This window comes from Alosa pseudoharengus, unplaced genomic scaffold (genome assembly GCF_046254945.1).
Source record: "Alosa pseudoharengus isolate Yale_2024_CS ecotype anadromous, Long Island Sound unplaced genomic scaffold, YU_APseudo_1.1 YU_APseudo_1.1_scf_24, whole genome shotgun sequence".
Lineage (NCBI taxonomy): Eukaryota > Metazoa > Chordata > Actinopteri > Clupeiformes > Clupeidae > Alosa > Alosa pseudoharengus.
In genome coordinates, this window is record NW_027468689.1 from 13805219 (window position 1) to 13870225 (window position 65007).

The window sequence follows — 65007 nt, forward strand, 5'->3', positions numbered from 1 at the left end:
CATCTGGCCAATCAAGTAAATGTGCCTGAAAATAACATGCAAAAACAAATAGCACACGCATCAAATGTGTACATTTCACAAACGCACCACATCGGTGCTTTGTTGGATTCCGAAATGTCACGGGTTGCGGCCCGCAGGTGCTCGGGCCCGCCATTGCCGCTTGCGGCTATATTTAGGGCCCGAGCACCCGAAGGGCGCAAGGCCCTATTGTTTTTGTAAGGATTATTATTATTATTATTATTGTTATTTCACTTTTTTGCTTTCCTGTTTTTGAGGTGGTTAACATGGTCGAAACCTCTTGAAATTTGGCACACACGTCAGGTGTCATGCATCGCAGTTAGGTACAAGAGCTTGACCCCGGGCGTGGCCCAGGGACTCGCTAGCGCCTCCTTAGGTGACTGATCTCGTGGTTGGCAAATATTTTGAGGTGGTTAACATAGTCGAAAACGCATGAAATTTAGCACACACATCAAGTGGTACAGTGAATAGACAGGGATAAAAGCTTGGCACCGGGCGTTGCCCAGGAACTCCATAGCGCCCCCTTACGTCACAGTGACTTGTGGTTGGCATATAGTTTTAGATACACACACCAAATTTGGTGGGTGTATGTAACTCCCAAAAACAAACAACTTTTGTATTAACATGCCATTAGCCACGCCCACAGGAAGTGAGGTAATTGAGATTTTGTGCGTTGTGGACATGATGAATTTTAACGTACTCCTCCTAGACGGTTGCTCCGATTCATGTCAAAGTTGGTATACATGATGCCGAGATGTTCCTGATTATAAATTGTGAAGTTTTTTTTTGATATGTTGTAATTTGACGAAATGGCGAAATTATTCATTTTAATACCCTTCCACATAAACAATAAATGTGTCATAATTCACCATGCATGGCTTGAAATGTTTTAAATTTCACAGGTCATTGAAGACCATGTTAATGATAATATTCACATGCCCATAATGCATGTTTGGCATAGCGCCACCAACTGGCAACAGAAAGAATGACAATTATACTGATGTCACATGATCAATTTGAACATACTCCTCCTAGACGGTTTGTCAGATTCATTTGAAATTTGGCAAACATTATGCCAAGATGTCGCTGATGTTAAATTGTGAATGGATTTTTGAATGTTGTAATATATTTGATATGATTTTAATATCTCACCACATAAACAGGAAATGTGTCATAAATCACAGTGCATTGAATGAATGGTCTGAAACTTCTCAGGTTAATAGATATCATGATTATGATGATATCCAGACACCAAATGGGCCTGCCTGGCATAGCGCCACCACCTGGCCAAGCAGGAAATGTGCCAGAAATGGACAATGCCTTAAGTGATTGATCTGAAACTTTATAAAATATTGGATATCATTATTGTGATGATATTCACATGCATAATTCACAGGCCTAGCATAGCGCCACCTTCTGGCCAAGCATGAAATGTGCCAGAAATGCTCTATGCTTTGAATAAATGGTCTGAAACTTCTCAGGTTAATAGATATTATGATTATGATGATATCCAGACACCCAATGGGCCTGCCTGGCATAGCGCCACCACTTGGTCAAGCAGGAAATATGCCAGAAATGGACAATGCCTTAAGTGATTAATCTGAAAGTTTACAAACATTTTGGATATCATTATTGTGATGATATTCACATGTGCAATTTCCATGCCTAACATAGCGCCATCATCTGGCCAACCAAAAAGTGTATCAGAAATGTTATTTGCTTAAAATGAATGGTCTGAAATTTCTCAGGTTAATATATATTATGATTATGATGACACCCAATGGGCCTGCCTTGCATTAAGCCCCCACCTGGCCAAGCGAGTAAATGTGGAAGAAAATAAAATACAAAAGCAAATAGCACACGCATCAAATATGTACATTTCACAAACGCACCACGTCGGTGCTTTGTTGGATTCCGACATGTCATGGGTTGCGGCCCGCAGGTGCTCGGGCCCGCCATTGCCGCTTGCGGCTATATTTAGGGCCCGAGCACCGAAGGGCGCAAGGCCCTATTGTTTTTGTAAGGATTATTATTATTATTATTATTATTGTTATTCCACTTTTTTGCTTTCCTGTTTTTGAGGTGGTTAACATGGTCGAAACCTCTTGAAATTTGGCACACACGTCAGGTGTCATGCATCGCAGTTAGGTACAAGAGCTTGACCCCGGGCGTGGCCCAGGGACTCGCTAGCGTCCCCTTAGGTGACTGATCCCGTGGTTGGCAAATATTTTGAGGTGGTTAACATAATCGAAAACGCATGAAATTTAGCACACACATCAAGTGGTACAGTGAATAGACAGGGATAAAAGCTTGGCACCGGGCGTTGCCCAGGAACTCCATAGCGCCCCCTTACGTCACAGTGACTTGTGGTTGGCATATAGTTTTAGATACACACACCAAATTTGGTGGGTGTATGTAACTCCCAAAAACAAACAACTTTTGTATTAACATGCCATTAGCCACGCCCACAGGAAGTGAGGTAATTGAGATTTTGTGCGTTGTGGACATGATCAATTTTAACGTACTCCTCCTAGACGGTTGATCCGATTCATGTCAAAGTTGGTATACATGACGCCGAGATGTTCCTGATTATAAATTGTGAAGCCTTTTTTTGATATGTTGTAATTTGACGAAATGGCGAAATTATTAATTTTAATACCCTTCCACATGAACAATAAATGTGTCATAATTCACCATGCATGGCTTGAAATGTTTTAAATTTCACAGGTCATTAAAGACCATGTTAATGATAATATTCACATGCCCGTAATGCATGTTTGGCATAGCGCCACCACCTGGCAACAGAAAGAATGACAATTATACTGATGTCACATGATCAATTTGAACATACTCCTCCTAGACGGTTTGTCAGATTCATTTGAAATTTGGCAAACATTATGCCAAGATGTCGCTGATGTTAAATTGTGAAGGGATTTTTGAATGTTGTAATATATTTGATATGATTTTAATATCTCACCACATAAACAGGATATGTGTCACAAATCACAGTGCATTGAATGAATGGTCTGAAACTTCTCAGGTTAATAGATATCATGACTATGATGATATCCAGACACCCAATGGGCCTGCCTGGCATAGCGCCACCACCTGGCCAAGCAGGAAATGTGCCAGAAATGGACAATGCCTTAAGTGATTGATCTGAAACTTTATAAAATATCAGAAATCATTATTGTGATGATATTCACATTCGTAATTCACAGGCCTAGCATAGCGCCACCATCTGGCCAAGCAGGAAATGTGCCAGAAATGCTCTATGCTTTGAATAAATGGTCTGAAACTTCTCAGGTTAATAGATATTATGATTATGATGATATCCAGACACCCAATGGGCCTGCCTGGCATAGCGCCACCACCTGGTCAAGCAGGAAATGTGCCAGAAATGGACAATGCCTTAAGTGATTGATCTGAAAGTGTACAAACATTTTGGATATCATTATTGTGATGATATTCACATGTCTAATTTCAATGCCTAACATAGCGCCACCATCTGGCCAACCAAAAAGTGTATCAGAAATGTTCTTTGCTTAAAATGAATGGTCTGAAATTTATCAGGTTAATATATATTATGATTATGATGACACCCAATGGGCCTGCCTTGCATTAAGCCCCCACCTGGCCAAGCGAGTAAATGTGGCAGAAAATAAAATACAAAAACAAATAGCACACGCATCAAATATGTACATTTCAGAAACTCACCACGTCGGTGCTATGTTGGATTCTGACATGTCACGGGTTGCGGCCCACAGGTGCTCGGGCCCGCCATTGCCGCTTGCGGCTATATTTATTATTATTATTGTTATTCCACTTTTTTGCTTTCCTGTTTTTGAGGTGGTTAACATGGTCGAAACCTCTTGAAATTTGGCACACACGTCAGGTGTCATGCATCGCAGTTAGGTACAAGAGCTTGACCCCGGGCGTGGCCCAGGGACTCGCTAGCGCCCCCTTAGGTGACTGATCCCGTGGTTGGCAAATATTTTGAGGTGGTTAACATAATCGAAAACGCATGAAATTTAGCACACACATCAAGTGGTACAGTGAATAGACAGGGATAAAAGCTTGGCACCGGGCGTTGCCCAGGAACTCCATAGCGCCCCCTTACGTCACAGTGACTTGTGGTTGGCATATAGTTTTAGATACACACACCAAATTTGGTGGGTGTATGTAACTCCCAAAAACAAACAACTTTTGTATTAACATGCCATTAGCCACGCCCACAGGAAGTGAGGTAATTGAGATTTTGTGCGTTGTGGACATGATCAATTTTAACGTACTCCTCCTAGACGGTTGATCCGATTCATGTCAAAGTTGGTATACATGATGCCGAGATGTTCCTGATTATAAATTGTGAAGTTTTTTTTCGATATGTTGTAATTTGACAAAATGGCGAAATTGTTAATTTTAATACCGTTCCACACAAACAATAAATGTGTCATAATTCACCATGCATGGCTTGAAATATTTTAAATTTCACAGGTCATTAAAGACCATGTTAATGATAATATTCACATGCCCATAATGCATGTTTGGCATAGCGCCACCAACTGGCAACAGAAAGAATGGCAATTATGCTGATTTCACATGATCAATTTGAACATACTCCTCCTAGACGGTTTGTCAGATTCATTTGAAATTTGGCAAACATTATGCCAAGATGTTGCTGATGTTAAATTGTGAATGGATTTTTGAATGTTGTAATATATTTGATATGATTTTAATATCTCACCACATAAACAGGAAATGTGTCATAAATCACAGTGCATTGAATGAATGGTCTGAAACTTCTCAGGTTAATAGATATCATGATTATGATGATATCCAGACACCCAATGGGCCTGCCTGGCATAGCGCCACCAGCTGGCCAAGCAGGAAATGTGCCAGAAATGGACAATGCCTTAAGTGATTGATCTGAAACTTTATAAAATATTGGATATCATTATTGTGATGATATTCACATGCGTAATTCACAGGCCTAACATAGCGCCACCTTCTGGCCAAGCAGGAAATGTGCCAGAAATGCTCTATGCTTTGAATAAATGGTCTGAAACTTCTCAGGTTAATAGATATTATGCTTATGATGATATCCAGACACCCAATGGGCCTGCCTGACATAGCGCCACCACCTGGCCAAACAGGAAATGTGCCAGAAATGGACAATGCCTTAAGTGATTGATCTGAAACTTTATAAAATATCAGACATCATTATTGTGATGATATTCACATTCGTAATTCACAGGCCTAGCATAGCGCCACCATCTGGCCAAGCAGGAAATGTGCCAGAAATGCTCTATGCTTTGAATAAATGGTCTGAAACTTCTCATGTTAATAGATATTATAATTATGATGATATCCAGACACCCAATGGGCCTGCCTGGCATAGCGCCACCACCTGGTCAAGCAGGAAATGTGCCAGAAAATGGACAATGACTTAAGTGATTGATCTAAACGTTTACAAAAAATTTGGATATCATTATTGTGATGATATTCACATGTGTAATTTCCATGCCTAACATAGCGCCACCATCTGGCCAACCAAAAAGTGTATCAGAAATGTTCTTTGCTTAAAATGAATGGTCTGAAATTTCTCAGGTTAATATATATTATGATTATGATGACACCCAATGGGCCTGCCTTGCATTGCGCCCCCACCTGGCCAAGCAAGTACATGTGGCAGAAAATAAAATACAAAAACAAGTATCACAAGCATCAAATATGTACATTTCACAAACGCACCACGTCGGTGCTTTGTTGGATTCCAACATGTCACGGGTTGCGGCCCGCAGGTGCTCGGGCCCGCCATTGCCGCTTGCGGCTATATTTATTATTATTATTCATTATTCTACTTTTTTGCTTTCCTGTTTTTCAAGTGGTTAACATTGTCGAAAACTCTTGAAATGTGGCACACACGTCAAGTGTCTCACATCGCAGTTATGTACAAGAGTTTGACTCCGGGCGTGGCCCAGGGTCTCGCTAGTGCCCCCTTAGGTGACTGATCTCGTGGTTGGCATATATTTTGAGGTGGTTAACATAAACGAAAAGTCTTGAAATTTGAGACACACATCAGGTGTCACACAAAGCAGCTAGGTACAAAAGCTTGGCCCCGGGCATGGCCCAGGGACTCGCTAGCGCCCCCTTACGCCTCCTTAGGTGACTGATCCCGTGGTTGGCATATAATTTCAGCTACACACACCAAATTTGGTAGGTGTCTGTATCTCTCCAAGATGAACAACTTTCCTATGTACAATGCATTAGCCACGCCCAACAGGAAGTGAGATATTTGGGATTTTGTGCAGACTAATGTGATGAAATATGTGCTGAATTGTGATCCCAAAAGAGGTGCTTCCCATGGGTGAAAACGCATGAAAATTGGCACACACATCAAGTGATACAGTGAATAGACATGGATAAAAGCTTGGCACCGGGCGTTGGCCAGGAACTCCATAGCGCCCCCTTATGTCACTGTGACTTGTGGTTGGCATATAGTTTTAGATACACACACCAAATTTTGTGGGTGTATGTAACTCCCAAAACCAAACAACTTTTGTATTACCATGTCATTAGCCACGCCCACAGGAAGTGAGGTAATTGAGATTTTGTGCGTTGTGGACATGATCAATTTTAACATACTCCTCCTAGACGGTTGATCCGATTCATGTTAAAGTTGGTATACATGACGCCGAGATGTTCCTGATTATAAATTGTGAAGCCTTTTTTTGATATGTTGTAATTTGACGAAATGGCGAAATTATTAATTTTAATACCCTTCCACATGAACAATAAATGTGTCATAATTCACCATGCATGGCTTGAAATGTTTTAAATTTCACAGGTCATTAAAGACCATGTTAATGATAATATTCACATGCCCATAAAGCATGTTTGGCATAGCGCCACCACCTGGCAACAGAAAGAATGACAATTATACTGATTTCACATGATCAATTTGAACATACTCCTCCTAGACGGTTTGTTAGATTCATTTGAAATTTGGCGAATATTATGCCAAGATGTCGCTGATGTTAAATTGTGAAGGGATTTTTGATAACTTATATATTTGATATGATTTTAATATCTCACCACATAAACAGGAAATGTGTCATAAAGTCACAGTGCATTGAATGAATGATCTGAAACTTCTCAGGTTAATAGATATTATGATTATGATGATATTCAGACACCCACTGGGCCTGCCTGGCATAGCGCCACCACCTGGCCAAGTAGGAAATGTGCCAGAAATGGACAATGCCTTAAGTGATTGATCTGAAACTTTATAAAATATTGGATATCATTATTGTGATGATATTCACACATATAATTCACATGCCTAGCATAGCGCCACCATCTGGCCAAACAGGAAATATGCCAGAAATGCTCTATGCTTTGAATGAATGGTCTGAAACTTCTCAGGTTAATAGATATTATAATTATGATGATATCCAGAGACCCTATGGGCCTGCCTGGCATAGCGCCACCACCTGGCTAAGCAGGAAAATGTGCCAGAAATTGGTAATGCCAATATTGGTTTATCTGAAACTTTGCAAAATATTGGATATCATTATTGTGATGATATTCACATGTGTAATTCAAATGCCTAATATAGCGCCACCATCTGGCCAAAAAGTGTATCACAAATGTTCTTTGCTTAAAATGAAAAATCTGAAATTTCTCAGGTTAATTTATATTATGATTATGATGACACACAATGGGCCTGCCTTGCATTGCGCCCCCACCTGGCCAAGCAAGTAAATGTGCCAGAAAATAACATGCAAAAACAAATAGCCCACGCATCAAATATGTACATTTTACAAATGCACCACGTCGGTGCTTTGTTGGATTCTGAAATGTCACGGGTTGCGGCCCGCAGGTGCTCGGGCCCGCCATTGCCGCTTGCGGCTATATTTATTATTATTATTCATTATTCTACTTTTTTGCTTTCCTGTTTTTGAAGTGGTTAACATGGTCGAAAACTCTTGAAATGTGGCACACACGTCAAGTGTCACGCATCGCAGTTATGTAGAAGAGTTTGACTCCGGGCGTGGCCCAGGGTCTCGCTAGCGCCCCCTTAGGTGACTGATCCCGTGGTTGGCATATATTTTGAGGTGGTTAACATAAATGAAAAGTCTTGAAATTTGACACACACATCAGGTGTCACACAAAGCAGCTAGGTACAAAAGCTTGGCCCCTGGCATGGCCCAGGGACTCGCTAGCGCCCCCTTACGCCTCCTTAGGTGACTGATCCCGTGGTTGGCATATAATTTCAGCTACACACACCAAATTTGGTAGGTGTCTGTATCTCTCCAAGATGAACAACTTTCCTATGTACAATGCATTAGCCACGCCCAACAGGAAGTGAGATATTTGGGATTTTGTGCAGACTAATGTGATGAAATATGTGCTGAATTGTGATCCCAAAAGAGGTGCTTCCCATGGGTGAAAACGTATGCAATTTGGCACACACATCAAGTGGTACAGTGAATAGACAGGGATAAAAGCTTGGCACCGGGTATGGCCCAGAGACTCGCTAGCGCCCCCTTATGTCACTGTGACTTGTGGTTGGCATATAGTTTTAGATACACACACCAAATTTGGGGGGTGTATGTAACTCCCAAAAACAAACAACTTTTGTATTAACATGCCATTAGCCACGCCCACAGGAAGTGAGGTATTTGAGAATTTGTGCATTGTGGACATGATCAATTTTAATGTACTCCTCCTAGACGGTTGATCCGATTCATGTCAAAGTTGGTATACATGACGCCGAGATGTTCCTGATTCTAAATTGTGAAGCCTTTTTTTGATATGTTGTAATTTGACAAAATGGCAAAATTGTTAATTTTAATACCGTTCCACACAAACAATAAATGTGTCATAATTCACCATGCATGGCTTGAAATGTTTTACATTTCACAGGTCTTTGAATACCATGGGAGTGATGATATTCACATGCCCTTAATGCATATTTGGCATAGCGCCACCACCTGGCAACAGAAAGAATGGCAATTACAGTGATGTAACATGATCAATTTTAACATACTCCTCCTAGACGGTTTGTCAGATTCATGTGAAATTCGGCAAACATTATGCCAAGATGTCGCTGATGTTAAATTGTGAAGGGATTTTTTATATGTTGTAATATGTCATGATTTTAATATCACACCATATAAACAGGAAATGTGTCATAAAGTCACAGTGCATTGAATGAATGGTCTGAAACTTCTCAGGTTAATAGATATTATGATTATGATGATATTCAGACACCCAATGGGCCTGCCTGGCATAGCGCCACCACCTGGCCAAGTAGGAAATGTGCCAGAAATGGACAATGCCTTAAGTGATTGATCTGAAACTTTATAAAATATTGGATATCATTATTGTGATGATATTCACACATACTGTATAATTCACATGCCTAGCATAGCGCCACCATCTGGTCTAACAGGAAATATGCCAGAAATGCTCTATGCTTTGAATGAATGATCTGAAACTTCTCAGGTTAATAGAAATTATAATTATGATGATATCCAGAGACCCTATGGGCCTGCCTGGCATAGCGCCACCACCTGGCCAAGCAGGAAAATGTGCCAGAAATTGGTAATACCTATATTGGTTTATCTGAAACTTTGCAAAATATTGGATATCATTATTGTGATGATATTCACGTGTAATTCAAATGCCTAATATAGCGCCACCATCTGGCCAAAAAGTGTATCAGAAATGTTCTTTGCTTAAAATGAATAATCTGAAATTTCTCAGGTTAATTTAAATTATGATTATGATGACACACAATGGGCCTGCCTTGCATTGCGCCCCCACCTGGCCAAGCAAGTAAATGTGCCAGAAAATAACATGCAAAAACAAATAGCACACACATCAAATATGTACATTTTACAAATGCACCACGTCGGTGCTTTGTTGGAATCTGAAATGTCACGGGTTGCGGCCCACAGGTGCTCGGGCCCGCCATTGCCGCTTGCGGCTATATTTTACTTTACTCTTTATGGAGAATACAGTGGGGAAAAACGTGTTTTCTTTTACAGTTCATGGAAAAAATAGTCACATTAGGTAGAATCTATTTATTATTATTCGTAATTCACATGTATTTATTAAATAATCGATCGCGACTGACTGTCCACGTGATCTGCCAGTCAGCTGGGAGGAGCTTGTGACTCACGCATAGGGACTCACGGCAGATATTGCGCGAAATGTTGGTTTATTTAAATGTTGGTATCGTTTAGATGTCCTTCCTATTCATTAACATGAACATGATGACTGACTAAATAAATGACTACGATGTTTAATAAACCATTGTAGGCATACAAGTTATCATTATATCACATCAATTAGTTTTCTGTAGGCTAGTCTAGTGTGACATGCTTTACACTAGGCTACAGCATAAAAATAGGCTCAACAATAGGCTATCAACACGTTTGCAGTATCACTGTTGCAGAAATCACATACAAGAAAGCATCCTCTTGATTGTTTGTACATTTTTGCATATTCCAACATAAGGAAGCAGCATGAGGAAACTTGTCGTTTTTCTGCCTTATTTTCTAACTACTTTTACGAGTCTGCAGTATCACCAGAGCCCTTATTAGACATTCTCTGGTATCACCGAGTAGCTGTTACAAGAGGGTCTGGCGTCCCTTTGTTATGACGCAACTTCCTGCGACGGTCATTCGTCGGAAAATGACTTTTAACTCCCTCTCGAAGTCGGACAGAATTTCTAACCAGTATGCATTGCGTCCATCCCAGTATGCATTGTGTTCAACCCAGCATGCATCACATCAAGTCAGATCTGCACAGATCTGCCGCAAGTCGAACTCCCCTATTGACTGTTGCGCCCGACGCAAATCTAAAATGGGGTGGTCTGAAGTAGCTACATTAATCATGGGTGTGGTTTGTGCGTAACGTGCAATAAACCAATCAGAGCGTCATCTCACAATCCCTTTAACAACAGGCACGCTTGTTCCATAGCTGATTGCTATTATGGTGGCGTATTTGCCAGGCGCAGCCAGGAGCGTTCACAGCGCTATAATCACTGTTCACTTGGGAACAGTTAGCTATTGATTTTTCATCTTGACAAAATGTAATACAGAATTGTCACAAAGACATACTTTCCGATGTTTTGGGATCATTCTCACTGAATCACGAGGTTATGAATGCATGGTGATATATTTGCAATGTACAATGTAATCTAACATTACCTCTCTATAGACAATGCATATCTTCCGTCAGTTAATCTGGGCATTTGGGTTAAATGGCATCGGCATGCAGTTCAACATCACGTCTCCTTAAGTCCTCTAACATTTCCTAATTTATGTCATCAACACATCAGTGATTCGTGAAAATGTGTACGCTAGATTTATGCCTATTTTTTCACATGGACACCACACTGATTTCCCTCGAGTGGTAATATTTTTCTTTGAAATTATGTATGGTTTACAGAAATGGGAACTACATTGTATAGATGAGAGGAGCTAAGTGTGCGTTGCGCAGCACAGGGGGCCAAGCTTCGTTTAAGTTGACCTAACTTTCAACTCTGCACAGTATTCCATTAACTGCGTGACAGTAGACTATTTACAATATTTTCTGTAAAGCAGAGTTTGTAAACACATTATCATCAACTTAATTCACGCACAACATTTATTTGAGCAGGAGAGAGAATAACAATGAATGGATGCAGCAACTACAGAAATTGTACAGAAATTGTAACCATACTTGCTGCTTTCTTGTACTATCTGTTGCTGGTTAACAGCACATGAAAAGCTGATTTAAGCTAATTCACTAACTCAAGACTTCAAGGCCATCATGGATATAAAACGTTTTTTGAAAATAACGAAAGGATGGAGGGAACATAGCAAAGCTTGGAGTTATTTCAGATGGGCTACAACAAGGTAGGCAAAATTATGGTGCTTAAAACCTTACACAACGGTAAATTGGAACTAAACTAAAAGTAACTTTAGCCTTTATAGGGTTGTAGCCTATAAAGTTGTCCAGATTAATAGGTCGTAATTAGGCGTTGTTGTAAAGATATTGCATGTAGATGTTGTACTTTATAGGCTACTAAATATTTAGGTCACCAATGCACGAACAAAACCGGGAAATGGACAAATATTATCAAGGCTTTGAATGTTTCCGTCTGTGCACGGGGGTGTCTGTAGATTGGTGTGCAACGCATTCATTCATGCAGGCCTGTGGTCATGCATGCGCCCTTAAAATAGCATCTGCATTTTCGCCACAGACTTTAAACCAGGGAGTTCTTGGTCTGTGGCGGAATTGTTTTCTGAAACTGCAAAATATCAACAGTGAACGTTTGCGCCGGAACACGCCCCGTCTTTTCGCTGAACCGCCCCCGTGGGCGCAATCGAATTCCCTAATTTCCAGGCATGTACCTGTGGAGGGAAAATTCCAATATGCGCTGACTGCAAAATAGGAAAGACAAACGCGCGAGTATACAAAGTCAATTGCGCCGGGACGGAAAATAGAGCCCAGTATACCAAAGAGCAATATTATCACATTTATGCATATATTTTGGTTACTGGGACTACTACTAATGCATGAACACAGAAATACCAAAACCCAGGACAATAAGAAAGAAGTTGTAATATTTCCATTTTCCTTATTCTGTTAACATTATATTTGTGCTGTGTATTTGTATTATGTTTTATGTTGTATGCCCCCCCCATTCAAAAACTTTGTATAGGACATGGGTAGAGTCTTCTAAGATGCAGTTAGTTCCCGCAATGTTGCATGACCGTGGCATTTAGATTTGTTGTTGTTGCTGAGAAATGATATCTTACAATTGAAAACTGAGACTTTGTGGTATGTGGTCAGGACTGGGTATCAGGGTTTGTTTCATAGACCTCACGCAAAACAAGGAACTATGTGTGAGGAGTTATTTCCTGAATATGACAAAATGTACAGCCAAAATTGTGACCTGCATCTTTAATTGGAATATAAGACAAGTTAATTTACCAAATGCTGAATTGGGAACATCAAACACTGAACAGTTAACTGTAAAGAAAATATTATGCATATGTTTAGCTACAACAACATCAAATCCACCTAAAGATTGTAACAGAGAACTTACTGTAACACTTGGCTTCAAATGTCTCCTGTGTCAATAGAAACATACAACATGTTCGACAAAATGACTTTGAAATAGAAGTAGATTAAACTGTAGTGAGGATCTGTACATTTTCTCAGGTGTAAATGCAATCTGTTTGCATTTACATTTGCATTGCGCCCAATATTGAACTGGGGACTGGCATGAAGGTAGGATCATGAAGTCACGTTTGTTCTCCAAAACAACACCTCTCAATATCCTCCATCACTGGCAATATTGGTCCCCTGACAAATTTGAAATGTTATTCATATGTATGATGCATAGAAATGTATTCTTCATAGCAATTAAGTGAATTAAGGGAGGCCACTCATGTTGTAACTCCAGTCATAATCACATTCAGTAGAAGCATCCACCAGCAAAGACACATTGTATGAAATTCTGCTGTCTGGTAAGACTTTTACTTGACAATTCAATCTCTCCACTGTGGTCATACATGAAATTGAATAAATAAAAGGTAACTACAGACATTCCCTTTAAGGCGAGACACGGCAGGTGAAAACATCGTTTTTTCATGCACTGGTCAATTTCGAGATTTTGAGCTAGTCTGTTACCTTAGCATGTATTCTATCACACTACTACAACAAAAAAGTCCGATTTACACATTTAGGTGTTTATTTCATTATATTGTGTCTACTCGCGCCTGTATATTTATCCTAAATTCAGCAAAAGTTAGCATTCTAACCTTGCATGCACTCCCGCGACTGTGACCCAAAACATATCGTGTATAGTACCATTGGAAAGCTCTGTTTTTCCTGTATCACGCTATGTGATCCATATATGGACACTTCCTTTGTATCAGCAACCAATCGCGAAAGTTCAAAGACGAGGCTAGGCTGAGAACGGAATCTCATTGGCTGTCTTTCAAGGCTGTTTTCTCAAAACGAGTTTCCTCTCCCACTCTGAGCAAGGAAACTCCACTTCAGAAGCACTTACATACACCAAACTTTCTAGACTTATGCCTAACTATATTTCGAAGATATTTACAGAGGGGTTTGTTGATATATTATTCCTAGCCTGACTTACATGACATTTTATGCCTAAAAACATGGCAAAAATCGATTTTTTAGGGCTATTGACATTATATTCTGATTTACAGGATAACTAAAGTAGATATTCATAAATCCCTCTGTAAATTTTTCAACATCTATTATCTGAACACAATGAAAACATAATTTTGAACCTGGCTGTATCCAATGCTCAGGTTTCTTGTTTTAAAATGTATGCAAATTAGCGCATATTTAATTAGATAATGCCTAATTTGCATATGTAAACATTAAATTACAGAAAACTTGTAATACATTTTTTTCTCATATTAATGTAAGTAATCAACTGGGTAAGTTTCATAGTGATATCTGCTTGTTAAAAATTTTACCCTATTCACCTGTAGTGTCTCGCCTTAAATAATCACAGCATTGTTATGGGGAAAAGCCAACACTGAACAGGAGAAGAGACTAAATCAAATGAATGGCCAAAGCATTTGCTGTTCAAAACAATGAGAAATTGCTTTTATGGTAATACATATGTATGTGGAGGTTTAAAAGGTTTAAAAAGTAGTTTTGAGAATTTCAATTCTGACCTGAGAAATGCACAAAAGCAACTTTAAAAAGAAACTGTAAAAGACAATAACCTACCTAGTTGATGTAACATAACCCACATGGTAAAGCATTTAATCACTGAGCGCAACATGCTGCTACTGTATACCTATGCAGACTGAGTAGACTGAAGCTCCTAAACGGTCCCTTTCTGTTCCTTTTTAGTGGGAACCACAATCTCTCCTTGTTGGTTGTGTTTCCGCTATCATCAGTAAGATTTTGCAGCTGGGCCCTTTTGGGATGTTTTTCAACCAGTGGGATCTGGTGAATTTCTCAAAGTAAAGCTCTGGGGAGCTCTGATGGTGATGTCGGGAGCCATGAAGCAACAAACAGTCCTTGCTAAAGCCATCAGCAAGAAGATCGCCCATCATGACTTCAGACTGTTCTGTTCTTTCCAGTGCTCTGCTCTCCAGACTGGCAGTAAATTCTCTGAGTTGGTCAGTGAAAGAACTTTGTTTGTTTGTCTTGCATTGGCTGTGCGCAGTTTCACGCGGGTCATCATTGCCCTTGGTCATTTTCAGCCAGTTGGAAATTGAACTAATTTAACATGATTATTATTATTTTATTTATTTATTTAATTTATTTATTTTCAATTTGCTTTGTTGTCTGTCTTGTATGTCTTAGTGTCACAGGAACGCTGGCGACTACGCCGCCCCGTTCGGCATCTTTTGTGTTTGTTATTTTTGAAATGTTTTTGTCATGTCTTGGTGTCACGGGTACGCTGGCGACTACGCCGCTCCGTCTTACATTTTTTGTCTTATTGTCTTTTGTTATTGTCTTTTGTTTTGTGTCAATGTCTTGTATGTGGAGCGCTTTGGGTTGCACTCTGTGCATGTTAAATGTGCTATACTAAATAAAACTGACTTGACTTGACTTGACTAAATGGTAACACTAAAACAAAGGGCTACATTAAGATTCTGGAGGAACAGATCAGGCATTCTGCTGAGAGACCTGCCCCAACTGGACCTGCCCCAACTGGACCACACAATAATCCAAAACATACAGCCAAACAAGGCAAGAAATGGTTAACAGAGAACAATATCAGCATTTTAGAGTGGCCCAGCCAGAGTCCAGGCCTCAATCCGTCAAAGAAGTGAGTGCAGAATGAAATAATTCGCCTTATTCACACGACGGCCATTGTAAACCAAAACGAGGCCGAAAAACATACACCAGAGGATTAGTGTGTTCTATGCATTCGCCAGTAGGTAGCGAGAACAAGTATGATGTAGGCAGTGTACCCCATAGCCTTGTTTTGGTTTACAATGGCTGCATAAGGTGAATGGTCTGAGGCCAAAAGGTTTCACAGTGGAACATTTTGGGTTTCACAAACTGCTGCCTCCGTATATTCACTCCTTCACAATCACAAACCACTGATTCTGTTTTTTTTTGTCTTTGGTCACACACACACACACAAAAAAGTATTTAAACACTACTTCTTTACCGCCGGCAGACCATCAGGGTCTGCAAGGCCTTCTCTGCAGGCCTAACTATTTTCAAACTAAAAATCGTCTGTCTTCAATAATATTTTAGTTTACCATTCTTTTTTAGTATTCTATTCTTCGCATCTTCCTACCACTATGCGATTTGATTGACAGATTGTGAGAACAAGTAGCGATGGGCTGCGAACAATTTACAGCCTATCACATTCCTCAATGCGTTTTCAGTACCCTAACTGGACTGCTTAATCTGTTGTTAGGGTGCAGTTTTGTCCAGCAGTCGATCCTGTAGTGCTTCATGTTAATGCCATGATGCACACCTGACAGCCCAGCTGGAATGCATGAAACAGCGAGACCTGTTGATTGGTCTCCATCCATGACCTCCTTCCATCGACAATAATAAAACTTTGCTTTACTATGTGAAAATGTCCCTTGTGTGGAGGCCTCTGACAGCACAGGATTAGGTTAAACTCACAGTATTCACTGTGATTTATGACCACAACACTATCACCCTCTGTTCACCTGGAAATGCCTTGAGCTGCGAGGGACGTGTAAATTGGTAGTTTAACGCCAGGCTTGTTAAAGAGAGATTGTTTTAAAAGGGGCCATGACACGTTAAAATAAGCATGAAGGACATCTTTGAAAGTCTGCACACTGCAGTGCATGCTATGCATATCCTCTCTCTCCAAGTCTCGACTGGAGGGAGTCTTTCAAAACGCGCTCTAAATTTGCAAATCAACCATCATGTGCCTTGTGCACACACACACACACACACACACACACACACACACACACACACACACACACTCCATCACAAGGCATCTGCTTGTGTAGTGAGACCATTACAGATGATTCAAAATGCAGCAGAACGTCTAGTCTTTAATCAGCCAGGTAAGACACATAGCTCCACCTTCACTGGCGTCCTGTAGAAGCCAGAATTAAATTCAGATCCCTCACGCTGGCCTATAAAGCACTTACTGGATCTTCACCTTGCTACATTAATTCAGATCCCTCACGCTGGCCTATAAGACACTTACTGGATCTTCACCTTACTACATTAATTCAGATCCCTCACGCTGGCCTATAAGACACTTACTGGATCTTCACCTTGCTACATTAATTCAGATCCCTCACGCTGGCCTATAAGACACTTACTGGATCTTCACCTTGCTACATTAATTCAATGATCCAGCTCTATGTTCATTCTCGCCCTCTGCTATCCTGATGAGTGTCTGTTATGTCGGCCTTCCATCATAAGATTCCATAACTAAGAGGTCACAGTCAAGATGCTTTTTTCTGTGATTTCTCCTTGGTGGAATGATTTCCCTAATGCTCTTCGTCCGAGAGATCACTTTAGGATGGTTACTGTTATTATTCTGTTCAATGTCATTTTGTTTATACTGGAATTTTTGACTTGCTATATGACTGGTTATTTGATTTTACTGTCATACTGTACTTTAAACTTACATTTAATGTTAATGTAATGTTTATTGATGCCATTGTAAGTTACTGTGGACAAAAGCATCTACTAACAATTTTAAACATAACATAACCATAAACAAACTGAGGAAAATGTTACAGTCTCACTTTGATCTTCTTAGCTCACTACTGGGCCGTGTTTATACCCCCCCCCCCCAAAAAAATAAAAATAAATAAATAAATAAATAAAAGTAATTTAATTTTAAAGTCCAAGTGTGAGCTATCAGGCGGATTTATCTGCTTGTAATGGTGCAGATTTAGCCGTGGGAGGTGATCATTTGAGCCTGGGCTGTGGTTAGGTTTGGGTTGAGGCGAGTGTGTGTGTGTGTGTGTGTGTGTGTGTGTGTGTGTGTGTGTGTGTGGTTTGGAGTCGGGGTGAGTGATAACCTCCACATTCCTCTCCGTCCCACAGGCCTGTTGCTCCACAGCCCCCTTGGCATCGGCCCAGTGCATGCTGGGATGTATTCTCCCGGCTGTGGTATGCGTGCTAATGGGGGTCTAATGCATGTGCTGATACCCTCATATTGCGCAGGACTCTGTGTGTGTGTGTGTGTGTGTGTGTGTGGGTTTAATGCCTCTGCTGATACCCTCTTTATGCGCAGGACTGGTATGCATGTGGGCGATTTGAGCAGAGGGGAAAGCCTGTAGATTCTTTGTTGAGTGTTTTTGGGCAGAGGAAGAGCATTTCACCTCAATGCGCAGGTTGGCTACCTCACGCTACAACATGCCACTTCAGTGCTTTGTGGGCATACTTGTGCAAGGAATGATTTTTATGCATACAGAAAAGTCCACAGTGAACATACAACCTCTTTCTGGATTTCCTTTAGGTCAGAGACAGAAGACACACAATTGGCCCACCCCCTTGACCATGGCAGCTTAAGTCTGCGCATGTACACACCAGTTCTACAACAGGTGGCTAGTCTTACCACAGTCTTGCAACACACACACACACACACACACACACACACACACATATACACACACACACACACACACACACACACACACACACATACACACACATATGCACACACACACACACACACACACACACACACACACACACAAACTCCAGTGGAGTGGAACGGGATTTGTCTTACCACAGCCCTGCGCTTCCAAGAGATCATTATACGAGCACAAGTACAAGCTAATTCCTTTTGCACATGTGCAAATCTATCAAAAAACTCCTGTCATCTCAGGAACTTCTTTAACCAGACAAAGCTCAAGTCTTCCTAGCTCAGACTGTGTGTTTGTGTTCAGAGCAGTTGTGGTAAGATGTTTCTGCTTTCTGTCCCCACAATATGATATCCCTCCTACGGATTTCAGAACTGACACACCCCACCTGCTTGTTGAAAAGGTGTTTTCTCTGATTCTATCCAAACAAGCCAATAAATCTGTCAGCACAGTGTGTTTGTGTATGTGTGTGATGTGTGTGTGTGTATATGTTTGTTTGTGTGTGCGTGTGTGTGTGTGTGTGTATGGAAGTAGAGGACGGTGGGAACCTCCAGAGAGGTGGGAGGGAACGCCGCCGGAAGGACTGGAATCACGTTAATGTGCAGGGTGGGCCGTTAAACCTCAAACTTTTGACCTGAGCTGTCCAAGGAGAGCCCGCAGTGGATGAGGTCACAACATTCTTCAGTCTCTGTTTGGTGACATCTTTAAGAAGCATTAGTTACGCTTTACGTATGCATTTCATGTATTTAAACGCAGAGAGTTTTAAGACATTGTGTTACAATTGACCCAATATTGCAAAAACAAAGAGCAGGAAACAAAGCAATGTGATGCAAGACACGTAATGTTTATTGCTAATATCTAAATTATTCTTTCTACTGTTATAACGTTACTGCTACTACATTGCATATATCTGTACATGTTGTTGTTCATACATTGTTCATATTACATAGCCATATTTATTCTGCTCTTATAAGGTAACTGCTAATACACTGCACATATTTATATTTAATTTATATTGCTCTAAACCACCTTCTGTAAACCAACTGTATACTACTGTCTACACGGCACTATATTTCTTGTCTTGTCTATGCACCACCTGTCTATACTTATCCTGTACTGTATATCACATTGCACTTTTCTGCTTTTTGCACTTCTGGTTAGATGCAAACTGCATTTTGTTGTCTTTGTACTTGTACTCTGCACAATGACAATAAAGTTGAATCTAATCTAATCTAATGTAATCTAATGTACAGTAATCTAAGACGAACCAGGCTCAGAGCCTAAATCTAAATATGTCAGTTTGGACTTAGAAGAACACACAAGTGCACGAATCAAGTGTGATGCTTAGAGTACTTACAGTGTAGTTACTCACACAACGTGCAGGTGTCATATTTGCTGTCTTTTGTTGTCTCTGTCTGCCTGAAGATGCTTTTAACACGCAAAGCAGACAGTGCTAAAGGAAAGCACCCCTGTTTGCACAAATTATTTGTTGTTTTAGTTTGCACCACAATGTGCTTCCCAGACTCCCATTTATGCTGTGGGGACCAATCGGACTTATGAACTGGCTCCGATCCTCTGTGCATACGTGTCCCTACGGCTTTGTGTAGGCCAGTAGTGTATGTGCCTTTATAAATATGGGAAAAATAAGAAAAATAGGAGAGAGGCACACGCACTGAAGAAGGCACACGCCGAAACGCGTATGTGCAAATAAAAGAGTATGTATGCATAGTGCGGCCTCTCTCCTATTTTTCTTGTATGTATAACTATCCAGGCCAGCACTCTTAAAGTTTAGAAATAGACAAATTGAGTGAAGCCTGCTCCTATCCTCACTGACTTTATAAATATGGGCAAAGACTCCCCCTTACAAAAAAAGAACTACAGGAATTGTATAGTACTTTGGGTCAAAATATTAAATTAATCTTCTAGGAATACTATAGTATTTACTGTATATAAAAGTACTATAAAACTGTAATATAGTTATTTTTCATTAGGGCCATTTTGACACATTTCTGGCGTTTACTCTCCCATGGGGTGTACCCTCCCGGGAGTCTGCCGGTTCTGAATGCGATGGGTCGAACCAGTGGACCCGAGCCAGTCGGGGCTCCGTGCCGGTTCTGACCTCCTGACCCCTGTCAGTGTGAACCCACTGGGCAAACAGCAGTGGCGTGGACCCGTCCAAGAGCGGGCCTCTCGTTCTGTCATCTCAACAATCACATTGCAGGACTGTGTCTCCACGTAGTCTGGCTGGAGAAGTGTGAAGAATTATCCGGAATGTTAAGTATGGCTTTTTTTGTTGTTGTTGCGTGAAAAGCTTTTGATATTTGGCAGTCTCCACCCCTATAATGAATAATTATAGTTCGTCATGAAAGGATCAAGTCACCTTAACTCACCCTAAGTCACTCATAAGTCTGTCGAAGTCATTGTAAATGTATCAGCATTTTAGAATTATTTCATTCAGAAGGTCTTATCTAAAGGTGTATTTGTCTGCTGTCACTTTCCAGGAAGACCATCACCGTTTCACTGGTTGTAGCGCCCAGACCTAAACTGGGCAAATCAAATAGTGTCAACTACCACAACAACAGGTTTCCTGCCGACACCACTGGATATCTCTCCCCTTCTTCTATGAGTGGCCATTGAAGTCATGCAAGTATAGAACCAGTGGGCGTGGTGGATCAGCGATACCATCACCAACTGACAATTGGTCGACGACCCAGGTTTGATTCCCGCCAGTGCAAGTCCGTGTTGCTTTTTTATGAAAGCGTCCGCTAAATAACAGTCAACTTTAACTTTTAACTTTAAGTTGCCTTATCCAGTCAGGTTTGACTAAGAGATTATTTTACTGAATCATCCATTAATCATTAGTCAATTACCTAATCATCAGATTCTGTGTTTGATTTTCTGGTTCATTCTCAAATCTTCATCTACCTGCAGGTGTGTATAGTACTGTATGTATAGTATTTAAACATATGACATGGATTTAAATGCTGCACATGAATAGAATTATATTCTTGTCAGCTAAGGTAATACTTAATGGAATATGTAATGGAGGTTTTTTATGTCCATTTCAGAGGAGAAGAAGGTAATACTCATCTAATGGAAGCTGTTTAAGCATGTTTTAAAGAGAATAAGCTCATATTCACCTCAGATGTTTTTTAAGCATGTTTTAGTGGGGATAAGGTAATATTCCCACACACATACACACGCACTCACCACTCACACACACACACACACACACACACACACACACACACACACACACACACACACACACACACACACACTCACACACACTCACACACACACACACACACACACACAAACGCACCATCTGCATCTTGCTGTGGCATGTAGTGAGGGCAAGGTGGGTAAAGTGCCAGCGCCAGCCAATCACACACGTGCAGTTCGAACTCCGCACTGCAGCATACCGTACTTCATCTGTTGCATCATGGGATGCCGGCGAGGCGCTGTGGAGGACCGACGGTAGCATTTTTCCATCTCGCCTGCGTGCCACCACCCTGTCAGTGCCAGGCCTGTAGTGGTCAGTGTTATAACCCTGTATGTACTGGTCAGGGTTATAACCGTGTATGTACTGGTCAGGGTTATAACCCTGTATGCCGCACCTGTAGAGCTAGTGTTTTAAGCCATTTCCATGCCTGTAGTGGTCGTGGTCAGTGTTATAACCCTGTAGTGATTAATGCCATTTCCATGCATGTAGTGGTCGTGGTCAGTGTTATAACCCTGTTGTGATTTATGCAATGTCTTTACTGGTCAGTGTTATAACCCTGTAGTGATTAATGCCATTTTCATGCATGTAGTGTCGTGGACAGTGTTATAACCCTGTAGTGATTAATGCCATTTCCATGCATGTAGTGGTCGTGGACAGTGTTATAACCCTGTAGTGATTAATGCCATTTCCATGCATGTAGTGGTCCTGGTCAGTGTTATAACCCTGTAGTGATTTATGCAATGTCTTTACTGGTCAGTGTTATAACCCTGTAGTAGTGATTTATGCCGAGTCCTGCAGGGATTTAATATACGCCTGTCCCTCTAGCCCTGCAGTGATTTATTCAGTGCCTGTAGTGGCCATTGCTATCTCCCCTGCAGTGGTCACCATACTCCTGGTGCTGGTGCCCAGCTGTAACGCTCCGCTCAAGATTAGCGTACTGAGGAGGGTCAGTCTGGGTTAAGAGCCCTAATCTGACGTGCTGTGGGCACCCAGGGATGAGGTGTGGAATAGAGGGCTTTCTAGGGCAGGCAGCTTGGCTACGACTGCACATAGGCTACATCCACACTACACTCTTAAAATTAATGTTTTGTCCCTATCTGGACACAGAGAAGTTGTGTTGTTTTTAACACATTTGTTTTAAGAGTGTATACTCAAACTATACTCATTTACTAAAACATTGTTTCAATTTAACTCCATTCTCCATCCACACAGCCCATTTTAAGAGCCTTGATCTGTCTGATAATAACGTGCTGTGAGCACCCAGACATGAAGCGAGGAGTAGAGGGCTTTCTTTGACCGCAGCATGGTTACGACAGTATAGTATAATTATTATAACCCCGTATGTAACGCCTCTAATGGTCCCTGTAGCCCTGCACGGCTGTAGTGACCAGTGAACAGTGAGAGTGCCAGTGATTCAGTACCAATTACCCAGTGTGTAATATGTAAATGTATCAGGTTTCTAGGCCAAGTATGGACCCTTTCAAGAGAGTTCCATTATCAGCATCATAGTTGGCCCCACAAGACTTCCTTTTTAACATTCCATATGTTATCTTAATGTAGAGGAAGTAGATTGGGGCCCAAATAGAACGTTCAAGCATTGTTTTTGTTTTTATTGATGAAAGGGTCTATACTAGGAACGTAAATAAGGACTTTGGTCTCTGCATTTATCCCGTCTGTGAATTAGTGAACACACAGAGCACACAGTGAGGTGAAGCACACACTAACCCGGAGCAGTGAGCTGCCTTGCTACAGCGATGCTCGGGGAGCAGTGAGGGGTTAGGTGCCTTGCTCAAGGGCACTTCAGCCATTCCTACTGGTCGGGGATCAAACTGGCAACCATTCGTTTACAGGGCCAAAGCCCTAACCAGTAGGCCACGACTGCCCCAATATGAAGGTTGTTGCATAGAAAATAAGTTTTTGAAGTATATTTTTTGGGGCTCTGTGCCTTTATTGTGACAGCACAGTGAAGAGACAGACAGGAAACGAGTGGGAGACAGAGACTTAGACCCAAATGTGGTACGGGTGCAGTTGCACCACAGCGCCCCCAAGGGGTGATTGTGCTATTTGTTTTCATTTTCTCCAAATGTATCAATGTTGAGTTTGTGTAATGTTGACTAAGTGTGGGCCCTGAATGGACCCTGCAGAGAGTAATGTGTGTAATAATGTACGTAAAAATGTATATGGCTATCCCTGACAAACAAAATTCAGTCCGTAAATTCATATGTTCATGCTTAATTATTAGAGCTTTGACTTATTTGTTTATTTATAGGAGTGACTTATGTACGATATTGCTAATTAAAATCATGAATTTTATATAATCTAAAAAAGTAATTGATTACATTGTGTGAGCATTCAGAAAGATCGTGATTTATTGATAGCATTCTGACCATTTAATTACAGTCCTTGGGTCTGACAGAGAGATACCGGTCAATTTACACACTCATAAATCAAAATAAGAACCAGTGTCAAATTACTGTCTACTACACAAATAAACACTCAAAAGCTCTCCAGACACACACAGACACACACACACATGGACAACACAGAGACAGACAGAGATGTGAGCTCACACATAGCAGCAAACGCCAGCTAACCGGATCTCTAAGTTCACAAATGCACACACACACACACACACACACACACACACACACACAGAACTGACACACACACACACACACACACACCAACTACTACCACAGACGCACACTAGCGGAGCAGAGCCGTCTGGACTCTTAGTTCCCATCGTGCTCTCGGGTGAGGACCTGTCCTGGCAGCGCTAGATGAATGGGCCCTAATCTCCTCTACACTGAATCCCTGACTCATCAGGTCTGTGTGTGTGTCAGTGTGTTTGAGAGTGTGTGTGTTTGTGTGTGTATGTGTGTGTGCGTGTATGTGTGCGTGTGTGTGTGCCCTGACATTTTGTTAACAGGAGACTGTTGAGGTGAATGTGTGGATGGAGCAATGGTGTTCTGGTTGTGTGTGTGTGTGTTTGTAAGTGTGTGTGCATAAGTGGTTGTGTCTATGCCTATGAGTGAGTGTGTCTATATGAGTGTGTCTATGAGAGCGTGTATACCGGTATGTGCCTGTGTGTGTGTGTTTGTGTGTGTGTATGTATATGAGTGTGCGTGCATGTGTGTAAGTGCTGAAACACAAACACACAACCTGCTTGCGCCATGCTCCTCCTTCTCTCTATTATAACTTGTTGAGAGGTGTGAGTGGATTCTGAATGCTGCCTGATGATGTGTGTGTGTGTGTGTGAGTGTGTGTGTGTGTCTTTTGAGTGTAACTTGTTGAGAGGGGTGTGTGTCCTGATAAATGACTATGACGTTGATGAATAGCCGTGTCACAGCGTACATTCCTGATTTATCCTATATAGAGGCGCCATATGTTCATGATCAATGCTGTATGTAAACATACTGCAGAGCCTGACAGTTGGGGATGTTTGTAGGAAGTGTTTCAGGCAGATAGAACTGAAAGGCTACACATTCACAAACCAAATAGCATGAAATTCAACAGAAATCAGGATTGTTTTATTTAGATGAGAAAAACGGGCAGGTTTTGATGCGAGTACGAATTCTGAATTCTGTTTGAGGCACTCAGCAGGGGAATTCTCTGTTTTGGCTGCATGGCAGATTGGCATCTCACTTTGCAAAGTAAACAGAGATTAGTTTATGCAAACAAAATGCACTAATGCACTTATAACGCTTCACAAATATTCTATCTAAAAGAAAATCATAGTAAATGTATACTACACAGTGTGTGTGTGTGTGTGTGTGTATGTGTGTGTGTGTGTGTGTGAGAGAGAGAGAGAGAGAGAGAGGGAGATGGAGAGAGAGTGAATGTATGTGTATAAAAAATAAACATGCCATGAATGATTTTCAGACATGCTCGGCTGCTCTGTGGTATGCACTCAGGGTGGTGTGTGTGTGTGTGTGTGTGTGTATGTGGTGTGTGTGTGTGGTGTGTGTGTGTGTGTGTGTGTGTGTGTGTGTGTGTGTGGCGGGGTGCTCTTTTGAAATGGATACCCGCTCAGAAGGCAGACGTACATAAAAACGAGATCAGTTTCCACTTCATGTTTAAACGCACCAAATGTCACCATCTGTCCGGAGGGCTGCAACAGTCTCGCACTCTGGCTCGTCAAAAAAATCACCTTCACCCACCCACGCTTCATCTCGATCGTCAATTGTTTTAGTGCATTAATGAGTCACAGAGTGTGTGTGTGTGTGTGTGGGATTAACATTCCCGTGTAGGTCACTGCACTAACTGGTCACAGTGTGTTAAGGAGGATTCCAGCACCTCAGAGGGAGAGGGGCCCTCAGAGGCAGACTTAACCCCAGTGCCAACCCCAAAACACACACCAGGCACACATACACACACTCACACCAGACACTCACACACACCAGACAGTCACACCAGGCACACACACACACACACACACAAACGCACACACCAGGCACACACACCAGACACTCACACCAGTCACACACACACACAGACACACACACACAGACACACACACACACACACACGCACACCAAGCACACACAAGTCAAGTGAGGAGTCATGTGCTGTTTACTCTGTTTCACACATGAGCTTTTAAAGCCCTCTGTAATGTTATGCTAGTTGCACTTGCGATTAGTAGGTGCTAGTTTATGTGCATGTGGTCAGAGCAGAATAGATTAACTTTATTGTCCCCTGGAGGAATCATTTGTCTTGGGCATCGAGTACATTACATTACATTACATTACATTACATTACATTTGGCTGACGCATTTTTGGCCAAAGCGACTTACAACATGGTAACAATTTTAAGTTTTAAAGCGATTCTCAACAATTTTAGGACAATTTAAAGAACAGTTTAGAAATAGTAGAGTACAGTAAGAATAAGTGCATCAGTGAGTGCTGTTACATCTCAGTTCAAGACGGCTGGTGAGTGCTAGGATCAGCAAGACTTGTTGTGAGTGGTGCTATGAGAGGAGATGTTCTCTAAAGAGCTGGGTCTTCAGGAGTTTCTTGAAAATGGAGAAGGATGTCCCTGCCCTTGTAGGAACTGGCAGTGTGTTCCACCAGCGAGGAACAACAGATGAGAAAAGTTTGGTTTGGCCTGAGCGTACCGGTGGTAGAGCTAGACGTCGTTCGTCTGAGGAGCGCAGCTGTCTGGTGGTAGTGTATGTCTGTATGAGGGCATTCAAGTAGGTGGGAGCAGAACCGGAGACTACTTTGTAGGCAAGGGTTAGAGCCTTGAATTTGCATATTGTACTGCTCATAGCTGCTTGCAATCAAGACATTCATTAGTGCAACATAAGTTGGTTTTCCATCACCATTCTTATATCGCTTGAAACCTTTTCCATCATTTTTATGTCTCTCGCAGCTCGCTAACCACCTCTGCCAAGCGAATTAACTTAGCGCGACATAACCGACGTTACAGCGGTATAAGTCTTTTTCAATCACACGTGTTGCACTAACTTTTTGATGCGCATCATTTTTGAGCGAATTATCTTTTGAATGGAAAAAGGGTTATAGTAAGACACAAAGTCGTTTTACACTGTGACACTAGGCAGTCATCCTGACCTCATCGGTCAGTGGGCTGTTTGTATGTAATTGTTCATGTACAATATGCATGAGTGCCAGTGTGCATTGCTTGCTTAATGTGTTTGTCTGCTTGTATTGTGTATCTGTGATACTAACCGTATGTGTGTATATATAGTATGTGTATGTATGTCTGTATATATATAGTGTATGTGTGTGTGTGTGTGTGTGTGTGTGTGTGTGTACAGTATGACAGATAAACTCTGAATATTCCACCGTGTCCTTGACAACAGCCCTCCTTGACAAATGTGGGCATGTGTGGGGTAAAAAGAGAGTGTTGCATTCTGCGAGAAAATCCACCAGGTCACCGATACCATGCTGCCAGTGCAGGGTGAAAGGTCACAGCATCAGGGAACGACTTTTTAACCTTTTGAACTTTAGACTCTGTGGTACACACACCATGTTGTACATGCACCAATATACACATGCCCCCCCCCCCCCCCACACACACACACACACACACACACAGAGCCAGCTGGATGAAAGAGCAGGTGGTTAGGGTGAACTATTGACCTTGTGAGCAGTGCGAGGCCTTAGTGAATGATGCGGTGCAGGTCATTAGACACCTGCACTCACTGCATATGTGACTGTCTAGAGTCTACACTGTCCTCGAAATCCAGTTCTCTGGGGATGTTTAATTAAAACTTTTTACCAAAATAGTGCATAATATTATGCTATAATATTATGCATTTATTATGTATTAATGCAACCCTACCTCTGGTTCCCTAAGTGGCATGTGCAAAGTAAGAATTTCATTGTGCAGAAATATTGTGATAAAGTATTTCTCTCTCTCTCCTATCTATCTATCTATCTATCTATCTATCTATCTATCTATCTATCTATCTATGTGATACTATACTGTTACTATAAAAGTGTGTGTGCACTGCAGAGTCTAATCCGGTGCCCTCTCACATTCCCTACGTGCCCTTAGTAGATTTTTCTGTTTCAGAGTGACATGTAATTTGTCATCTCCTGCCCATATGCCTGTCCTGGTGAATTACGTCTCCCTGTTTTTCTTGTGTGTGTGTGTGTGTGTGTGTGTGTGTATGTGTGTGTGTGTGTGTGTGTGTGTGTGTGTGTGTGTGTGTGTGTGTGTGTGTGTGTGTGTGTGTGTGTGTGTGTGTGTGTGTGTGTGTGTGAGAGAGAGAGAGAGAGAGAGAAACAGAGGCAGAGAAAGAGAAAGAGAGAGCACATGTGCATGTGTGTGTGTGTGAGAGTATGCACACATATAGATGTGTGTAGGTATAGGTGTGTGTTTGTGTGTGCGCACACACATGTGTATGTGTGTGTGTGTGTGTTGCTGTGTCTCATATCTACGTGTGTTCTCCAGCAGGCTGAATAGGCCTCTGTTCCTTCGACTGCCCTACTCACTACCTCTATTGTTGACGCTGTCATGGCGACTACCATTTAAGGATGTACAGGACGTACAGCCCCTCCAGGGCTTTCAAACGAGACCCATAAACATCCCAATACAACTCCATTGAACATCCCAACATATCCCACTAGCATCCCAACACGACCCCACTAAACATCCCAACACGACCCCATAAACATCCGAATACGACCCCACTAACCATCCCAACACGACCCCCCCTAAACATCCCTATACGACTCCACTAAACATCCCAACACGTCCCACTATCATCCCAACACGACCCCCCCTAAACAGCCTAACACGTCCCAACTAACCAGCCTAACACGACCCCACTAACCATCCTAACACGACTCCACTAAACATTTACACATACCACTACTAACCATCCCAATACAACCCCACTAAACATCCTAACACGACCTCATTAAACATCCCAACATGTCCTCACCAAACATCCCAACACCTCCTCACTAAACATCCCAACATTCCCCCACTAAACATCCCAACACAACCTCATTAAACATCCCAACATACCCCCACTACACATCTCAACACCTCCTCACTAAACATCCCAACACCTTCTCACTAAACATCCCAACATTCCCCCACTAAACATCCCAACATTCCCCCACTAAACATCCACACACTCCTCCACTGATGAACATGCTTCTCTGTGTCAGTATGTAAATGGGAAAAGGTTTCAATGCACTAGGGACGCTTCACTCTGTGCCATTTGTTGGGGGGGTGGATTTTGATTTGAACAGGTCTCACTCCAGTGGTGCTTAAGGCCAGGTGTGTGTGTGTGAGTGAGGGAGAAGTGTGTGTGTGTGTGTGTGTGTGTGTCTGTCTGAAGTGAACCGCGTGTCTGCATCTAGGCATGGTGGATTCGTCTGAGCCCACTGCATCCGTCTGTGTCACAAGTCCGTGATGGAAAGTGTCATCATTCAGCTATGGTCCATGGGGAAGCGTTCAGCAGGCTCTCTCAGATGGGCCCTGCGTGTGTCTCTCTGTTGACCTAAAGGCCCCAGAGACTGTGTGGCCGCTACCAGAATACAACATCACATGCAGTGGATGGAAAGGGTGGAAGCCTGGGGATCTCATCTGGTTCTGCTTACAGTGAAACCGCTAGTTTCACAAAGACCAGAAGCAGAACCGATAAGGGCACTGGGTAATATTATACTCCACTTTAACAGTGTGGCTTTTGGGTTAAAACCATGAATGCAGTTTGCTGAATTCCTGATTTTTTTTTTTAATGACTGTGGTGTATCCATGTACAGCAACAACCAACTATCACACACAAATCCCTGCAGTGGAAATATACAAATATTTAAGATTCATATCTGCATGTTGTTGTTGAATCCGATACTTTGCATACTCACCCCTCCACACGGGTGCCGGCTGCCTAAAGGTTTAGACAGCTGGGCCTGTAGCTGCAGGAAGGGCGAGAGGATGTGGCTTTTATGGTGGTGGAACGCAATAGAAGAGGGTGCCACGGCCGTGCCATCAAAGCCCAGATCCAGTCAGCACATGCAGGCTGATGGGGGTTTAATTGGCCCAAAACAAGCATTTCCATGCTCCAGAAAAACCATCTTACGATTGAAAAAAAAAAAAAGAAAGAAAAACAAGTGTCAAAAAAGGAGAGCGAGAGAGAGAGAGAAAGAGAGCTGGAGTTCCCAGGGGGATGGCATCAAAGTCTTCCCATCATGCCCCTGTGGTAAAGTACGAGTGTGCAGTGTGAGTGTGCTGCCTATAAAACGTGTGGTAACTCTGTGGTGAAGGTTTTGGATCGGATGCCTGGCATAACTCCGTTCGATGCTCAGCGTTGCTGGCTCCCTTCGCTGTTAGGTTTCTCTCCTCTCAGTCCCTCTGAAAGAGCTCATTTGTCTGAGCCACGATTACACACGTCCGTCTGTGACCATCGGCGGTGTCCCTCACCCCTTCTGATGTCCACTGGATTCCGCCAAACGCTGCTAGAGGCGCTGGGGGAGCAGCTATGAGACGACCACACTGTTCGGATTTCACACTTAAAACCCGCAGAGGCTCGGGATGTGCAGGAATGCCAGGGTTTTACGATGCCCTCTGGAAAGTGGGAACTACAAGGACATTCTTTGCCAAATCTTTCTTTCATTCTTTGTGAACAACTGGGTTAGCAACACAAGATCAGTACACACACACATAGTATGAAAAAATGAACTAATCTAAGTTTCATCTCATGTGGGGTTCTTTACAGAGAATATGGCACATGACCAGCAATATAAAGCAGACAAGGGCATTGTATTCCAAACCTTTCGTTACTTGTGAGATACTGTTTTTGGGAGTTTCCAAAACAAGACCAGTACACACACACACACACACACACACACACACACACACACAGAGAGTATGAGTACACACACAGCAGTTTCATCTCAGGTGGGGTTATTTTACAGAACGTGGTGCATTTCTCCTCATATACAGTTCAGACACTGCTTCACCAACAACTACTTCAATCACAAGACTGGGTCAGATCACACATGCTGAATGAGAGTAATGTATTCTGACATCCACCTCAGACAATAAGAACTTAGCCACCACCACTCCCCTGCCACACAGCTCCAGCCATGGCACGACACACACACACACCGTAGTTCTAGATTCAGCCCAGTCTGAAGTTGGACCTCGGAATCTTTTACAGTCCCTCGGAATGGTCAGTCAGACTTATGGTGCGTAATACCAGGAGCGATCGGGCTTGTGTGTGAGTGTGGGGAGATGAAAGCAGTTCTGGTGGCCTTTCAGAGGGCGAAATTTTAATCTGCACATGGGCCCAGAGCCAAAAACCATTCATGAGAGACTAAGGGAAACAGAGAGGTGTTACCTTCAAGAACCGCAAAGATACACACACACACAGCACACACACACATGCACGCGCACACATGCATGCACACACTGACAATTATTCTTTCCCCGACCATGCCAATTTTACTTTCATTTGAAAACAGGACACAAACATTCCTATTTGGAAATAATCTCAAAATTGCATGGTAACCAAAATGGGTGTGAAGCTGTATGGTTTATAATGGTTACCCAATGAACCAAACTGATTTTCCATTTCACATATTTTCCTGACAAATGCATTCTCCATCCCATGGAAGGATTATCAACATGAGATCATCAACTTGGACTGCTCTCAAGACATTTGTAACACACGGATATGCAATTAACCCACACACTTCCTTAAACAATGGCAACTCTTGTTTGAAGTTCAGGGCAAAAGTAGGTTGGAGCATCAAAACACTAAAGAATGAATGTAAATCCATCAGAAGTCACACCAAATAACACAGCTAACATGTCTACAAGTTCCGCTACTTGACTCGTGTAATTTGCAGCCACAAATCAACGCCACCTGAAAAACCATGACCGCATCTCTGTGGTGTCTCTGTGGCTTTGTTTTAACCAAATGAAGTTGAAGGATTTATTTTGAAATGAGTGTCAAGTCATCATACATTTCATTGAATCATTGTGGAAACAAAGCATGGGTTTTTCATCAGACGTTCTCTCTCTCGTTAATTACATTGTGGCGCGCTCTTTGCGCGTTGTAAATATGGGTGCCGTGGTTCACTTGTCGCCTGTGGCTGTAACTCATTGTGTGGTCCACCGAGGTGCTCCGGGCAGCGGCGATAACTTCTATCTCTTAGGTGACATAGTACATTTTCAGATGTTATCTATAAGCTAATAATACCAATAATAATAATAATAATAATTATAATAATATGAATACTAATAATAATAATAGCCTAATAAACTTTAAGTGTTTCATCTTAAAGACACAGAAGCCTATCTTTTACATGTGAAACTTCTAATGGGGTGATAATGGTACTACATTCGCTATGAGGGGTACACAGGCATCAGTCAGGTGTAGGCTATCTCTGTTTTTGTGGAACATACATAGCCTACTTGATATATCATTAAAGTTTTATCCTACAACAGAGTGCGACAGTGTTGTCTTCCCTCAAGGAAATCCCTTCACCGCTACCACGCATAAAAGCCTAATTTATAATCTCTCCCTAACAATAGGAATCTACGCAATTCATTTTACGCTCGGATTTTTACGTTGGAAAGCAGAAAACCCCTCTAGACTCCATGATCACCCAGGAACACGCCCACCGAAGGCAGGGATAGGGCTCTGGCAAAAAATCTGTGCTGAGGCACCTACCTTAGTGTTGATACTGAGGCTTGGCTCTGTCAAGAAACCTCAGTGCTCGGGTACCCGCGGTGGCAACTTGTCTCTCCGGGGAAGACGTTTTACGTCATCTTTCGCCTGAAGTTTGTCTCCGAAGTTGCCGATTTAATGGTGAGTCTTACGACTGCTTTTAGCATTTGCAAAGGCTTTTGGAGAGAGAATATAATAATCAAGGTCCTAATGTCGCAGGGCTCGTGGATAAGTGATCACCCAGTGTTCGAACACCCTATATCCGAATAGGGGTAGGCTATCTCTAATGAACTTGATACGCCTTACACTTGATTCATATGCAACATACGCTTCACATTTAAGATAGTGGTTCAGATGTGATGTTTCTTCGTTTGACTTGATCTTTGCCGATTGTTTTTGTGACCCTATTAAAACAATATTTCCTCGGTGACAGTCTGACTCTAGTCTACAGTCTACATAAAAAACGTCAATGTTATTGGCAGTTGTTACAACAGCATCATGCCACTAGTTTTTGCAGCGGGATACACATTTTTTTTTTTTAAATAATCAGTTCTGTTTTTCCCAAAGACCCAAAGCATTTTGTTGTCAGCATTAACTTTACATGAGCTGCGCTTCTGGTGCAGTGACATGACATTACGACAATGTGAATATATAGAGGGGCAGGTGCATCCGTGGGACGGGACGAGTGCTTGCCCCCGGGTCAGCAAGCGCTCGAAATGCAATAGCCGCATAAATTTATCAGAGCCGTCCGGGCTGTCCGTACGTCGGTGGAGAGGGAGGGGTGGCGAGAGGCCGCGCATAGCCCTCCGGATTCCGTCCGATGCGCCTGAGTTACTGCTGTCACGGTCTGTGTGGCTCACACTGGCTCGTTGTTGGGAAACCACCATGTAGGTGATTTACTTTTACTGTATCATGTTAAATCAAGTCAGATACTTGTGCTGCTTCGGGCAGACTGTAGGCTAAGTGTAGTGTTACTGCGAGTCGACTTCACCAAAGACCTTTGGAAAACAACAGACAGAAAACAACATTGTTTGGAGATTGGTCGCGTTTGTGGGCGCTCCATAAATCTTTGTTTTGCTTCAGTAAACCTCTGAGAGGTTTGGTTATCCTTATCTGTCTAGTGATGGAGTGTGTCCATTAGACATAGGCGATATCCATGAGCAGAGTAGAGTGAAAAAGTGGATTTTTATCAGCTGCTAAATTTGTCTACAGATAACATCTTTGGATGTATAGGTTTTAATAGACTATTGGTTGCATATGGCCAGACGTGCAATGTTTCAACTCTAGCCTTCCTCAGAGCAGTGTTTATATGCCCCATATAACACACCACACCATGATCTTTGTGAATTGTTGTTAGTTTGAGTACAGCCACTCTGAGCTTTATGGAGTATAGTAAAGCTGGCCACTTGAGTGAGTTGAGATTCAAAGTGAGTAAGTTGAGAAAAGAGTCTTTTCTTTTTGTCTTGGATGCTGCAGTTTGGTCTCTACTTTATTATGGTGTCACAAACAGCAGTTTGACCAGAAGCAGGACATCACATCTGAGTCACAGATGCCTTACAGACGCCTACAGTCGCAACGCAGTCTATTACTACTTATTCATTTTGGCTGACAGTTTTATCCAAAGCAATATACAAACGTCAATTCTTACAAGGGTCATTTTCCCCAGAGCAACTCGGGGTTAAGTGCCTTGCTCAAGGGCAGGACGATGGCAGCTGGGAGTTGAACCCTCAACTTTTCCCCTTAGCCACTATGCTACCACCACCTTATTAGGGCAAAGGAAGGTCAATGTGGTAGACTAGTTTTATATTTCATGCTCTGTCTTTGTTAAGCTAAAATGCCATCAGGATGAAATATGTCCAAAGGCAATCAGCCACAACAGGAGGTTAGCAGGATGTTAGCCTGCTGGTTATCAGGCCCTGGGGTGGGTAGCAGAGGGGACTACCAGGCTGTGGATTTGGGGACCGGGCAGCAGGAGAGACCGGCCCCAGGGGCAGAGAGTCTAGGCTGGGGGGCAGATAGAGAGGTTGGTCGGTGGGGCAGTTAGAGGGGTAGGTCTCGGTGGGTATTTAGGGATAGATAATGGCTGAGTCTGCAGGACATACACACACAGACTGCCTCAGTCCCTCCATTACCTCATATCCTCCTCAGACATGCGCCCACAGTAAGAGAGATAAAACCCAGTCAACAGCGTGGGAGCAGAGAGAGAGAGAGAGAGAGAGAGAGAGATGGACAATCAGTGAGAGATAGCAAGAGAGAGAGAAAGAGAGAGCCTGGCAGACTAAGACAGACAGCAAGAGAGAGAGATAGAACCATATAAATGAAAGTCAAGTGGAGAGAGAAAATCAAAGGGAAAGAAGAAACGCATGTGTGTGTGTGTGTGTGTGTGTGTGTGTGTGTGTGTGTGAGAAATGAGAGATAGATACTGTATGTAGAGAGAGACAGAGTGAAAGAATGACACCCATATGAAAGTGTCAGGTAAAGAAAGAAAATCAAAGGGAGACATTGAAAGAAAGATTGAACAGAGAGAACTGCAGAGAGTTCTAGCGCACACACACACACACACACACACACACACACACACACACACACTCTGCAGCCTGCATGCTGTTGCACTGCTATTACACTAAGGCTTTGTTCCGAGACCATGCTTCCTGAGATACCCTGTGTTTTATTGGGGAAATGGATTTCACTCATTTTAAGCCATCCTGTCATCTTGCCTCCCTAACACATAATGGCCCCTGTGAGACTGTGTGTCTACACAAACACACACACACACGCACACACACATACACACACACACACACACACACACACACACACACACACACACACACACACACACACACACACACACACACAAACACTGTGTGTCACCACCAATGATCCCGGGAAGAATGTCTTGAGTTGTGGCCAGATTTTCGGGATGATTTGAAAAATGTTTTTTTTTTTTTTGCTTTGTGTTCTGGATGGAGCAGCGTCTTTGTGGGTATGTGGACAGAAGATTTCTGTGAAGATACTGCTCTCCCTCCACTTCTCATTCAGCCCTCCAACATCCCGTCCAAATCATGAGACTTTAAGCCCAGACATGCTTGTTTTTGGATAAAAACTTCATAAAGCCGTGAGAAGGAAAAACAACCCGTGTGTGTTAGCGAGCGTCAGTCCTCGGCGCCCTGTTGAAACCACAGATGGCTCTCATTTAGACCCAGCAGGTTCCAGAGATCAGTAACGATCTTGCACCATGCAGGGAAGCTGATGGGCTCTCAATCTATTTCGGTTTAAATATCACGCTTAATAATTCACCTGGCCCTGCTTATTTATTCATAATAGCATTTCAGGATCATACCAGTACTCATAGCAGTTAGACTTCACTGTAGTGTACAGATCCTGGCAGTCACAATGAGGTTTGTTCCATGCTCATGAGCTTAGTATCAACAGGTGGATAGTGTGTAGATGTTTTGTTAAAACTGGTATTTGCTACATAGATAGATAGATAGATAGATAGATAGATAGATAGATAGATAGATAGATAGATAGATACTTTATTGATCCCCAGGGGAAATTCACATGCTTGACTGCAGACTTTTTAAAAGTTTATTTTTGGGCTCTTCTAACCTCTGGATGCTAGAAGTGACTAGCACAGTGTAAACTAGCGGAGAGAGAGATAGGGAGTAGATTAGGGAAAAGACCTCAGGCTGGATTCAAACCTGTGTGCCTGTGGCCAGATCTCACACACACATAGCCCCAGCCCAGCCTATCCCATCCCATTTGTATGTGTGTGTGTGTGTGTGTGTGTGTTTGTGTGTGTCTTTGTATGTGTGTGTGTGTGTGTGTGTGTTAGGGAAAAGATTCGATTCGAACACATGTGCCTGCGGAAAAGATTCGAAAAGATTCGATTCGAACACATGTGCCTGCGGGCCGGACGAGACCTATATGTGGTGTAGGATGTGGGCGGACGCTGTATTATGGCTCCCCCTGAGACTTTGGAAGGCCTTCAGGGGGCACGTCTGAGAGTACCTGCATGAAGTGGCGACTGTGTGGCGTTGTGAAATACTTCAGCAAAAGTTGAGTAGAGTAGCCGTGCCGGACTGTAGTGTGAGAGGGCTTTGCCTCTTTGCCTGCTGGTGGCTGTGAAGTTGGTGCCGTCTCTGCCTTTGAACTGAAGGCGTTGCACTAAAGAGCCTTTACTCCTGATCCGTCCGCTCCCTAATCCCAATTAGCTCTCTCTGGTCATTTAACTTTGCCCTCGTGGTGGCCCTCAAATTTGTCCGGATCTCACACACACATACACCCCTCCCCCATCCCATCTGTGTGTGTGTGTCTGTGTGTGTCTGTGTGTGTGTGTGTGTGTGTGTGTACCACCTCAGTGCCCCCTGATCCCTTTCACGCCCACAGCGCTGGAAGGAAACTCACACACACACACTGAGGCTGCCCCTTGGGAGGAATTTAATGCCACACACACACACACACACACACACACACACTCACAGGGGTGGCAAGTAAACTCTCTGAGCTGGGTGAAACACAGTGAGGATGGTGTTCAAGCCTGGCTACAGACCCTGAAATCCTCCATGTGTCTATGGACCGAAGCTGGGACTGGTATTTACAGAGGTGCATAGAGAGGAAAGGAGAGAGAGAGAGAGAGAGAAAGATAGAGAAAGGGAGAAAAAGGGAGCAAGAGAAAGACAACAAGAGAGAGAGAAAGAGAGGTAGCCAGAAAGAGAGAGAGGAAGCAAGAGAGAGAAAGGGAGGATGAGGGAGGAGAGAAATATCAGAATCAAGACAAAGAATCAGAGAGACAGAAAGATAGAGAGAAAGTTCAGATAGAGGAAGAGAGAGAGACAGAAAAAGAAAGAGAATGAGAGGTGGGGAGAGATAGAGAATGCAAAGGACAGAAAGAGTACAGGTAGAGAAAAAGGAGAGAGGTAGACAAGGAGAGAAGGTCGGAGAGAATGAGAGACTGATAGAGAGAGAGAGAAAGAGGGATAGACAGATGATATGCAGATGGAGAGAGAGTGACAGAGAGTGACAGAGAGAGAGAGAGGACGGCTGAGAGGATGCGGTGCCCTTGTGTGTCGCTGTGGAATGTCAAGTGGCTGTCTGAGCCCCTCACTATCAGCTCAGCCCACTGAAGTGCAACGTAGCGGCCCATCGAGACATTATCTTCCCATGACCTCACTTCCTGCCTGCTTGATTGCCACACAACATGGAACACTCAGGCCAGAGTGTCGCTCACTGCTCCATTAAGGATCTAAACCGTTTACTGGCCAGTAACCTCATTACAGGGTTCCCAGGGCTTAATGCCAAAGGCAGGGACAATGTCATCCTATAGAGAACATGTTGGGACGGATGACAAAGTTATATTATATATATTTACAGTATTTTTGTATGATTATGATTATACAGAAACACTGTGCTGGTTTTGTTTGTGTCTCTGGTGCTGCTGATACTCGTTGAATGTGTCTCTGGTCGTGCAGGTTTGGAGTGTCAGGAGGAGAGAAGGGTGGGATGGAGGCAGAGACACAGAGGGGTGTGTGTGAATACACTGTGTGTGTGTGTGTGTGTGTGTGTGTGTGTGTGTGTGTGTGTGTGTGTGTGTGTGTGTGTGTGTGTGGGTGCGTGAACACACAGACAGGGAGAGGTGTGTGTGTGACCACTTAGAGAGGGAGAGAGGGGTGTGTGAATACACAGAGAGGGAAGTGTGTGTGTGTGTGTGTGTGTGTGTATGTATGTATGTGTGTGTGTGTGTGTCTGTGCACTCTCAGGAGGGCCTGTGTGCCTTTCTGCACTCTCTGAGCTGCAGTATCATGTTGCTGAATCATTGTCTTGCCCCACCTGGCTGGCGTGGACAGGTACAAGTTGCAGATAACTTGTCTTGAAGCAGGTGCGCCAGTTCACAACACTCTCACTGGCATCTGGGTTATAGAGCACAGTGTTAGGGCACATTCACACTAGACCCTTTGGACCTGAGTTCATTTGGACCGTTTGTTCGATTCATTTTCATAATGTGAATGCAGTCTACCAAACTCAGGTGCGGAAACCGGACCAGAGTCCGCTAGCAGTGGTCTGGGGTACGGTTAGCTAGAACTCCAGTACTATCTGTTCCAAAACCAAGAAATATAGTTATCAACCGTCTCTGAAATAAACTGCCATTTTTGTGACGTTGCTAAGCGATATTGGTAAATAGAAGCTAGTGTTTATGACGAAAACGGACTGCGCAAACAAAAATTTAATGTGAACGGAGATCTGCTGGGTCAAGGCTAGGGGGATGTAATTGCACTCGGGTTTGGTCCAGTTAAACCGTCAAGTGTGAAGGCAACCTTAGACTTCACTTGAAGACCTGGAATAGCCCAACTATTGGACGAGGGCAGTGATGGTCTTTCACAGGGACTGGTCAGCCAGACCAGTCGTAGGCCTACAAAAAGCCGGTCTTGCATCCCCCTGTGTGGTCATGTACTTTGCTTATCGGCCCTAACGTTCATGTGAATATTGCATCTCACGTACTGTACGTGTCACATTCATTTTTGGGGACGTGCACGACTGACACACCAAACGGACGCAGGATAGCCGTGGCAGCTGTGATGTGTATACAGTACGTTCACATGTGCCAAGAAACCACATGGCTTTCAGTGATTCAATGAAAAACATCTCATGGGGGGCGCTGTGGCCATGTACGGGTCCAAGTGCCCACGGGGACCCAGGTTCAAGTCCGGCCTGCGGTCATGTCCCAATCCCACCCCATCTCTCTCCCACTCCTTCCTGTCTATCTTCACTGTCCTATCCGAATAAAGGCAAAAAGCCCCCCCCCCCCCAAAAAAAAAACCATCATGTTCTAGTGGTGGGTGCAGACATGTTGTGCTGACACTGCACCTCCTTGTCATATGCTGGACCCCATGTCTTCTAAGTTGAGGTGACCATAAACTGTTACATTTAAAATGTAGGCCTAGCTGCATGGGCACAGGAAGTGTGTGTATTGTATTTGTGCATATGTGTCACCCCATGTATTGTAGGTATGCAGAAATGGTGAGTAGACGTTATGTAGAAAGTAAACCAATCAGACAGGTTGTGCCACTTCATCAGCATTGCACATTGCATGTCACTTTAACATTTCACTTCAGTACGTACCTACTGAAAAGCCATCGCTCTTTAGCGTTTCACTTCAGTACGTACCTACTGAAAAGCCATCGCTCTTTAGAGTTTAACTTCAGTACGTACCTACTGAAAAGCCATCGCTCTTTAGAGTTTCACTTCAGTACGTACCTACTGAAAAGCCATCGCTCTTTAGCGTTTCACTTCAGTACGTACCTACTGAAAAGCCATCGCTCTTTAGAGTTTCACTTCAGTACGTACCTACTGAAAAGCCATCGCTCTTTAACGTTTCACTTCAGTACGTACCTACTGAAAAGCCAGCGCTCTTTAACGTTTCACTTCAGTACGTACCTATTGAAAAGCCATCGCTCTTTAGCGTTTCACTTCAGCACGTACCTACTGAAAAGCCATCGCTCTTTAGCATTTCACTTCAGTACGTACATACTGAAAAGCCATCGCTCCTCATTTTCTTTTCTTTTGTTTTCTTTTTATCTTCCCTTCTCTTTTTTACTTTTATCTTCTTTTCCTTCTGTATGTTTTTCTTGCAGTCCATTCCTATTCATATACCACCTGTATTTCTCACTTTAATACCTGCACATGTTTAGAATACTGAGGAGAATTGGACTTGGCCTTTGCTCCAAATGAAATATCAGCTTTGCCTGCATGGGCCCAATGGGTTTGGTTGGGGCAGGCTAATGTGTGATTTTATTTTGGCTGGCTGTAGTCCAACATGCCGTGCCTGTGTGGTTTAACCATGTCATGCAGTTTATTTTCACAAAGTCCTATTAATTCAGAGCAACTTGTGCCCTCTTGCCTAACAAAAGCTGCACCCAGAGAGAGATTTGGGCACTTTCCCCAGCACGCTCAAACGCTAAGGTCACCAAAGGTGGCAAATGAGCAGTTGAAATGGAATACACTGGAGCCGACTTCTGAGGGAGTCTTACACAAATCCTGCCAGTAAACGTTTCATTTTGCCAGTGGCTAATCCTAAACCAGCACCACGCTACTCGTCCAGACAAAATAATCTGTAAACTCTTGCTGCTTTCGTGCCTGTGTTTATTCAGGCTACTTTATTGCATAATGAAGCAAGCCATCTAATCCCTCCAAATGCATGCAGTGTATTGTTTCAGTCAGTGGTGTTGTTGCCCCACTTCTTGCTTGTGGGCTAATTGAAACCACGGGAGCATGTTTGCTATTTAGCCCAAGTCTGACACTCGCCAGGGCAACGCAAGTGCCGCAACCCCCCCCCCCTCCTCGCAAACTCACAGACCCTGGAGAGCAATGTGTCCTAATGAACTAATTGACCAAGAGAGGTTTATTGTAAACAATCCGCTCTTTGTGTTGCTAGCCACCTGTTGTGCATTGAGATTAGAAAGGGCAGAAATGGCAGAGCGTCGGTCGCATTAACTCATAGTTCTCAGTCTGGTTCAGCTATCGGGGCCTCTCAAACCCATTAAGACTCCAGAGCAGCGGCATTTGTGAAGTCATGTGAGTGCGTAGGGTTGATGATATAGTGTAGCACTGGGAGAATGAGTAGATATGCTGGAATTTAGTCTATTTATATATATTTTATTAAGTTTTCTTTTTTTTTTGAGCTTTTTGCCTTTTTATATTGATAGAGGACAGTGAAGAATGACAAGAAGCAAACCGGAGAGGGAAATGGGTAGTGACCCGGGTCTGACTCGAACCCGGGTCCCTGTAGGCACCTGGACCCCAGTGGTAGCAAGCTGCACCACAACGCCACCTCCAATTTGAGTCTACGCTGCGTCCATTCCTGCCCTTATCTGGACCAGAGCGTTTCTACAGTCAGCTGTTGTCAGTGATTGTGATATGACTAAGGCTCGTTCAGTGGGAAGAATCCTCTCGGTTGTTGAGAGTCACACCATCGATAACCGTTTCCAGAGTTTTCTTGGCTGAACTCATATTCGCCTTCCATAAGGGATAGCTGGCCATTCTGAATATAATCTTTTTTTCAAGTGTGCGCAAAACAGTCTATAACTGGTGTCAGACAAATGATATGACTAACCTCAAACATTTTTCTCATACAAAAGGCTGTTGTACATCTGGCCCCTGGGTGAACTAGCATCCTGCTGAACTTTCAATGACAGGTTAATGCAATTGTGAGGGGCAGGGCTTATATAGCGTCGCTTAAGCCACCTGCTGTTCCATTACACTAATAATGTAACAGTAATAATGAACAAAGTAGCTGATCTGTCCCTTCTAACAAGATTTACATGGAGAAATAAACATGAACACAACACAGCACATAGTGACGCACAATAACAAAAACAACAGCAACACATTGCATTTATAAAGCGTTTTTTTCTAGGAACCTAAAGCGCTTTACAGACAGTGAAGGGAAAACCTCACTAACCACCAGGGAAAACGTCACTAACAACCACTAACAACAATGCAGCACACAGTAAAGCAGTGATGCTAAGCTATGCAGACGGGCCCAGTCTGGTCATTCATGGGGTTAAGAGTGAGCTGTTTACAGACGCTGATTGAGACGAGGTATGTGTGTATGAGTGAACTCAATGAGTAAATTTACTTTTGAGTCAAACCTCACTGCCTGCTGTGCCAGATTTCCCTTCATTGGCCTTCCACTCGTTCCTCTCAGACTTAATGCCCATTACGCAACCCTGCCTCTGATCTGGACCTTGTCTGGATCTGTTTCCAGTCTGGCCCTTACCTTGTCTGAAAGTGGCCCCTGATCTGGTCTAGATATGGCCGAGATCTGGTTCGGATTTGGTCTGAAAGTGGCCCTGATCTGGTCTAGATATGGCCGAGATCTGGTTCTGATTTGGTCTGAAAGTGGCCCTGATCTGGTCTAGATATGGCCGAGATCTGGTTCTGATTTGGTCTGAAAGTGGTCCAGATCTGGTCTAGATATGGCCGTGATTTGGCCCCTTCATTGTATTCCCCTTAGCACAGCTGCTCCAGGCCCTGATCTGGCCTGCGTGGTTCTTATCTGGTCCTGATTTGCTGTCATGTGAGAAGCATCTGATGTGTCTCGCGCCATGGCAGAAGAGATGTGTTAGCTGGACTGTTTTATTTGGGTTCACTTTGTCTGCCAGGAGACTGCATGCCTAGCCTGTGTGGTATGACCATAATCTCATATCACAAAACAGACCTCATGTCCTGATAACAATACATATTACAATATAGTACATTTTGTGTAAATTCATTCATTAATGTATCTATCCCCGGCATTAGTCAAATGTGAGTAAAAATGTTCAGTGCTTTAATGGATGAAGTAAACAAGGTCAGTTGTGATTGGCAGATTGCTGAAATAGGTCTTCATTTGCATTGCATTTTAGGCGTTGCATTTGACAAAAGTAAAAAGCCTGATAACAGTGCTTTCTAGGTTAAGAATGTGTTGTTCTGTCTTATGCCGTTCTGGATAGATCTGGATAGATTATATAAACATGGAAAATCAGTCACATCTTGTAAGCCTCATTGAGAGCTTTCACACTCAAACACACAGACACACACACAGACTCAGCCCCTCTCCCAACACACACACACAAACACACACACACACATACACACACATACACACACACACACACACACACACAGCCCCTCTCCCAACACACACACACACACACACACACACACACACACACACATAGCCCCTCTCCCAACACACACACACTCACACGCACACACACACGCACACACACACACACACACACACACACACACACACACACACACACACACACACACACACACACACACACACACACACACACACTCCAAGTTAGCTAGCATTTGCACAAAATCAAAGTCATCCATCTTAAAACCAGATAAACCTCCCCTGAAGATCACTGAATCTCCACTGAAGATTTGTCTAGTAGATCAGATGCACAATAATCTTGTATATTCAAAACACAATATCTGGAATATTCAAAACAGAAAAGCTGGCATGTTAAAAACATGAAATCTGGCGTATTCAAACACAAAATCTGGCGTATTCAAAGCACAAAATTTGGCGTATTCAAAGCACAAAATCTGGCATACTCAAAACACAAAATTTGGCATATCCAAAATGTTACATCTGGCACATTCAAAACACCAAATCTGGCATGCTGCTCCTCCCTTGAAATACTTTATGGAAGTTCTCGCCTTGCCCAGAAGGTGGCGTTTGGAGTCATAGCCCTCGTAATCTTTATCATCAGAGCCAATCGCACTGACCCGGGGTCACGGGCACGGCAGAGCCTGATCCCCAGGCTGCAGGCGTTAGTTCTGCGGCAGTGGAGCTTTTGGCTGTGGCCGGTGGCCTGGAAGAGCGGGGGAGCGTGGTGGAGCGGGACGGCCGGCATACCTCTGCTTAACCCCTCCTTTGTGCTCACAGCCGGCCAGCCGGCCGGACACGGCGCTGCACACAGCACACACCGCCGATAATCTCATTTGGGCTATTCTCTCCTCTCCTCTACTCCACTCCTCTCTTCGCCTCCCCTTTCTTCTTCTCCCCTGTTCTCTCCTCTACTCCACTCCTCTCTTCACCTCCCCTTTCTTTTCCTCTCCTCTTCTCTCCTCTCCTCTACTCCACTCCTCTCTTCACCTCCCCTTTCTTCTCCTCTCGTCCTCTCCTCTGCCCCCACTTCTCTCTTCCTCCCATCTCCTGTCCTCTTCTCCCCCACTCTACTCCTCCTCTCCTCCTCTCATCTTCACTCCTCCTCTCCTCTCCTCCACTCCTCTCCTCTACTTTACTTTACTCTACTCCACTCCTCCCCTCTCCTCTCCCCCACTCCTCTCCTCCCCTCTCCCTTCCTCTCCTCCACCTTCCCTCTCCTCCAGTCTTCCTCCACTCCTCTCCTCTCAGTTGGCCTGGCGAAGACACAGACTATTAACTTCACTGTTCACAGTGTCTGATGCCGCTTTTTCTAAGACGTTTTTGTTTGAACTTCCACACCCCCTCCCTGCCTCAACACACACACACACACACACACACACACACACACACACACACACACACACACACACACACACACACACACACACACACACACACACACACACACACACACACACACACACACACCTCTTCCAGGATTCCTGTCAAATGAAATTTTAAGAAAAGAGTGCAACCCTGTGTTGTGACTTAGGGCTAAAGTGGTGGGGTTTAGAGTTTTGTATAATTGGATAACTCAAGGCCCAGCCACTCAGTGTCAGATGGCCTTGATCCATCTGGTTTGATTAAAGATGATATCAATTAGATAAAAGCAACCAGCCTCTCTGTCCTCTATGGTATAACGCCCATGTATCTGTCAGGCAGGGAGGTCGATACCAATGCCCCAACAGGGGGGGTATATTGTATGGTAGATGGCCTGGGGTTCACAGAGGCCAAGTAATTCGTAATTGAACAGATTAGGAATCAATAACGGTCATGCCTCATAATTTTATTCAGTTGTCCTTGAATCTCCATAATCAGTTAAAGGCATTGTTTATGGTCACATCCATCCATATATATGTATATATATATATATATATATATATATATATATATATATATGTATATATGTATGTATATATATATGAATATATATGTATATCTATGGTCACATCAGTGTGACGGGAACATTGGAAAATGAACATTCTAAAGAATACCTCGGTTCAGATGGAATTTTAGAACCTTGAAGTGTTGCAGAATGGAATCTTTTGTTCAAAAACTCTTTAAGGGTTAACTCAGTGGCCAAATCAGATACACATGTTCCTAAAACAACAGAGGAATGGACTAGATTATGGTTTGGTCTAAACCACTTTGTGTATTTCCCCTTTTACAGAGTCAGGACTGACTGCAGGAGCACTGAGAGCTTTTAAAGTGCTTTCACTGGAAAACGAATGAAACATGAGAAGAATTTAGCTGAATTCACACAAAAAGCATAATGGGTGATCATTAGTGACTGCTTCTATTAACCAGTGGCTCTTTCTCTCTTTCCCATCTCAGGTTCTAGGACATCTCTTGGCTTAGGACACCGTTGGCATGCTGGATGTTTGAGCTATTCTTCCCATTATGCACCCCTGGCCGAAGGTGGCCTGGGTCCTACTGCTAATGCTCCTCTCTGATTGGCTGAAGGCTACTCTGTCCCGCGACTTCACTGTCAAAGACATTGTCTACCTCCATCCATCAAGTACTGCACCCAGTTTTTAAAGTGTATTTGTTGAGCTACTTGTTTAACTCAGATAGGGCAGTGAGAGAAAGCAAATTGGAGAAAGAGATATTATGGGATCAGGAAAGGACCGTGGGTTGGAATCGAACACCGGTCACTGTTGAGCACTTGCATCTGAATGTGGTATGGATGCTGAAGACACTTTTTCCATGGCTCCCCCCAATTTTATGTATCCTAAGATTTAAATGAATTTAACATACAAAACAAAAATAATTGGTCATTGAATGAAATTCCAAAACTTTTTTAGTACAGCAGTACAATCATGGGAACTTGGATTATGAGGAGTTCCTGGGAATGTTTGGGAGTTTGTGAATTGTGTTGTTAAACATGAGTGCGAGCGCTAGTTGACCCCAGGCCCTGTAGCTGCTAAACCAACCGCTCATTGTTAGTGGAGAATCAATCGAGCGTTACAGTATGCTCTTGGATAACCCCCCCTGCAGAGAACTGTCCTGCATGTGAGCAGAACTGTGTCTGTGTGAAACTGAATCAGATACACAAACCCAAACAGATCATTAGGCAATACAGTCATCCCGTCCTCTCACTATCAGGGTCTGTTCTAGCTTAGCATTCTTACCATTCAATCAAAAATGTTTCACATTTAATCTATGCAACACAGTTAATATCAATGAACAATATTTCTCATATTAAGTTATGTTAAGTGCCTAAATCTAAACTTAGATATGTGCTAAAGTGTTATAGTGTTCACAATATATGAAGAGTTTGGTTCCAAAACGCTATAAATCCATTTTTGAAAACATTAATAAATCATGTTATATTATTGTAGCCTGGAAAATCCAGACCCTGATAATCTAGAAAGATTAAGGGTCTGGCAAAGAGCAATGTAATGGCCCAACTCGAGGGGTGGCAACAAGCATGCATTTAAAAATCTCACTGCACGCAATTGGATAACACTAAACCATGTTTACTCTGAATGATTTCGGACTTCGACGCAATCGGATAACACTACGACCAATGTGTACTGTCCTCCAACGTTGCGGCGCTGTCTTCATCAGTTTAGCTGGTTCCCCGGAATGTTGGGGTAAAAGTAACGTGCATCATTGCTCTTTGCCAGAGTGTCTCGCAGAGACAATTCCATTGTGCTCTCGTGAGAACTCTGGATTTCCAGGGTAATATTATTGTGTATTTCAGGTAATATCAATGAAATTAAAGTTCTGTTGTTTTGATTGAGTAAAGATAAATCAAATAACAATTACCGACTACATTTCCACTGAAATTACTTGGAAAACAAAATGAAAACAAATTAATTATGACAATGCATTAAAATGGAGGATATAGCATTTTGGAACCAAGCTCTTCATATGCACAGTATATTCTTTACTCAGTAACCCATCTGTCTTAGCTGTCAAGAGCATATTTTAGTATTTTATTATAGAATCTACAGCACTTTGGTCAGCTACCGTTGTTTTTTGAATGTGCTCTTTAAATAAATTGACATTGACAATTGACACTGACATATTTGATATTGATATGAGTATACTATGTGAGCTCTGATAGTTTTATGATGACGTTACTCCATTATTGGGTCTACAGCCACTCCCTATCCCGGAGGCTTTAAGTGTTTCACCTGCGAGAACGCTGTGGATAACTTCGACTGCAACCGCTGGGCACCCGATATGTACTGTCCACCAGGTATGGACGCCTAAAACATACACCTCCATCACCTCACACAGCCTACACACACACACACACACACACACACACACACATACAGATGGGATGGGGTGGGGGGTATCTGTGCGTGCGGGGGGTATTGTTCAAAAACAACTCATGCACATCACATGCATAAACAAAAACACCACACTCACACGCGTTAATTCGTCATGGTATGGAGCACAAAGTCACTCAGCATTCCCCTGTTGCTACATCAAAGTTGAAACCCAAGCTATCTATAGTTGTTCTCAGGAACATACATGAGGATTATGTTTGTGTATATTTCAGGCTGTTACCATAGTGGCGTGAGTGGGGTGTCTAACAGACATTGACACAACATAAGATGGAATGTAAGAGGTATATGTTGACTTGTTGAAAGCAGACTTAGGCTAAGTACTGTTGTTTTTCCTCCTCTGGGTTTGTGTCCCTGTTTGACAGACACTAGGTACTGCTACACAAGCCACAAGATGGACGCCGCAGGGGCCAGTGTGTCTGTGACCAAGCGATGTGTGGCCCTCGATGAATGTGTTCACACAGGGTGCACAGACGTCCATCATGAAGGACACAGGGTGAGAGGGATCTCCTCAGTGACACTGAGATGGACTCAGCCCAGAGCTGAGCCGGAGCTGGGCCTAGTCCAGACCAGAAGGGCTATCTGGGCTGTTTTTCTGCACCACTTCCTGTTTGTGTTTTAAAGAAACACTAATTACTGTGATGTACTTATGTTATTATCTTAAAATAATGGCTTCAAACCCATTTAGATGGTACGTTGACTTATAATAGATTCATAAAACCTTGTACAAACATAACCCTTTTTTAAACTTTTTGATACACCCTATAAGTAGCCTTCTTCAGCGTCATTTTTCAACGGACAGGTCAGTCCGACAGACTTCCATGACACCCGTTGAAAACTGGCGCCATATGTGTACCCAGCTCCTTGAAAATTGACGCAATGGGGAAAATAAATACCAATTGTATGGTTTTAATGGATGTGATTGGCAGGTCTGCACCGCCTGCTGTGAAGGAAACATCTGCAACATGCCGGTACCCAGGAATGACAGTTCGGCCATCTTTGCCACCACCTCCCCCCTGAACAGAACCAGTGTGATCTCCCAAGACTGGACCGTCTGGCTCAGCATAGTCTTCCTACTCATACATAGCCTCTCATAAGGCCAGGGTATAGTTGGAGAGGTTTAAGTTATGCTTTATATTATTTGATCTTGTTAAATTATTGTTTTTTGTTTGTTTATTGTTTTTAAACAGTATTACATTTTTGTGCTTGTTTAATTCTTAACAATTTATAAAGACAAAGTGAATGAGCCAGTTTTTAAACCTACAGTCTATCGTGGTCAAACATGGTGAAACTGCTACACAAAAATAAATGATCTGGGTTTGTTACATATGTACATATATAATATTTATTTTTTTACAATGTAGGTACTTGTGGCAATATTGCATGGAGATTATTGCTTGTATCATGTGCCAAACGTTTCTTAGTATTATTTAAACATTGTTAGCGCTTAAGGATGTTTTGATTTGCTGTAGTGTGTGTGTCTGGTTTTGCTCATAAATTAAACTAGAGTGACTGACAACAGTCTTTATCTGCTTTTCTCCGGTGCCCAAATCCTCATCGTTGCTTCACCTAGACCGGTAGTTCTCACCAAGTGTGGGGCAGGTCGCACTAAAGGGGAATAGAGACATAACAGGTTGGGCGTAACTAACAGGAGGAAATTTTGTAAAAATGAAAACAAGATCCAGGAGACCGAGACAGTGAATCTAACCACAGTGCGAAAATAATATTTTAACACTACCATTCTGCTAGGGTCACATGGGGCTTGAAAAAGTTTAAAGTTTAACTTTAAAGTTTGGCTTAGATCGTTCTTGGCATCACTTGTTTACAGCCCTTTACAACCCCGGGGCATCTGCGGCCTACTGGTTAGGGAGTCGGACTGGTGACTGAAGTGTGGCTGGTTCAATCCCTTCCTGGTAGAAAAAATGTGGGTGGGGGAGTGATTAAAACAGCTTTCCCACATCCACAGATGAGGTGCCCTTCAGCAAGGCACCAAACCCCCCAACTGGATTAAGGGCTGCCGTGTGTGTGTGTATGTGTTGCAGAGAACAAATTTCATCACAGGATAACATTTGTAAAAATGAAACAATTTGCAAGTTATGGTAAGTTAATTACAAACTGAGATGGCTTGTTTGCTGGTCATCTTTTTGTAATGTGCCTGAAACACAAACTACCCTTTTAAAATTAACAAGATTATCAGATTATGGGCAAATAAAAATAAACTATACATTTACAATTACATTAGATTTATGCAAAATCTGAATTAACCTGGCAAGGCCATTTCTGGATAAAATACACTTTGCTCTCTCTGGGTTGGAAGAAAAAAAAACTAAAAAACAATCTAAGACCAGACCACTGTTGCTCAAAGGTATATATAGTATACAGTATATACAGGGTTCCTACACATTTTCCATTTCAAAATTCCATACTCAAATTTCCAAACTTTTCGGTAGATTTTTCTGACCATATTCTCGACATTGCGGCCACATCTGGTTTGGGATAACTCGATGAAAACAAAGGTATGGACAACTGAAGTGAATTAAAAAATGACACTTAATATTCGTCCATTTAGCTGGGTCATTTTTAGTTGTATCTTGACGATGGGGACTGACAGTTAAGCTACACAACAGTAGGAATGGTTCATTATGATAAGTGATTAGTACTGCAAATGCAATAGTCTGGAAACACAAATATTACTCAATGCCCTTGTTTCTTTTTTCCATACTTATCCAGATCTGGAAATTACTAAAATCAAATTCCATACTTTTCCAGGTTTTCCATACTGCGTAGGAACCCTGTATATAGTATAAGTATATATTCCCCGTGAGGGAAATTTGGTCTCTGCATTTAACCCAATCCGTGAATTAGTGAAACACACACAGCACACAGTGAAGTGAAGCACAAACTAATCCCGGCGCAGTGAGCTGCCTGCTACAACAGCGGCGCTCGGGGAGCAGTGAGGGGTTAGGTGCCTTGCTCAAGGGCACTTCAGCCGTGGCCCACTGGTCGGGGCTCGAACTGGCAACCCTCCGGTTACAAGTCCAGAGTGCTAACCAGTGGGCCACGGCTGCCCCATAACCATCAATACACAGACACATTTAATAAAGAGTTTGACAAAGCTTTATGTACTTTCCCCTTTATTAGGAAACCTTCTCTGAGTGTAAAGATCTCGTGTACAGACGTGTACTGAGCACTCTTGAGGTTGCAGTGCACTTCACACTACACAATTCTGTTTATCTTTTAACAGTTCCAGGAAACAGCGCCCCCTAGAGACGGTTTGATTTTTAAAGCTCTGCATCTCCGGGAATCAGCTCCGAGTACCCGACGGAAACCTTCATGCTATATTACATCCAGTGTGTGTGAGAGGTGGGGGGTCACGATTAGGGTCTCCATTCGCCATTTATAACCCTTTAGCAGCAGGACGTCCATGACTTCTGTCCGTCTCAGGGGGCGCTGATTTTTATTCCAGACAAAGTCTACACAGAACACTACAAGCACTCAATAGACATGATGAGAGTATTGTGTCGTTGTGAAGTCAGCTGCCAAGGAGTGCAACGCCACATGGTTTCCAGAGCTCATCTGAGGACCGCCAGAGCACCGTCCTTTGGCTGGATCAAGTATGGGGAGCGTCCTCTCGACCTCTCCCTCCACACATCGTGTGGAAAACACTTCAAGTGTTGTCAGCGTAAAAGCCGGTCAGTCGTGGAGAAACAACACAAACACAAGGACTGAAGGCTGCCCTTACAAAAGAAGGGACTCTTATAACGGATTAGTATGTCGTAAGGTTTATGCCATTTCTTACGTTTTTGTTTTTTTTTTAATTGAAAGTTAACCAAAGTCAACTTTCAGCTGTAAGAACAGTAGTTCACAGTTTGAGAATGTGTGTGTGTACGTATGTATATATATGTGTGTGTGTGTGTGTGTGTGTCTGTATGCTTCACTGGAGCATGGAAAGCTTAAATGTCCGCTTTCTCAAATGCATTCGGGTGTCCCTGGAGCCTCTCCATGATGTGGCTGTTAGAGGGCGCGTTAGTGAAGAGTGTCCCTGTGAAGGCCTGCGTGCCCTTAAAGACGTGCCGGATGACCTTGCAGGAGCCCAGGTCCTCAATGCGGAAGCCCAGGTGACGCACCGGCTCCTCCATCTTTAAGACACTGTCGCTGGAGATGTAGCCAAAGTGCTGACCACGGGACAGGGAAGAGAGGGGAGAAGTGATAAGAACCTTAAATCATCGTCTTATCTCAACGAAAGCTTAAATAGACCTTTTTCACACCAGCCATTTTGGTACTTTAATGAAGTCTCTGTTCAGTTTGTAGCAAAATCAGAACCTTAATTAATGTCATTAGTAACACCTGGGCCTGCCATACATTTCGTGTCAAAAATGGCTGCAGTGAAAAAGGTAATTGTTTTATAATCTCAACAAAAGCAAGACACAGACTTTTTAGCATTTTACATATAGCATTACAGCATTCATCCCAACCATTAATTACATAAAATCTTCCAACTGAGTCATGCAATAACTATGACTTCATGTCAATTCAAAATACTTATTACACGGCTCGGGACCTATTTTCTGATAATGACTGGTTGACAATTCATTATCCCTTACTTAATTTAAACATACATCACATGGGAATCTAGCCTTTATACAAAATTTAACCAACAACTGAACATAAATCTACATTAAGTCAGAATGAGAACATCGCACACACATTCAAACACAAACACAAGTGTTTCTGATGTCAAGAACATGACGATGATGCTTACCGCTAGCCCTGTAGTGGGATTTATGAAGTCCGCCCAGAATCCACCTCTCCATAAAGTGAAGCATAATTCTTTAGCACCGCTAACAAACTGTAAAACAGCACAAATCAGTACATAGACACATTATTTTCACAGCACTAATGATACATAATAATAATAATAATAATAATAATAAAAACCAAAGACACATACTAGCCATATCAAATATGTTGATGTATTATCAAGCTGTACAACCATAACATCTAAACAATTAGGACAAGGCAAACTTAATTACAGGGAAATTGACTGCAACCCCAAATCAGAAAAAAGTTTGGACATTGTGTAAAATACAAATAAACAGAATGTGATAATATACATCTCATAACCCATATTTAGCAGCAAAAATGACATAGACAACATATCAAATGTTGAAAAGGAATATTTTGATTATTTCATGAAAATAACGCTGCTTAGAGCGTGCACGAGAGAGAGAGAGAGAGAGAGAGAGAGAGAGAGAGAGAGAGTGCCAGGGTTGGGCATGTCATTGTAGCATGTCATCTTTAGCCCAGTGAGTCCATGATTTTCAAAAAGAATTTCAAATTTTGAAATCTTTTCCCATTTTACCTCAGCCCATTTTAAACAAACTCATAAGACAGTGGTATTTCTGCATCTTAATACGGTGGAGATACGACGGTGGTATTTCTGCATCATGTCTAAATACAATTTTGGCTGTTGCATGGTTAAGTTTATACTAGCATTTCTGAATTGAGTATCAAACTGTGTTCATAGACAACAGTTATCAAAAATTTTCCTGAGCCCATACAATGATTTTCTTTACAGAAACAGGTCTGGTTTTAATACAGTGCCATCTGATGTCCAAAAGACCACGGCCATCCAATTGTTTTTCAGTTCTATCCCTTGTTTGCTAGATTCTCTGAATATTTAATGATATGATGTACTGTTGATGGTGAACTTTGCAAATACTTCACAATTCCATGTTAAGAAGTATTAAAATTACACGGTTTCATCATTTTTCCACACAGGTTTGCATAAAGTGATGGATATCCCTACATCTTTACTTCTACAGTAAGAGACTGCCTCTCTGGGATGCTCTTTTTCATACCCAATCATGTTGCCAGTTACCCTAATTAGTTATGAAACATTCCTCCTTTTGTTTTCTTTATCATTACACAACTTATCCACCATTTTGTCACCCCCATCCCAACTTTTCTTTGAAACGTATTGTGGTATCAAATTCAAAATGAACATCGTCATATAGTCATAAAATTTGTCATTTTCAACATTTGACATGTTGTCTGTGTCCTTTTTGCAGCTAAATAGGAGTTTAGGAGATTTTGCAGATTACTGAATTCTGGTTTTATTCACATTTTACACAACTTTTTCTGATTTGGGGTTGTAATACGAAATAACTACAGTACTCAATCATGGTAAATACTACAATACAGTATTTCACATGTATCATCCAATATGTATATCTGTCTGCTTGGCCCACCTTATCTAAGAGCCTTTGCCTCTCAAGGTCCAAATCCTCGCCCTCCATTCCCAGGGTCTTCTGTGTCACCGTGACAATGGTGAGACTACCAGCAGGGGCTGCTGGGAAAAACAACTCCAAATCTGGACACAGGAAGCACAAAATGGACGACTAATGAGGGGATCTGATGGATCAAGCACTCTTGTCCAGTTTACCAACACACAACCATGGGATGACAAGAATAATCATCTAACACATAGCAGGTTTATGTTTGTCATCACCTTAATTCAATACTGTCATTGGTAAGAGTAATATACTAATCACTTAGTAGTAGACTAGTGCACAACATGTTTCAAGAATTGCATCATACTTGTTCAAGCATTGTTTTCAACTTGGCAGTTTCAGAGCCCACGTCTATGAGGTGTGGACTTTTCATTCATGAATCATGCGTTCCTAACTCATTACACATGTTTGGAAACCAAATTTACCAGATTCTTAGATACCTATTTTCATAGATTAACTAATATTCCATAGGAAAATTATTTGTTGTTCTTAAGAGAACTTTTCAGTTTGCAGTAACAGCTGAGCACTCTGTGACAAACCTTTTTTTAGCAGCTCTGGGCACGGGTGCATTGAGCACTCGATGTTTGAATGGTCAAAGTAATGTTCTGCTCGGTTTACTCTCTGGGCCACCAGAGGAATTTCCTTTCCCTTCACAGACAAACAACAACATAAAAACATAAATGAGCACCTCAGTGCTAACACAGGTCAAACGAGAGCATGAATAATCACTAAATGCTTTCCCATTCTGGGGTGTGTTTCCCAAAACCCAACTTAGTTGGTTGGCAATGGGAAATTGCATTGCAACCAACAAAGTTGCTAACTTAGTTTGCGGGAAAACGCTCCCCTGACTAGGAGGGTTTACATGGATAGTTTGTCATTCTGATCAAACTGTTCCAATCAAGGTGGTTATATGTGTCATTTTTGTTCCGATTAAGCCATTTTTCCGATTATTTCCCTACTGTGACGGTACATTCAAACCTGATTCTTACCTGAAACTCGGACACAAACTGTGCCAGCACAAACTCGTGTCTCTCGCTGCTGGACGGAGCGGACAGGACATCGGGGACAGTCCGATGGACCGGGGCCTTCAGCTGGGTCCCTGTGCCCTCTAGGTGACAGGCAAAGCCTACGTTGCCTGGCAACTGAAAACGCTGGTCCTGTGGACCAAATGGTCCCATGTGCTCATCGGGCCAGATAGTTCTGTGTCCTGCGGACACAAGACATGAAGGAATCTAAACAACTCTTTTCTCTCTGACAAATCATCTTAACAGTTTAAAAGTATAAAACTTTGCACTGGTATTTACACCCCAACGTACACCCCTCAGCTGTGCTATATTCACGATAGAACAGCCTCTCGCGGTTTATTGCTTAAATATATATAGTTAAGAACAAAAGTATTCATACCCCTGGCAAATATTAATTTAATGTTGATTTTCTCTTAACCAATATGTTTGTTCTGGCTGAAAATTACACTGCCACATGCCAAAGTGCTTATAGAAATGTATTAGTTTTGGGTGTTTTTCAGAAAATGGGACCTGGTGACCTTCTCAATGTAAATAGTAAAACCATTGCAGGGGCTACATTACGATTTTTGGAGGAAAGGATCAGACAGTCTGCCGAGAGACCGGTCCCAATAGGCTGCATTGGACCATTAAACCACACAATGATCCAAAACATACAGCCAAACAAGGCAAGAAATGGTTAACAGAGAACAATATCAACATTTTAGAGTGGCCCAGCCAGACTCCAGACCTCAGTCCGTCAAAAAAAGTGAGCACAAGGCCAGAGTGATGGCAAATAATTGTTCCTGCCTCAAAACCTGGATTACTGCTAAAAAGGTGCGGCCTACAATCATTGTGGAGACATGGGGAGGCTTGATAGGTATTATAAGAACCATTTAGAGAGTTGTGATGGCAAATAAAGTGGTTTCCACTGGTTATTTTAAAAGGGTATGGATAATTTTGGACATGCCATTTTTCATAAAAATGTAAGAAAACGCTTCTTTATCTGATTCCATGTTTCTACCACATTGTCTTACAACCTTTTGACATGTGGCAGTGTCATTTTTAGTCAGAACAAACATATTTATAAAGAGAAAATCAACATTACACACACACGCACCTGTATCTTGTGACGATACAACTACATAGGGCTCGTCTGACCCTGAGGACCCTGCAGCAGAGAAAGCTCTAGCGAGAGGCACCCTCTGGGCAACATGAATCCCGGAGATCTGTGACACTAGTCTAGCTCTTCGGCACAGCACCTATATGGACACATGGTGGGGGTGTTACATGTATTAAGTCGACTCGACGCACTCAGCTCATATTAATGTCAGTTAAGTTATGTGTGCAATGGTTTGGATACTTACACTTGCCATCCTGGTGAAGCTTGGCCTTCAAGCTCCACGGAAAGTGCAAAAGGCTAGTGTCTTGATGCTTGAAAATAAAGAAAGATGTGTAAACCAACATGTCACTATGTTTACAGCAAAACTGTAAACTCGAAAAAGAAAAGCAACATGACGTAACACGTTGGTTAGCTAGATAGCTAACCATAATTAACAATGCTAGTTAACGCCCACTGAGTAATTATCTGTCAGAGAACAAAGACTAAAAATCTTCTAAACATGACAGTAAGTGATTTGCAACAGAAAATCACAACCGTTGATAATGGAAAGGCAGATTTCGATATAACTTCAACCTTTGGTGCTCGTTACTTGACTTGAGGTTAGCTAGCTGCTAGCTGAAGTTACATAATAACAAAACACTGTAGCCTTTGCTTGCTTGCTCGCTAAAACCCCATATCGACAGTTAAAGTGTTTGACAACAATCGACGATGGATCTCCAACAGAGTTTACAAGGCACGATTAACTTCCTGTACACTTTCATCGTGAAGCAGAAACTTTAAACGAGCTGTCTTTTACCAAGCAAATGGCTGGCGCAACTCTTGTTTTTGTTTGGATCAGATCACTTTCACTTCTAGTATCCTTTTATAGCGTTTACTCGACAAAACAAAATGATACACTTTTACAAATAAATCAAAATACGCAACATCCATTTCTGATTAATAGAATGATGTTTTTATAATACATATGTACGTTTAAATATAAAAGGACATAATGTTCTTACCTTGTTTTTTCCAGTGCTCCTCCTACTGCTGCTGCTGCTGGTCTTCTTGTCACGTTCGCACATGCGCTCACATGACTGACCAGACAACAGGATGTCACGTGGGTCAACTTTAGCCTTCTGATGGTTTTTGTAGTAAAATAACAGAAAAAAAAGAAATCTGAATGATATTTTCTGTCAGTCATAGATAACTGCTGCAACTTATATCATGTCTCTTTTTTGTCATGATAGCACAGTGCCGTGATTCTCATTCATAACAATATTTTCATCAGTCAGAAATTGTGCACACACGTCTGTAGTGTGTGCTTACAAGATGTCCACAAGATGTCAGCAAAAGCATAAAGAAATCACCCAAAGCCAAGCTCTTGAAAACAACTCAACTCAACAGTCTTACTGAGTCCAGTCTCTTATTAGGCCCTCCCTGCCATCAGCTGAGGGTCACTCAGCTCAGACTCCAGGCCAAGGTCGGCCCCCTTAACACATAATCATCAAATGCATATGTGAATGTGTGCAAAAATGAGATGACAACTCTGAGATAAGTATGACAGTAAAGCATTAATCTTCTAATAGGCTACTGAAGGTAATGTCAATGGTTCTGGATAGAAGACCACTAAAGTTACAAAATAATAATAATAAAAAACATCTCTAGCCCCATAATTAAAGAAACTACAGCTAATTAACCATCAACATTAGTAAGCCTTTTTTGAAATGGTAATGAATGGGAACAAGCACAGTAGGCCTACATTTTGACTGATAGCATAAAATGGCATAACAATCTTTGTTTCAAAATGTATAACTGACTCTTTCATGGCATTGATATATTGTAGTTTCTCCACTGAATCTTTTGTAACATCTACAAATGTGCTGACTGGTCTTACAACTAATCCTAAATGCTCTGCTACATACACACGGTTTAATTCTATAATTACCCTACTAAATACCCCACATATTACCCTACATACCCACCAGATGTCCTCTCATGCTAGCTATATGGCCTGACTGGTTTGTTATGCGCTCCACCTCCTCTAATGATGGTCAAACGATTTCCATGGTCCCGTTCGTCATAAATTGCAAATATAATCAAAAACACACACTAGCCAAGATACACAGGTGACATTGTCCTGAGACAGCATGCACATAGCTCATAAAAGACCACTCATTACTTCATTTAAGAGGCATGAACCCACACTGTCAACAGATGGCTGTAATTGCACACCGAGCTTTGAAGTGGCCCAGTTAAAAACACACCGCTAGGAGAAGTATTTGCTTGTCACGATGGAGGCCATATATCCGTGCTGGTAAAACGGAGAAGTAAATGCCATGACTACCCCAGCCAGCCTGCTGGTCTCCGGGCAATCTCAGAGTGCTCCCAGAGCTTCCCTTTCATACATTATTGAGCTCAGAGTCAGTCACGCAGCCAAGTCCATATCTAATTCAGTGCTGAAGCTGCACCCGAAGGCACTGGATGGGCAGTAACAGAGGTCCTGCCACAGGTAGCCCTGCCCTGGCCCTGAGGTCACTACACCACAAGACTTGGCCTCACAGTCAGCAAGGTCCTAAAGAGGCACTCCGGTCCAGCGTACTGGCAGAAAACATGGTTGATATTTGAACAAAACAGCAAATCTGATTATACCCCTCTACTTGTTGGGATCCTGAAGCAAAGAATTGCTTATCAGCAGGATTTTTTAAAGGAAAAAATTGTTTGGCAGGATTTTTGGGGGGGATGTTTGTTATATTTTTTATTATTCAGTATGGACACTAAGTTTATTTTTAAAGATCCAGGATTCAGATTTTTTAATTTTTTTATTTATTTTATTTTTGACTGTGCATTCTGAATGGGCAGATGGAGGACAATGAGGTCAAAATTGCTGATTTTGACATAAAACTATATTAGATTAGAAGTGCGCTCTGCACCTTGAGCAGTATGATAAAAGGGACATCCAGGCTCCCAGTGAGAGAACAGCTGGGTGCTGCAGGGACCCTGCGGCCCTGTCACACACTTTCTCTCTCTCACACACATACACATACTCACACACACACACACACACACACACACACACACACACACACACACACACACACATACACACAAACACACACACACACACACACACACACACACACACACACACACACACACACACACACACACACACAGATACACACTCTTTCTCTCTCTTTTTTTCTCTCTCTCACACACACACTCTCTCTCTCACACACACAAACACACACACCCACACACACAAACAACAAACACACACACAGCTACACACACACACACACACACTCTTGCACACATACGCTTGTACACAAACACATACACACACACACACACACACACACACACACACACACACGCACACACACACACACACACACACACACACACACACACCACCACGACCACCACCACCACTACCACCACAGCTCTAGGCCTTGGCAGAAGAGTTGGAGATTGGGGACAGGGATGACAATATGGGAGTGTGTAAAAACACAGTTGACAGCTGCAATGACACAAGACAAGGGCAAACAGCAGCCAAAGAGGACAAAAAACATGCCTGTGTGTGTGTGTGTGTGTGTGTGTGTGTGTGTGTGTGTGTGTGTGTGTTTGTCTCAGTGGCACAATTTGGGCCCATGGGGGGACAGCAGTTGACACAGAGAGACACAAACCTAGAACAGGCGCACCCACACTCTCTCTCTCTCTTTCTCTCTCTTACACACACACATACACATACACATATACACACAAACATGCACACTCACACGCACACACACACACACACACACAAACACCCCACCCCCCCCACACACACACACACAAGCAAGGACACAGTGGTGCTCACAGACACTTGACACAGAATATTGTGCAGCTCAGGATAGGATTTAGGGAGAGGGGTTGAGTTATCCAAGGGGAAGGGTGCTGGTTTTGGGGGACAGAATTTAGGGAGACGGGGTGAGTTGGTCCAGACAAGGGCACTGCTTGAAAACTATGGAGTCAGAAGATGCGCAGTGTGTGTGTGTGTGTGTGTGTGTGTGTGTGTATGTTTGTGTGTGTATGTGTGTGTGTGTGTGTCTGTGTGTGTATGTTTGTGTGTGTGTGTGTGTGTGTGTGTGGTGTGATATTCGTTGCCATGACATTCAGCTTGCACAAATCAGTAAGGATAAAGAGTGCACAGTGCGCTGTAAATAAACTACTGTATATAAACTATAGGATGTGATCACACATCTGTATCCTGCACAGACACAGACAAATAGAGATGCAGATGCACAGAAACCAACATGAATTATAAACTATAGGACTATAGGATGTCAATTATAAACTATAGGACTATAGGATGAATTATAAACTAGGACTATAGGATGTGAATTATAAACTATACAAATAGTGGCGCAGATGTACAGAAACCAACTTGAATGTACATTGTACATTGTTTCAGTTGTATCCCTAAATACAACTACACTCTTTATCAAGACGAGATGATCAACAGCACATTTTAAACACAGATAGCTTGAGCTATTACGTTTCCTTTCACCTTTACATACATAATATTTATTGAAATGATAAAATAATACCTCTCACAATATACAAGCTTTTGGGGGTTTGTGTTTTGGCTGCTGTCCCATGTCTTCCTTATGAAGTGGTGGGGAGGGCGGGTTCTCACAGTAATGTGACCAGTAATGTAGAAATAAAAGAGTGGTGTCTGAATGGAATGCTGGCCTAAGACTCACTGATGATGATGATGATGATGATGATGATGTGTGTGTGAGAGAGAGAGGCACACAATGTTCTGCACAAACCTAGTCATTTCTGAGCAATTTAACGCAAGCTCCTTAAACCAGACACTTTGCATCTGGTGCAATCTGCATGGGAGAAAACAAAGCAGTAACATGGAATGTTCAGTTCTTGTTTCCATGAATGCCATTTTTCTATGCGTTGATTAACACTGTTTTTCAGAGCATTTACAGAGATTGAGTATAGGTGTTCAATACAGTATGTATTTTCATGGGTCCTCCCTCTACCACAGTACTGTTTCTGTGGATTCTTCTCTACTGCAGTACGCATTTCTATGCATTTTCCTCTACAACAGTATATTTTCATTCGTTCTCTTATAGTATATATTGTTCTTGTGTCCTAAATGACTCTTCCACCACAGTATGTACAGTATTTCTATGTGCTGCACTATGTATTTCTATACACCCTCCTCCACTATGTATTTCTATGCATTCTCCTCCACTACACTATGTATCTCTATGCATACTCCTATACTACACTATGTATCTCTATGCTACGTCCTGTGATACAATGCATTTCTATGCATCCTCCTCCTATGCTATGCTATGTATTTCTATGCTATGTCCTGTGATACACAATACATTTCTATGCATCCTCCTCCTATACCACAGTATGTATTTCTATGCATCCTCCCCCACTGCAGTATGTATTTCTATGTGTTCTCCTGTACTGCAGTATGTATTTCTATGTGTTCTCCTGTACCACAGTATGTATTTCTATGTGTTCTCCCCCACTACAGTATGTATTTCTATGTGTTCTCCTGTACTGCAGTATGTATTTTTCTGTGTTGCCTGAGGCCAGTCAGTGGGGAAGGTGGGGCGCGTTCTGATTGGCTGGGGCCCCCTGCTGATTGAGGTCGGCCTGAAAGAGGAACTGCAGGAGCACCGTGGCCTTGGGAATCGCAGGAAAACTTATGACTCAGGCCTGGAGTTTATTGCTGTGCTGTCAGAGAGGGAGGCGGGAGGTGGGAGGAGGGCCAGGATCAGCAATACTATACCCCCCACCTCTCACAGTCATCAGCTTAGACCTTGCTCACTGCACCCCCCCCCCTCCTCCTCCCTGTACAGCACAGCTTACTGCCCCCACCATCCCCCAACACACACTCTCAGTAGTCTTCAGCAGAGTCCACCCCACCCCCCACTCCCTGCTCCCCCAACCCTCTATCAGTCTTCAGCAGAGGCCCTACTCCCACCCTCAGCAAACCTCTCCCAGTCCATTTTTTCCACCAAAGTCCTTTACACCAGTCTACACTACTCCCCCCACAGCCTTCACCTCTTTGTGCAGAGGGAGTGTGTGTGTGTGTGTGTGTGGGGGGGGGGGTGTTAGAGAAAACGTTCTATCTTCCTCTGGGGGTCCCCTGCAGCAGTGAACGAGTCCTGGCGTGGTGGTGAGCCATTAACGGAGCTGATTAATTTCACACGAGACCTCTGAGGAACATTACAGGTCTGGGCCGTGCTCTCACAGACCCCATCTGTCTCAGGAAACAATCAGAGCCACGGAAAAGCAAACCAAAATGGTGGTGCCTTAACACAGCCACTTACTAAACTCATGCATTTTCTAATGGAACCAACCAGAGGTGCACTCAAATTCACAAACATAGGCGATCGTTTACAATCAGGTTTCTTTTGATTTTTTGGTGAACGTTTGCGAACACTCGCAAACAGTCTGAGGAGGTAGTTCTCTGCGAACATACAGTGGAGCTGGACATGAGCTGGACGAAGTGTTACCATTATCATGGAATGTATACACCAAATCGTTCAAATTTAACTGTTCAGAGAAAACATGTTCGCCATGAACAATGGCCACAGTTTGTCAAATTTGAAGGCACCTCAGATCTGTGTTTGAGGTGGTCATAGTTGACTATGCATGCAGCATACAACCATCTGCTCCACAACTTGTGAAAAATGTTCCTTTCCTTAAGCATTGCTTACTCAGCTGGGATAGTCTCTTTTGGCTCCAGTATTTTCAGTATTCAGATTGAGTATAGGTGTTCAATACAGTATGTATTTTCATGGGTCCTCCCTCTACCACAGTACTGTTTCTGTGGATTCTTCTCTACTGCAGTACGCATTTCTATGCATTTTCCTCTACAACAGTATATTTTCATTCGTTCTCTTATAGTATATATTGTTCTTGTGTCCTAAATGACTCTTCCACCACAGTATGTACAGTATTTCTATGTGCTGCACTATGTATTTCTATACACCCTCCTCCACTATGTATTTCTATGCATTCTCCTCCACTACACTATGTATCTCTATGCATACTCCTATACTACACTATGTATCTCTATGCTACGTCCTGTGATACAATGCATTTCTATGCATCCTCCTCCTATGCTATGCTATGTATTTCTATGCTATGTCCTGTGATACACAATACATTTCTATGCATCCTCCTCCTATACCACAGTATGTATTTCTATGCATCCTCCCCCACTGCAGTATGTATTTCTATGTGTTCTCCTGTACTGCAGTATGTATTTCTATGTGTTCTCCTGTACCACAGTATGTATTTCTATGTGTTCTCCCCCACTACAGTATGTATTTCTATGTGTTCTCCTGTACTGCAGTATGTATTTTTCTGTGTTGCCTGAGGCCAGTCAGTGGGGAAGGTGGGGTTTCACAGGATTTGCTGGATTATGTTTCAGTGATTAGGACAGACATACACTCTAGGACAGATCTTTTTGACTGACAGACACACTGAGTTAGAGTGGTAAGATCATGTTTAGTGAAAATTACTCAGCTAAGTTACACACTCTTAAAACAAATGTGTTGAAAACAACACAAACTGTGTTGTCCCATTCTGGACACAGAGATGTGTTTAAAAACAACGCAAATTGAGTCTTATCGCAAAATTCATTTTAAAAGTACAGGGTCTTTAGACCAGGTGATATGTGACAAATTTCAGGTGAAATGTTTACTTTTTCATAAACGCATGGAACTCTTGGTACACTCCTACACTGGATACACCTAAGCTTTGTACACTTGTACAGTTTGATACTCCATCACAAAAGCGCCTTGTGGCGGCCATTCTACTTTCCACCATAACCAAATTATGTATTTTGCATCCTTTGAATCAAACGTAGAAAAAGTTATGCCAGCCCCTACATGGTCGTCAGGGGTGTAGTGGTAAAAAAAGAAGTGGGTAAACTATAAATTCTGTGATCAGGCGGACCATGACGCGGTCACCGGTAAGGCAGACCACGGTATACCAGTGTATCCTGACCACATTGCTATAGGCTAACATTTGATGGTATCAGGCCTATCACTGGGAGTTCTCTCATAGGCCACACAATCACTATTCATTTCCTACATTAATTGAAGTTCATTGTTAACTCCAGAACGAATAAATATGGTTGAAATCTATGAAGTTTATTAAATCACAATAAAGAGAGAAGTGAAATGTCAGGATTTAGTCAGTAGACTACATAGAATGGCCTAAAAACCATATTAAGTAAGAAATATGAAATCTTACAGACAAACTACCTATAATGAAATATAACAATTTATTTTGCATGCATTAAGTGTGTAGGAGTCCAGTCTGAATGCTTCAGAAATCGGTGTATATCCATTTAAAAAAAGCATTCATTATCTAAACTCGTTGACTCGTGTGACTAATCTTTGATGCTTCCTGCTGACTGCTGCAAGACGATTGGTCACTGACACTATAATGCAGTGTGATATGGATAAACTGTATTGCGCAGGCCAGGTTCAACAATATGAAACTGTAGACAATTGTAAAATGGCATAAGCTTAATTTAGAATTGTTTAATAATGATATGCTAG

At 42.5% G+C, this 65007-nt stretch overlaps 2 protein-coding genes across 2 annotated transcripts; one reads left to right on the forward strand and one right to left on the reverse strand.

The window, feature by feature from the left end:
* The first annotated feature begins 33060 nt into the window (after window positions 1-33060).
* Window positions 33061-49657, forward strand: LOC143141943 (ly6/PLAUR domain-containing protein 6-like). The gene is made up of 5 exons (XM_076302622.1): window positions 33061-33143; window positions 46045-46228; window positions 47819-47917; window positions 48377-48507; window positions 48941-49657. The coding sequence occupies exons 2-5, from the start codon at window positions 46111-46113 to the stop codon at window positions 49106-49108; spliced, it is 516 nt and encodes a 171-aa protein (XP_076158737.1). The 5' UTR covers window positions 33061-33143; window positions 46045-46110; the 3' UTR covers window positions 49109-49657.
* A 1471-nt stretch (window positions 49658-51128) lies between these two features.
* Window positions 51129-57498, reverse strand: mmadhca (metabolism of cobalamin associated Da). Its single transcript, XM_076303217.1, has 8 exons — window positions 57430-57498; window positions 56673-56739; window positions 56426-56567; window positions 55294-55511; window positions 54844-54952; window positions 54263-54384; window positions 52774-52860; window positions 51129-52186 (listed from the first exon to the last, which is right to left on the reverse strand). Exons 2-8 carry the CDS (start codon window positions 56679-56681, stop codon window positions 51965-51967), a joined length of 909 nt encoding a protein of 302 aa, XP_076159332.1. The 5' UTR covers window positions 56682-56739; window positions 57430-57498; the 3' UTR covers window positions 51129-51964.
* Between the last annotated feature and the right edge of the window lie 7509 nt (window positions 57499-65007).

Bases quoted from the DNA above. Each gene is read 5' to 3' on its own strand.
- LOC143141943 (XM_076302622.1), top strand. From the start codon at position 46,111: ATGCACCCCTGGCCGAAGGTGGCCTGGGTCCTACTGCTAATGCTCCTC. The intron at 47,918-48,376 runs GTATGGACGCCT...CCTGTTTGACAG, and splicing joins CGATATGTACTGTCCACCAG to ACACTAGGTACTGCTACACA. The intron at 48,508-48,940 runs GTGAGAGGGATC...TGTGATTGGCAG, and splicing joins TCCATCATGAAGGACACAGG to GTCTGCACCGCCTGCTGTGA.
- mmadhca (XM_076303217.1), bottom strand. The intron at 55,512-56,425 runs GTGCGTGTGTGT...TTGTGTCCGCAG, and splicing joins TGTATCGTCACAAGATACAG to GACACAGAACTATCTGGCCC. The intron at 52,187-52,773 runs GTAAGCATCATC...TCCCGTGGTCAG, and splicing joins ATCCCACTACAGGGCTAGCG to CACTTTGGCTACATCTCCAG.